This window comes from Gorilla gorilla, chromosome 1 (assembly GCF_029281585.2).
Source record: "Gorilla gorilla gorilla isolate KB3781 chromosome 1, NHGRI_mGorGor1-v2.1_pri, whole genome shotgun sequence".
NCBI classification, from domain to species: Eukaryota; Metazoa; Chordata; class Mammalia; order Primates; family Hominidae; genus Gorilla; species Gorilla gorilla.
In genome coordinates, this window is record NC_073224.2 from 219609747 (window position 1) to 219681835 (window position 72089).

General features: G+C 45.8%; 1 long non-coding RNA gene across 1 annotated transcript; it reads right to left on the reverse strand.

Annotated features, from left to right (window-relative positions):
* Positions 1 to 21179: 21179 nt before the first annotated feature.
* Positions 21180 to 46848, reverse strand: LOC129533438 (uncharacterized). The gene is made up of 4 exons (XR_008679676.2): positions 46753 to 46848; positions 46423 to 46579; positions 24405 to 24623; positions 21180 to 23709 (listed from the first exon to the last, which is right to left on the reverse strand). It is a non-coding gene; the product is annotated as an uncharacterized lncRNA (long non-coding RNA).
* Between the last annotated feature and the right edge of the window lie 25241 nt (positions 46849 to 72089).

Consider the following 72089-nt stretch of genomic DNA (forward strand, 5'->3'; position numbering starts at 1 on the left):
TTCAGAGGTACAGGATGAAGCAAATGATCACACATCTCATTTAAGCCTTATAAAAATCCTCAAGAAGAGGGCCTTTCTTCCAGGTTTACAGAGAAATTGTGATTTGCAGAGGCAGAGTGACTTGCTGAAGGTACAGAGCCATGAAATGACAGAGCAGGGATTCACATTCACAGTGATCCCAACACCGGAAACTCCACCGTATCTTATTGGCTTTTTATAGCTGTCACCGTGAGCTGGGCACCGCACACATAGCCTGGAAGAAGTGCATCTCACTTGTTCTGTGCCAAACACTGGAAGGTGGATGCTATGCTATGTTCATCTCAAATATGAGTTCAGAGAGGTGACGTGAGTTTCCTAAGGCCACACAGGACGTGGAGGAGCCAAAGTTGGAACCCAGGTCTGTCTGATGCCACCTCTCCACCCTACCTCCTTCTCCACACAAGAGACTTCATCTGGGACAGATGATCAGCCCCTCTTCTGGACTCTCTGCCTAAGGAGAGAGGAGCCTGAGGATAGGATGGGGGTAGTGGGTGGATGCAATGGGAAAAGGGAGCACAGATGTCAGGTGGGGTGCAAGAACTCCCTGCTGGGGTAACAGATGATACGTGATCTTAGCCAGAAGTCCACGAACCAGTGATTCCCCATTATGCAGTCACACCTTAAGGTTCCAAAAGAGTTTTGAATCCCCCCCAGAACTTCATGAAACATGCTACCTGAAGTCTCAGGACTTCCCCATCCATGAAGGTGTCGGACAGTTGAAAGGGAAGCCCCAGCAAAAGAACCTTAGAGAACATTCTGGAGGGGGAATTTGGGGGGACTGCTGGGCAGAGGGAATGGAGGAGGTGAGAGGAAGGTGAACTAGACACGGGCAAATAAACTTCTCAGGCTTGGCTGTTTTGCCTGGATTACCTCTGAAGGCTGGCTGGGGTGTTGGATCAGTCTCCAGAGAGAAGCAAAACTGCTGTCATAGGCTGAGGAGAAAATGATAGGTTGGGCAATGGAAAGGTGCCTCTGTCATACAAGAACTAACCAAGGATGAGACAAAGTTTACCTTCAGTTTGATACTTACACTTGCTCACCTTGAGCCGGGCCTTGGAGCCAGTGCTTGGGGAAAGTGATGATGAGTAAGACACAGATTTCCAGGAACCTGGCACACAGGTTCCCAAACAGATTTTGTCCCACACAACAGTTCCCTGAAGCCTTTCTGCATGCATTATTTTATTTAACCCTCATAATCACCCAGTGCAGCAGGTACCATCAGCCCCACTCCACAGGGGGTGGGGACTGAGCCTGAGAGGTGAAGTGACTGGCCTTTTGTTATAGCCAAGAAGTGGCAGAGCTGGGATTCAAACTCAGTTCTCCATGATTCCCAAGTCTAGCATCCTTGCAACAATGCCACATGACCTCATGCCTCTTAGAGTGGCTATGAGTCACTTTTCAGCTCAGAGAGTCCTGGTTCCTTGGAGATAGGGGACCGGGGCTTGGGGACATAGCCACTTAGAATTCTAACCTCCACCACCCCCACACATCCCCAGGCTCCCAAAGTCCAATTCTCAGTCCCCCACAAAGTTCAAGATCCCTGTCTCCCAGTGAATATGGGACCAGAAATCTGTATCCACTGGTCATCCTTTTGACTAAACCGTTCCAAGCCTGGAGTTTAAATTTTAGGACCAAAACTCTTTGGGAGAACAACATCAGCCTGGTTGAGTGGATACAAGGCATGAAGAGGACATGAGAGGTGGTGGGAGACAGAGGACCTGAGATGTGAATGGTGTGTGTGGAGAAGGCTGAGAGCTGCCTCTTCTTGAAGGGTTCAAGATTTTCTTACCCCATTGTATTAGTTTCCTGGGGCTCCCAGAACAAATGACCACAAACTGGGTGGATCAAAACAGCAGGCATTTATTCTCTCATATTTCTAGGGGCTAGAAGTTTGGAATCAAGGTGCCAGTGGGGCCGCACCCCCTCTGAAGTCTTTGCAGAAGAAGTGTTCCTTGCTGCCTCATAGTTTCTGGCAGTTGCTGGCAATCTTTGTCATCCTGCGGCTTGTAGCTGCATCCCTCAACTTCTGCCTACATTTTCACAGGCCCGTCTTCCCTGTGTGTGTCTCCATGTCTGTCTCCAAATCTCCCTTTCCTTTCTCATATAAAGACACTGGATTAGGGCCCACCCTAACCCAGTACGACTGCATCTCAGCTTGATCACATTTGCAAAGACCCTACTTTCAAGTAAGGTCACATTCACAGGTACCGGGGGTTAAGACTTGAACATATGTTACACCATGGAATACTATGCAGCCATAAAAAAGGAATGAGATAATGTCCTTTGCAGGGACATGGGTGAAGCTGGAAGACATCATCCTCAGCAAACTAACACAGGAACAGAAAACCAAACACCGCGTGTTCTCACTCATAAGTGGGAGTTGAACAATGAGAACGCATGGACACAGGGAGGGAAACAACACACACCAGGGCCTGTGGGTGGGGGTGAGGGGAGGGAGAGCATCAGGACAAACAGTTCATGCATGCAGGGCTTGAAACCTAGATGCCGTGTTGATAGGTGTGGCAAACCACCATGGCATATGTGTACCTATGAAACAAACCTGCACATTCTGCACATGTATCCCAGAACTTAAGAGTTAAAAAAAAAAAAAAGGCTTGAACATATCTTCCAGAGGGACACAATTTAATCCACGATACCCATTCAGAGGAAATAAAGGACACAGGACAGGCATGATTCCAAGAGGCCAGGTTGCTGAACTTCTAGAAGTCCAGAGAGGCCAGGAAAGGAAGTAGCAGAATAATAGGATGATTAAATGTGGACTCTGGTACCAAATAGCTTGGGTTCAAACCCTGGCTTGATCATTTCCCAGCTGTGTGCCCTTGGGAAAATTACTTAACCTCTCTCTGTGCTTCAGTCTCCTCTGTGTAAAATGATGGTGGCTTGAATTGCTGTTATGATCATTAGGTGAGTTAATATTTGCAAAGGGCTTAGTAAGCACCATACAAGCATCTGTTAAAATAACATGCAATGTTAATAAACATGCAATGTTCCCTAGATGAATATTACTATGTTATAGGGGTGAAACTGAGATCCAGAAAGGGGAGATGACTTCTCCCAGGTCACCTGGTCAGGCTAGCCAGGGTACAGGCCATTTCTGCCTCCTTCCTTCAGGGTTGCCCTCTGGAGAGGCTAAATCTGCTTCCTATTTGTTCTGCAGTTGGAGAATGCAAGGTGGATGGTCTGGAATGGCAGCAAGAGAAGAGAGGTGGGTGCAGAGATGAAGAGGGAATTCAGAGGACAGAAGCAATGGATTCCTCCTGCCTGCAAACACACACCTCTTTTCCCACCCAGCCCTCTGTTTACATGATTGAAAGCAATTGTGCGGCTGTTTCTGCCCACATGGAGGGAAACAAATCTCTGGAGTGTGTAACCAACACATTCTGGATAAGAAAGGAAAGCTAGTCCTTCAGTGATGCAGCCTGGGGGGTGGGCCAGAGCAGGGCTGTCAGAGAGACTAGGGAGAGTCTAGATGGGGGACAAGGGCCTAGGGGTGGCTCTTTCCCTAGAACATCCTGAGCAGGGTAGCCAGGCTGCATAGGCATTGCATCTGAGAGGACCCCTGCCTCAGGCTTAATTCCTGAAGGGGTTGGACCCAGCCAAGTATGGCTGTGGGGTATGAAGGGGGCCAAGCTCAAGTTTTGGAGACAGTTGGGCTCTTGGCAAACAAACACACAAACAAACAAACCCTCATGAACTCCCTTTCTCTCTACTCTCCTGTTCCAACCTCTTACTTGGTCCAGGAAATTGCATGACTTGCCCTAGTTCTTCATCCCTCCCTGTGTCCATGCCCTTTGCTATGTGATTTGGCAGTTCTTCCTCTAAAAAGGTGGAATGTTGCTCCCATCCCTTCACCTTGGGTTCAGCCACATGACATAGCCAATTTAATATTGGTGGGAATTACATAATTAAATGCTGATAAAGGGCTTGCCTGATTGGGTTTGTTCTCTTGGGACTCTGCCCCTGTTGCCATAAGAAAAACACGCCAAGATTGGCCCACTGGTTCCAGGAGAAGAGATACACAGAGCAGGACCAAACCACCCCAATCAAGCCCAGCTGAAATCAGCCAACTGCAGATGCAGAAGCAAGTCGAGCACAGCTCAGCAGAGCCGTCCAGCAGAGCCCACCCAGGATCAACCAATTCTTAGCTTATCTAGAGATATGTGACCATAAATTATTGCTGCTTTAAGTCACTGAGTTTGGAGTGGTTTGCTATGCAGCATTTTCTGGCTATAGCTAACTGATATACCACTGTATTAGTCCATTTTCATCCTGTTGATAAAGACATACTCAAGACTGGGAAATTTACAAAAGAAAGAGGTTTAATTGGACTTACAGTTCCATGTGGCTGGGGAAGCCTCAGGATCATGGAAGAAGGCAAGGAGGAGCAAGTCATGTCTTACATGGATGGCAGCAAGCAAAAAAGAGTGTGTGCAGGAAAACTCCCCCTTATAGGAACCATCAGATCTCATGAGACTTACTATCCATGAGAACAGGATGAGAAAGACCTGCCCCCATGATTCAAGTACCTCCCACTGGGTCCCTCCCACAACATGTGGGAATTCAAGATGAGATTTGGGTGGGTACACAGCAAAACCATATCAACCACCTCTTGTAGATTTCACCTTCCTGATGTCTTTTGGGTAGGTCCTCGTCTCCATTCCCCTGGCATCAGTTCCAGCCTCCTAACAGCTTCCTACCTGGTCTCTCTGTCTCTAGTCTCATGGATTCCAGTCCATTCCCCATGCTGTAGCCAGATCTTTGTAATATCTGATGATACTTGTACCCATCTGTTAATCCCTTTTCTCAACCTGCCCTGAAGCCCTTCATTGACTTTCCCTTGGCCTTCCATAAAAAGTCCCACTTGTTAGCATAACATTCAAGGCCTTTTATGATCTGTCTTGATGTCTGGCCCTGCTCCTATGGACTCTTCACTCCAACCACATAGAACTACTTGTGGTTCCCTGGACTTGGAATTGTCTCACACCTCTGAGATTTTACCCATGTCGATTCCTCCATCTAGAAGACACCCTGCCACTTCCCCTCTTGGCTCTCTTCTACCTGCCCTGCAAAGGAGAGCTGAAGCATCTCCTCCAGGAAGCAGAACCACCCTGTTAGATTACCTGACTTAGGGGCCACAGTGTCCCATGCCCAGTACAGGGCCCTGCACACAGTAGGTGCTCAATTAATATAATACTGGATGAAGAAGTAAATGAGACCTCAGAGGCAGCATCATGTCTCATGTACACCTGTATTCACGACATCTATTGCTGATCTTGACACATAGAGGGGCTTCATAATTATTTGTTGAATCAGCCAATGAAAGAACATATGACCCTATTACCTCAGTATCCCCAAAGAATCATGGCAAGCTACTCCTCTCCTCCCCAGAGAAGGTGGCAGTGGCAGGGAGTGGGGAAGCCTTGGCACCTGACATAGGCTGGAAGAAGGTGGGAGAGAGATCATGGCATGCCAGGGGGCCGGGTGGTGGAAGCCATCTGCTCTAGGTCCAGGCAATAAGAGTTGCATTTTCTGTAGGGAATTTAAAAACAATTCTACTCAAAGTCGGTTTTCGTTTTATTATCACCTTATGGTGTTATGTTAAAACAAAGCACTGAGAAAATAATCCTCCTCACTGACCACGCCAGTGCCTATGCCTTAATGCCCCAGTACAGGGAGGATACACCCCCTTTTAGCCCTGATGTTGAGTCTGTCCCACCAGAGGACAGCCTTGGAGAGACAGGACAGCAGAGAATCTGTCAAAGGGGTCCTAACAACCTCAGTGTATCCAGCCTAGGTTACAAAGGCTTATGCCCTTGGTGTAATGCTATGTAGCTTAGGTTAGATGCCAGGAAGCCACAGGCAAGCTCACACGGCACATAGCCAGAAGGTGGTAGAGGCAGAGTTTGTGCCAGGTCTCTGTGCTACCAAAGCTCACACAATGCACCTTCCAGGTCCTGTCTGTAGCTGGTCATCGAGCTTGGTCTCCTTCTGGCCACTGCTGGCCCCTTTGGGCTTTGGCTGAAGGCTCAGCGTTTGTTGAGAAGGGAGGAGTCAAACTGGAGCCTGCTCTCATCACCTTTAGTGGCAAAAGCCTTAGGAAAGAGGTCCTCCCTGGCTTCGGGGACCAGTCTTTACTCAGAGCCACCCGGCACTCACCTAAATAATGACACCCACCCCTGGATCCCTGGGGGTCAAACATGAGTCCTTGTTCTGTCACTGGCTATTTGCGGGGACCGTTTTTCCTTTCTGAGGCTTGATTTTCTTATCTTTAGAGTGGAGATGGGAGTTCCTGTCTCCCCACTGGTGAATGGCAGCCCAGGCCACCATGATGCTTTCTCCAGCCCTGCCCTCATTTCCCTCTGGGACAACTGCAACAGCCTCTTGTGTCCTGCTTCCCCTCAGACACCTCCCAAATGCTCTCTATGCAGCAGCCGGAATGGACCTTGCAAAGCATCAAATTCAATCTTAAGACACACTGATTAAAGTGGTCGATGTCTTCCCATTGCGCTTGGATGAAGACACAATTCCTCTTCACCTCTGCCGACAAGAGCCTGCAGGTCTGGTCCCTGCAAATGGCTCCCACTTCATTTCCATCCACTCCACACCGTCCAGAAACACTGGATCCCTTTCAGGCCCTCATTGGCTCTGGGCTATCTGGGTTTTGTCTAAGCTGTTTCCTTTACCCAGAATGTTCTTCCCTCCTCCCTTCAATTAAAGCTGTTAGTTCTTCAGGTGTCAGCTCAAGCATCACTTCCCCAGGAGACCATCAAGGTCACACCCTCCAATCTCCAGTTCTCGTGCCCTGAGTACCAGTCCCTCTGTAGATTGTGTAGCACTTATCACAACTGCAATTAACAACTTGATGAATGTCTTTCTCCTCTACTACAATGCAAGCTCAATGAAGGCCAATACCTTAGCTCTTTTGGTTACTTCCTCTGCTATGCCACGCTTGGCGCCTGCACCAGGTAGGCACTCAGAAAATATTTGTTGAACAACTGAGTATAAGCCAAATGAAATCACTAATGGAAAAGACCTTTATCAAGAATAAAAGGTATCCATTTGGAATTATTATTATACCCACTTAATAGGCGATAAAACTGAAGAGCCAAAAAGTTAAGGAACTTACCTGTCTCTTGGCTTAGTGGCAGAGCCAGGGCCGGAACCCAGACATAGTTCCTGGCACACTGAGGGGCTTGATCCCTGCTTACTGAGCTGACGCGGGTTCTCCCTACAACTTCAGCACCCTGTGCCCTGCACCCTGCTGTCTCTCCTGGAGGCAGGCTGCTTGGAGTGTACAGATGGCTGCTGGCAGGGGTCGGTGCTGGCTGGAGATGACTGCTCTGTCATCAGGTGCCTGTTTCTTATTCATGATCTGTTGCCATTCATAGTGCCTTGGTACAAACAAACAAGCAGCGACAGCTCCTGGCTTCAAAGCTGTCCTGGGGGCAAGAACATAGCCTGGCCTGGCCAGGGGCCCCAGGCAGCTCACTGATGGCAGGGAGAGCCAGGGGCTGGGCAGATGCAAGTGTCTCAGAACAGGTGGTTGATCAAGGCAAGGGAGGGCTGCTAGAGGGACAAAAAAGGGCTGAATCTCTGAAGCTATCAATCTTGTACCATGCTCTTCCAGCTTTTTAAAAATAGACACATGGCAAAAACAAATTTTATAAAAGGAGGAAAACAAAGGTAAATAGATTCTTTCAAGTGTGGTCAGGAGTACTTCCATGTGTTTCCTGCCCTCTGGCCTCTCATGATCCCCCCTGCCCCACACCCAGGAGAAAAGGATAGTGCATTTCTAGTGCCTGAAATCTTCAGGCTGCCTGGGACATTGTGTGAGTATATTGAGGACCTACCAGGTACCTGGGGCTGTGTTTTACACATGCTGATTCGTGCCATCCTCAGAACAGCCCTGGGAAGCGTTTGGGTTTTGTTTGTTTTGTTTTAATTCAACCAGTATTTGAGCATCTCCTCTCTGTAGACACTGGGCCATGATTGGTCAACCCAATAGACATTGTTTTCACCATCTGGATCCTACACTCCACAGCAATGAGGTCATTAAAGTCTTGATAAGTGCTGCAAAGGGAATAACTTGAGTCATTTGCTACAGAGTCACTGGGGTGGGGGACTGGGATTACTATGTTGTATTGGGAAGTCAGGGGGGTGCTTCTCTGAGGAGGTGACACCCGAGCTGAAAAATGCAAGATGAGGAGGAACCCAGCTCCCAGCTGTTCAAAGGGTGGGGTAGGGGAGGAGCATTCAGAGACAGTGGGAGCAGTAATTCCAAAGGGTAGGAAGAGGCTCCGTAAACCCAAGGAACAGAAAGGGGATGAAACGGGCCAGAGCAAAGTGAGAGTGGCGCACACCAAGGAGAGGGGCAAGTAAGAGGTCGGAGGGACAGATGGGTCACCATGAGAGTTCACTGGGGGATATATAAAGAGGGCAAATGTGCTTTTGTTGCATTTTATGAGCTCATCCTGGCCACTGGGTAGAGAATGGGTTAGAGTAGGGGAAGCCGGGAGAAGATCATGGAGACGCTACTGTGGTAATAGATAAAAGATGGTGGTGGTGGTGGGGAGCGGTAGGGGATGGAGAGCAGTGGATGGATTGGGTGTGAGTGAAAGGGAAAGGAAAGAATCAAGGGTGCCTCCCCAGTTATGGGTTTGTGTAATTACATGGGTGGTGGTGCCATTTGTAGAAATAGGCAAGGCAGGGGGAGGACCAGTTGGGTGGTGGCATTGGTGGGAATCTAGAAATTTTTTTAGGATGTAATGAGTTTATAGTAAATCATGTATCCAGGTACAGACTGTAGTTGAATATATTAGCTTGGAGTTCAGATGGCACTGAGCTGGAGATGAAATTCAGGAGTCGTAAAGCTATACATGGAAATTAATACCCAGCAACAAGATCCTCTGAGCATCAAATGCAGGTTCCATGACAGCAGGGACTGTGCCTGTCTTGTTCATTGCTCTCTGCCCGGCACCTACAATCTAGCACGTGGTAGGCACTTGAGTCATTACTGAAGACCGAAGGGAGAACATAAAAGGAAGCCACAGACATGATCCCTTCCTCCAAGGAACTTATACTAGGTGAGGGCACCCAGAAACAAACACAGCCTTAAATACATAAAACAGTCACATGACCAATTTGCAATCGGGGACCATTTGTACACATCAGGATTGACATTTTCCTTAGCCTCACAGAACCTGCTGTGGTGAGTGGCCCAAATTAATAGGCTAAGTACACTTGCGAGGAAAATGTTTACAAAGAGCTTGAGAACAACTCTTTTCAAGCCATTAGAAGTACCTATTACAGGCTCTATATCAGAAACATTTGATGGGCTTATGCACAATTAATTTGCTTTCCTGTAGCATATTAAGCATGACTTTGTCACAGCACTTCTCTGGTGGTATTGTAGCCCTTTGGTTTGGAGGCACCCTTACTCCTCCTCTCCCCACCCGCCCTGTACCCACTCATCCACCAAACTTGGAGCTTTGCAAGGGTAGGAGGCCTTATCTGATTTATCTTTATAACTCCAGGGGATGGCTGGGTGCCAGATATCTAGCAGATAATAGATAACACATGACCATAATAGATAATAGAAACTTCATGGGTTTATTGCATAAGTGAATTCCTAGCTATTTATTGAAACAGATTCTCAAAAATATCTCTTAGGTAATGCTTCTTGGAATTACTATATATGATCCAGTGGCAATAAAACTACATTTGTGGTTTTAAAACTCACTACATGGTAGCTGTGGAATATGGAGGAAGTCTCTTGACCTCTCTGGGCCTTCAAGGCATAGCCTAGAAATGTAGTCACCTGGCCCACAAGGTGGTTTCTTCTAGGCATAGCCTAGAAATGTCTGCAATGCTTGGTTTCCTGCTGTCTATAGCATGTACCCATTTGTACGTGTTCATTTGTGGGGGGCGTGGTGCTCCTGGCTGAACTGAAGCCAGTACAGGCCGCAGAGGCAGTCACGACCTCTGTCTGGGGAAGGAAGGGTGTGTAGAGGAAGCTTTGGGTGCCAATGCCCAGGGCCAGAGAGGGAGAAATCTGTGGAGTGCCTTGTCCTGACGTAGACACATGGGCCAGGTCTGGGCTCTACTGAGAAAGGCATTGATATGATGAGCACATATTATTCTTATAATTAAAACAACAACAACAACAAAAAACCAACTTATCCATGGATAGTCCATAAGCAAGCATGGTTGATTCTCCCTACAGAATATCTCTCAAGTCCACACACCCCTTGTCATTCCCCCTGCCTCCCTGCAGGACCGAGCCCCAGCCTCTTTCCTGGCCCACATGGGTGGTTCCTCCCCGCTCTCAGCTGCCCTTCATGCCTCACCCCACTGTGCACTCATTGCTTGGTAGCCATAAATTAAATCACATCCTTGCTCTGCTTAAAATACTTTGGGGATGACATCACACTCAAAATAAAACCCTGACTCCTCACCACAGTCTTGGATGACCGGGCCCAGACTCGTCTACAAACTGTACTTCTTACTTCCCTGTCCTTAACCTGTGTTCCAGCCACTCAACCTCTTGTCAGTGCCTCAAGCCCAACCCTCAGGTCCTCCCCCTACTCTGTGCCCTCTGACCAGAGTGTTATGCCCATTGCTTTTTGCATGAATGACTTTTAGGCTTCAGCATAAATGTTACCTCCTCACAGAGGTCCTCCCTGACCACCTTATCCCAGTGCCTGGTACACAGTGGATGCTCAATAAATAGTTGTTGCATGAACAAATTCTTCCCAACCTGCACGGACCCCAGTATGGCTCCCACATGGGGAGGATAGAATGGGAAGAGAGGCCACTTTGACATCTTGAGGCTTCATCTTGGAGAACACTAAACTATAGCATCGTATCCTAGACAGTAGTTTGAGCAACCACAAAAACCAGACGCAGCCCTGCGCAGACAACCACGATGGTGTGGTGCTGTCCAGCTAGCATGGACTTGTTTGAGGGTATGTGCAGGACAAGCCCTTCCCCACTCTTGGACCTCCAGAAACACTCAAAGGAAGGGATTTTGTAGGCATCAGAGGCCCTACCCAGCTGGCGGCAGCCCCAGGCCTGTGGGTTTTGTGTATTCATGTTAATGACACTTGCTAATGGTTGCTCAGCTTCTGCTGTGGTTTGGGTATTTGTCCCCTTCAAATCTCATGTTGAAATTTGATCCCCAATGTTGGAGGTGGGGCCTAATGGGAGGTGTTTGGGTCATGGGGTGGATCCCTCATGAATAGATTAACGCCTTCTCTCCGGGGGTGAGTGAGTTCTTGTTCTATTAGTTCCCAAGAGAGCTGGTTGTTGAAAAAAGCCTGACACCTCCCCCATCTCTCTCTTGCTTCCTCTTTTGAGATGTGATCTCTGCACACACCAGCTCTCCTTCACCCTCTGCCATGAGTGGAAGCAGCCCGAGTCCCCCACCAGAGGCAGATGCCCAATCGTGAAGTTTCCAACCATCAGAATCATGAGCCAAATAAACCTTATTCTCTTTATAAGTTACCCAGTCCCAGATATTCCTTTATAGCAACACAAAATGGACTAAGACACCTTCATTATGGCCCTTTGCTCTCAGTAGTAAATCAAAGTCGAGTTTTGATTTAGTAAGCGTGTCTGTGTTCCTATCAGTCTTGCATCCTCACACGGGAAGTCAGGATCAGCACACGCTTCTAAAGTTGGCTCTGATAGAGGCAGAAGGCCTTTACTGCAACAATATGACTTAATTCTGGAGAAAACGCCTGAGGCAGAGGATTGTTTGAACTCGGGAGGCGGAGGTTGCAGCGAGCCGAGATCACACCACTGCACTCCAGCCTGGGCAACAGAGTGAAACTCCGTCTCAAAAAAAAGAAAAAAAGAAAAAAAGAAAAAGAAAAGAAAACACATGAACAGAATCATCTCTCACAAGGGCTTCTGGAGAGAGCGTGTGAAAAAAATCATCTCTCACAACTGCTTCTTTGCTCCTTACTTTTGCAGACATTCCATGGCCTGTGTAACATGGGCAAAAAGCATAAATGAAAATGGCTTCTGGCCTGTGCTGAGTCTTTTTCAAAGAGAAAAAGGAGGGGATAGTGCTTAGGAGCTGAGGGATGTCTGTTCGCCTATTTAACTCACAGACTTCCTCCAGGGGAGCACCTGTGTGCTCTGGGTCCTTAGTCCCGGCTATGGAATTGGAGGAAACCAGTACATGCTGGCAAAAGAGCCCAGGGTCCAGCCAGGATCATCGTCCAAGCAAATGCAATCATGCAATCCTCCTCCTTATCAAAAAACATTTGTATTTGGGTTGGGGAAGAGTCCAGGGAGAGACTGGGACTGGTGGTTTCCTGGCCAAAGATGGCCCATGGTGGTTTTCACGGCATGTGGGCTAGCAGCTACCCCTGTGTCTTCTCAGTTGTATTTGTGAGAATATATGAACTCATTACGTGATGGACCATGGGCAAGTTACTGGAACTCGATATCCTCCTCTATAAAGTAGGATGGCGATACCTGCCCCGTGGGGCTGTTGTGAAGACAGAAGAGATTAGGTAGGTCAAGGGCTCAGCACAGGGCCTGGTACAGGCCAAGCTGCCTCTTCCCCTACCCCACACAGAGTTGACACAGAAATCTTCCTCCATCTGCATTGCACAAGACTTAAGAAATTTAGTTCATTTCAGATAAACCATCCTCTCTCAGGCCAGGAAAGCCATACCTTTCAACATCCAGACAGGTAACCCTTGGTCTCAGCCCTACCAAAAGAACCAGGACCTTGGCACATCATTTTCCAAAGGTGGCTAATCCAATTTAAGCATCTACAGAGAAGAACTAGCAACACCTCTCTATAGGGTCCTGTTTGTGGATTCTCAACAGTGATACCAATGAAGCCAGCTGTGATTTGTTGTACACTCTCGGTGGCCCGGGAAATTTTCACTTATTAGCAGATCTGGTCCTCACAAGAGCCTCAGAAGATAAGTCTTTATGATGATCCTCATTTTGTAAGTGAGGACACTGGATGCAGAGAGGTGAAGGGAAGTAGGAGGCAGAGCCAAGATTCGAGCCTAGGACGCCTGCCTCTCTCCTCAGTACCATATTACTGCCTCTTGCTTGCTGCATGGAGCTTTCCACGACCTGCTCTAAGATGTGACTTCTCTGTCTCCACCGAGAAGCCTCAGGTCCCCATGGTGACAGTCACTATGGACTTGTGGACAGACCTATGGGCTGGGCTAATTGATCTGTGGTTCCCCTGGGCTCTCAGAGGAAATTGATTGCAATGATGTATTCCAAGTAAATTTGAAGGTGGTTTTTCTCCCTCAGACGTTTGTCGCTGTGACCTTGGATGCTGGGTGGAGTCTCCAGAGAATGGAGAAGCCTGATTTGATATCCCTAGGAGCAAGCCAGGGCCTCTGAGGAGCTAGGTCGTTGCCATGGCATCCGCCTTAGCTCTTCCAAGGCTGGGCCCAGCCAGCATGGTCCTGATAAGCATCAAATCATGCCTGACTGGTGGCAACGTTGCCAAGGGGATGCTGGCCCTGTGAGATGCTCTGGCCCTTTGAACACTGGACAGGAGCCAGTGGGAAAAGGGGACAGGGGGTCAGAAGGATAGCTCTCTTCTAGGGCGGCTGGTTCTCTGCTCCTGAATGAGTCCCTGCCTGTCAATGCCTCCCACCATGCCTAGCACAGTACCTGTCATGCAGTGCATGCTCATGCTTTCACTCAAGCATTGAACCCATGTTTATTGAGCACATCTATTTGCCAAGCCCTGGGGATACAATGAGATAAGAAACACACAGTGCTGACCCTCATGGAGCTTACATTTTAGTGGAGGAGGGAGCCATCAGTTAGTACAAAAACAACTGGGATGACAAATGCCATCAAGAAAGCTACAGGGTGCTTGCCTATCCTAGGGGAATTTGAGCTAATCAGGGAGGTCGGGACATCTACTTGAATTGAGATCTCAATGAGTGAGTGTTAACCAGAGGAGGAGGAGAAGGAAGAGCCTCCCAGGAAAGGGAACAGCCCGTGCAAAGGCCCTGTGCTGGGGGAACACATGGGCTGGAGCAGCGAACAGCAAGGAGCAGCATGGGACAGGCTGACCACCAGACCCTGTGGGGTCTAAGGAACATGGGCTTTTATCTCAAAGGAATTCAGAAGCCATCAGAGAACTGGTAAGCAGGGGAGATGTGATGAGATCTGCTTTAAAATGATCACTTGGCTGCAGAGTGAAACTTTGGAGGGAGGGATTGGAGTGGATATGGAGTGGTCAGAGGTTGGGGGAAAGTGCTCAATGGATATTTTCAAATGATTCTTAAAATCCATTCCCCAGTCTCCCTTCCTCACTGCCACTGCCTTGGCTCAGGCCCCCTCATCTCCTCCACGCTAGACGCATGGCCTCTGTTATTTTCCATCTGTTAGCCGCCTCACACGTGGCCAGCAGTTTCCCATTCAGAACTCCAGCTCTGATCATGTCCTCCACGATTACAAGCTGTTCTGTGTCTTCCTTCCCTCTGCCTGAAATGCAGAGCTCTGTCATTGCGGTTGCAACTTCCCCACCTGCCTCTCCTTCCTTCCTTCCCTCTTCCCCTCCTCCCCTCAGCTTCTGGAACATTGGATTTATTTCCAGGTATTGCTCTCTGCCAGAAATGCTCTGCCTCATCCTTTCAGAGCCGACTGGGAGCAGAGTTTTTCCTGATGGCTCTGCCCCTGGTTGACCATCTCTCTCCTGTACTTGGACCAACTCCCGATTTATATCTACCCTGCCTCTTTGCGGGAGGGAGAGAATTGATGGGAATATCTACCCAGACCAGGTCCTTTTTTTTTTCTTTTTTTTTGAGATGGGGTCTCGCTCTGTCGCCCGGGTTGGAGTGCAGTGGCGTGATCTTGGCTCACTGCAGGCTCCGCCTCGCAGGTTCACGCCATTCTCCTGCCTCAGCCACCCGAGTAGCTGGGACTACAGGCGCCCGTCACCACACCTGGCTAATTTTTTTGTATTTTTAGTAGAGACGGGGTTTCATCGTGTTAGCCAGGATGGTCTCTATCTCCTGACCTCGTGATCTGCCCGCCTCGGCCTCCCAAAGTGCTGCATTACAGGCGTGAGCCACTGCGCCCAGCCCACGTTCTTAAAAATAAATAAATTCATCTCATCCTAGTAACAATTATCATGTAAAGAAGATATTTTTATTTACATTTTTGTAATGAGGAAACTAAGGCTCAGAGAAGGGAAATAACTCATGCAGCAAAGTATGCAGCAGATGTGGGGTATGCAGCAGATGTGGGGTCTATCTACCCTAAAAACCCACGTTCTTTAAACCATGGCAGCTGCCTCTTCCTGAGCTGAGTTAGGACAGGGGGTGTCATTGGGCCTCCTGTGGGGTTTGTTGTACCTGGGGAGGGAAGAAATCAGAAAACAATGTAACTAAATAAAGGCAAACTTCTCCCTCTCTCTGTAGCTGCCCTCTCTAGATATTCCTCTGCCTTGGACAATTATATTAATAGTTTATGTGTTATAAATGTTTGTATGTTATAAATAACATGAATATATTCTGACTATATCATGAGTATGCATAAACATCAGACTCTGTGAACTGCTTAAATAGCATTATCTCAATAAAAACTTTACAAGAATCTCACAAGGGAGTTGTCATAATTATGCCCCTGCCATGGGGAAGAAATGGAGGCCCAAGCCCTCATCTACAATGCAAAAGGCTGCTCTGGGACTCAAGCCCACCAACCCGCCTCTATGAAGTATGCCTTGTATAGGTACAAGAAATGACTTGCCCCGGGTCTCGAGGCCATTAGCGGCCCAACAACTTTTGTGGTCCTCACAGCTTTTCCCAGAGTTGCAGCCTCTGCCCCCTCAGCCCAGGGTCTTCCCATGCTTTTGGATTTCCCTATGGAAAGGAGGCAATTTTTACTTCAGTCATTGTACTTCACTCAACCACCCATCCATCCATCCATCCACTCACCCATCCATGCATCCATCCATTAATCTATCCATTTATCCATCCATCCATCCATCCATCCATCCATCCATCCATCCATGCACCCACACACCCATCCACCAATGCATTCACCCACCCACACACCCATTCATCTATCCATTTATCCATCCATCCATCCTTCCATACACCCATCCATACACCCAACCACCCATTGATCTATCCATCCATCCATCCATCCATCCATCCACCCACCCACACACCCATCCACCCATCCATCCACCCACCCATTCATCTATCCATTTATTCATCCATCCATCCACCCTTCCATACACCCACCCACCCTTCCATACACCCACCCACCCATTGATCTATCCATCCATCCATCCATCCATCCATCCACCCACCCATCCATACACCCACCCATTGATCTATCCATCCATCCATCCATCCATCCATCCACCCACCCATCCATACACCCACCCACCCATTGATCTATCCATCCATCCATCCATCCAACCATTCATCCATCCATCCAACCATCCATCCATCCATCCATCCACCCACCCATTGATCTATCCATCCATCCATCCATCCAACCATCCATCCATCCATCCATCCACCCACCCATTCATCCACCCATTTATCCATCCATCCATCCATCCACCCAATATTTATTAATACCTACTGTGTGACTTCCCCTACTATGTGCTGGGGCTACACAGAACAAAAAGGCAGAGCCCTCAAGGAGCCCACAGTCTCTCCAAAGAGACAGCACTCACACTCCAAAGCTGCTGGAGCCAATGCAGGGACCAGTTAGAAAATCTGATTTCTGGAACGGCCCAGTAACTCACTGAAGATTGGTGGCCTAAAGGTGTGATCAGAAAGTCCTTATTTTTCTCTCCTGTCAGTAAGGGCTGGGGCAGATGTTGCAAATTGATAGGAAGGGAATGAGCTCAGCTGTTGCTTGTTCCTTGTGAACACCAACAATTAGAAAGCATCTTGCAGAATCTGGGCAAAGTCACCACGGTTGGATTTCCCCGGGGCCAGGCAGCTTGCTGAGGTTGTTCTAGAGGCGGATTGTCACAGCTCCTCTGTAGGCATCAGCTCAGGAGGCATTGCTCACTTCTCACTCTTCCTATTGACACGTTTGCCAGTGGAGTGGCTGCAAGGCAGGCTCTGCCTTCCTACAGAAGCTGCTGTAACAGCTGGCATTTACTCCATGCTTTCTGTGGGCCAGTTTTTTATATGCAATGTCCTCACTCTTCGCAATGATCCTGAGATGTGGACGCATTATCCCCACTTTACAGGTGAAAAACAGGCTCGTTGAGGGAGATCGGGCAGCCAGGCAGTGCAGCACAGGGTGGGAGCCTGCATCCGTCTGACACAAACCTGTCTCGACTCTGTTACATACCATATTGTTTCACCACCAGGCAGCCCTGCCTGCAGGGTCAGTAGCAGATAAAATTGTGACATCCTCTAAGTTTCTGGTCCCTTTGGTTCTGGGGATGAAGGAAGTCTAAGTGGCCCTGAGGAGCACAGAGAGAGGAAATGGGAGAACACTAGATACAGCTCTCAGTGCATGTGAGATAGTGTCTAAAAGTTTAGAATCAGGATCCTTTCACCTAAGATGCTGGTTGGATTTCCAGACTGATCCATAAAATCTTATTTGATCCCTAACTACTTGGAGAGATACTAGTAGTATTTTAACTACAACCAACTCTTGTTTATAATTCTGTTGCTATAAGAAATGTGTTCTGAGGTTTTACTCATCATACCAGCAACATTTCTTTCCTCTTCAATGCCCCTCACCCACAAGCTGCAACCTAAGACCTCCTCCCAAAAGGAAAGGGTGGGGCTTTACTCCTTTTTCCATAAGAGAGAGACCCATCCTAGACACCAGTTAATACTCCACGTCTGTCCAAGACAGGGTCTGACACACTTCGGGTTTGTGACAACTGTTGACAAAAACAGAGAGAAGATGGTAGTGAGGTAGGGTAAGAGAAAGAGAGGACAGAAAGGCAGCAGGAGGGAAAGTAAGAAATCAGGAAGGGAAAGAGAGAGATAGTCAGACAGGAAATCAATGGCTTTGTCTACTGCTCAAGTGTTTTGAGGGCCGAAGGGAGGGTTACACAGACAAGCCAGCCAGACTTGCCTGTGTTATACTTGGCCCCCACTGGCATAATTTTGCTTTTGGCTGCAGCTGGCCTGTCTTAGAGATAAAGAGTTCTTCCATGGCAAGGAAGGATTTTGAGGCTGCCACCCCGCAGGCGCACCCACCCCTGGTATACCAGCACCAGCTCCATCAGCCCCTGGCTGCAGGACAGCAAAGGCTGATGCTTGTGCCTCACAAATGGCTCTTTTCCATCCTGGGTGTCCATCTGCCCTTTGCTGATGGGAGAGACTTTGTCTGGCAGACAGGCATCGCTGGGTGTTGCCATGGTGATGGCTATGATGTCACTCAGGAGTAAATCAAATTGCAAATCTCACAGTTGAACAGCTTTGCTTTGGAAGGGTTGTGAGGAACGAGGAAAGGGTGGATGCCTCAAGGGAAGTTGCAGGGTGGATCCGTACCAAGTCCATCTCCAGCCTCTCCCGTTGCTTTGTCAACTAAGATGAAGCACATTTATTCATTCATTCATTCAAGTAATTTTTTGAGCACCTACTATGTGCCAAGCACCATGCTAGGTAAATCAGATGACGTCTCTGTGTGGTTGCACCATCTAGTGGGAGAGACAGGCATGTAAAAGAAATTACATCATAAACATGTGATTACCTTTGTGATTCATGCAGTCAAGAAGTGTATCAGAAGTATAAAAGTTTACTTGGGCTGCCATAATGGAATACCATAGATGGGGTAGCTGAAACAAAATAAATTTATTTTCTCACAATTCTGGAGGCTGGAAGTCCAAGATCAAGGTGTCAGCAGGATTGGTTTCTTCTGAGGCCTCTCTCGTTGGCTTGCACATGGCTCCCTCCTCCTTTTGTCTTCACATGGTCTTCCCTCTGTGTGTGTATGTGTCCCAATCTCCTCTTCTTTTACAGACACCAGCCATATTGGATTAGGGCTTACCCTAATGACCTTATTTTAACTTAAGCATCTCTTTAAGAACCTCTCTCCAAATATAGTCATATTCTGAGGTACTGAGGGTTAGGATTTCAACATATGAATTTGGGGGGACACAATTAAGCCCCTAACAGGAAGTGAGGAGAATGTATAAGAGGAAGATACAAGGTATCAGGGTGGGAAAGGGGCAAGCAAGTCCTCCCCGAAGAAATGACAACTCAATAGAGACTTGAAGCACTAGAAGTTTTCCAGGAAGGGAGAGTGTATTAGTTCGTTCTCACACTGCTATTAGGACATACCTGAGACTGCGTAATTTATAAAGAAAAACAGATTTAATGGGCTCACAGTTCCACATGGCTGGGGAGGCCTCACAATCATGGTGGAAGGTGAAGGAAGAGCAAAGGCACATCTTACATGGTGGCAGGCAAGAGAGAGTGTGCAGGGGAACTGCCCTTTATGAAACCACCAGATCTTGTGAGACTTGTTCACTATCATGGGAACAGCCCAGGAAAAACCTGCCTCCATGATTCAATTACTTCCCACGGGGTCCTCCCACAACACATGGGGATTATGGGAGCTACAATTCGAGATAACATTTGGGTGGGGACACAGCCAAACCATATCAGAGAGGAAAGATGGAGATGGATTTCTAGGGAGAGGAACTTTCCTAAGATGGGTGAGTTCAAGGAATTAAAAGAGGACCAGTGTGGCTGGGGTAGAGTGAATAGTGGGTGAACGGTGTCAGCAGGAGGCAGGGGCCAGGCCATGCAGAACCTTGCAGGCAGCAGTAAGAATTTGGAATTTTTTCCATGAGCAATGGGAAGCCACCAAGAGGTTTTAAGCAGAAAAGCAACTTGATCCAATTTTTATCTTAAAATATGGCTCTTCTGGTGGTTTGGGGAGGGATGCCCATAATAGAGGCTATTATAGCAGCCCAGGTGTGGTAGACTGTATTATTTGTCTTTGTTTCTTCCTCCTTTCCTGCCTCTTGTCATGGCTTCCTTTCCATGGGAGGAATATATTTTTCTGCCCCCTAGTCTTTAGGCTTAGCCATGTGACTTGCTTTAACATTAGTTAAATGTTAGAATGTTAGTGGATGGAACACAGAAGAGACTTTAAAAGCATTTGCATGGTTTGGCTCACTCTTTTATGCATCTGCCACCTGCCATGAGAAAGACATGCCTTGGGTAGCTGCTGGTTCATAGAAAATGAGGAGACCTACAGAGAAGATCAGAATCTGACCTGTAGCCCAGAGAACTTTTCGAAATGACCCATAAACCTATCGGCAAGAATAATAAATGTTTGTTGTGGCAGGTCAATGGGATTTGTGTGTTGTTGGGGGGAGGTATTTGTCATGCAGCATTATCATAGCATTAGCTGACTGATATACTAGGCAAGAGATAAGACTGGCTTGAATTAAGGTGATGGCAACAGGGCTAGAGAGAAGTGGCCATGTTTAAGCTATATTTTACAGTTGCCAACATATAGGTGACATTTAAGTCCTGGGGTAGATATACCAGTACTAAAGTGTGGGATGAGGAAAGGGGCCAGGATTAATCCTTGAGGGATTCCACCCATTAAAAATTGGAGGTGCATTAGCCTGCTTGGGCTACCATAACAGGGTATCACAAAATCTGGGTGGCTTAAAACACAAATTTATTTTCTTACCACTCGCAGGACTGGAAGTCCAAGATCCAGGTGCTGGCAGAATTCATTTCTGATGAAGCCTCTCTTTCTAGCTTTCAGATGGCCACCTTCTCACTGTGTCCTCACATGGCCCTTCCACTGCGAACACATACTCCTGGTGTCTCTTCCTCTCTTTGTAAACACACCAGTACTATTGGATTAGGGCCCCACCCTTATGACCCTCATTTAACTTTAACTCTTGTCCCCCACCCCCCGGGACAAGCTGTGCTGTGGTTACGGAGGGCAGAAGAGGGCGGTCTCCATCTGCGTTCTATCTCCAAATAATGTCACATTGGGAATTATGTCTTCAACATATGAATTTTGGGGGGTGGTGGGGGGTGGGCAAGCAGTAATAATTCAGTCCATAACAGGTAGATTTCCTAAGTTCCAGGTACCAAATGCAAAACCAAAAGCTAAAAGACCACTTAAGACTCAAATGGGTAAGTCACACAGCATTGCATCCACTATATTTTATTTGTCAAAGCAACTCTTAGAGCTGGTCCAGATTCAAGAAGGTGGGGAGAATAGATTTCATCTCTTAGTGGGAGGAGTAGCAAAGCCACATTTGCAAAAGGGCACGTGGGATGGGAAAGATTGTGTGCCAATCTTTGGAAGCAGGCATCACAGAGGCTTCGAGAATGAGTGAGTAGGAACCTGCAAAATTCTCCCTAGACCTCTGGTCACCACCAAGGGACTTGACAGTTATCTGGAGGCAGAATCACTTGCAGGCCAAGACCTCCTCAGGAGAACTTCTTCTCACCCTCCTTTAGTCTAGCTGGTTATCTGAGAACATCCACACTGAAACCTACATCATTTCACAGCTCTGATAAGGACCTAGAATTGCCTTGACTGTGAAAATAATGGACCCCTTGGCGTCTTCTAAAGGTGATGTGGTGGTGATCTTGGATGTCAGTACCCATCCCTCCTCATTATGATAAGACAGCCCTGATGCTCCTGGTATGAGCACCCCCTTCTCTGCCATGAACGGGATTGGTGGGGCTGTCAATCAAGGTATCCTGTCCAATGCCCAGCTAAGAGGTGAACTCAGAACCTGAGATTGCTCTGGAGTTTAAATAAAGGGAGTCACACAGAAATAGTGACTGTGTGAACACAATTCATCCTCAGGGCCCTGGCAGATTCCCTTTTGCTACCGCTACCTGGATTTTTGGTTTCTTACTCTTTCTGAGATCTGGTTTGTATGTTTGTTTCAGTTTTCCTTTAATTTGAAAGCTTTCCCCCATCTTCCCAATGAATTTCTTATTTGCTTAAGTGGTTCAGTGTGGATTTCTGTTTCATGAAATCAACCATCTGTAACATTGATCTTGGCTGCAGAAATCTCACATGTCTTTGCTGGCCTTTGTAGCATGAAGGAGCTTAGACTCAGGGAAGACCTCTCTTCAAGCTGTCATTTGGGGAGGGAGAGTTAGAATGTGCCCGTTTTAGACAACTTGGAGGCATTGCATGGCTTCCTCCCTTGCAGAATCTTGATTGCTCTTTCCCAGTTGCCTCAAAGGCTGCAGGGGGAGGGCTCACAGACTGAATATGACAGTGCCAAAGGTTGCAAGAATGTAGGGACACGGATGAAGCTGGAATCCATAAGTCTCAGCAAACTATCGCAAGGACAAAAAACCAAACACCACATGTTCTCACTTATTGGTGGGAATTGAACAATGAGAACACTTGGACACAGGAAGGGGAACATCACACACTGGGGCCTGTTGTGGGGTGGGGAGAGGAGGAGAGATAGCTTTAGGAGATATACCTAATGTAAATGACGAGTTCATGGGTGCAGCACACCAGCATGGCGCATGTATACATATGTAAGAAACCTGCACGTTGTGCACATGTACCCTAGAGCTTAAAGTATAATTTAAAAAAACAAGAAAAAAATTAAAAAAAAAAATGCAGTGATAGTTGGAAAAAAAAAAAGAAAACAGGAGCTTCAACAAAGGGAAGGCTACTGGACAGCTCTTTGGATGGTAGCCTTGGCAGAGTGGCCCAGAAGCCACTGCCAGAGACTTAGGGAAGAGTTGGTGATGGAGAAGCAGAGGTAACTGTATTTTTCAGGTCAGTAGGGAAAGTGGGGCATCAGTAATCAGGCAACCTGGGTTCCTCGACTCACTGGCTATGTGACCTTGGGTGGCAAGCCGCCCTGATGCTCAATTTCCTCTTTGTCAAATTGAGGGTAAGGATAACACTGCCGTGCAAAAGTCATTGTGGAGATTAGTTCAGTTTCTGTAGGCCAGAGTTTTCTGGAATTTGATACTCTTATTTCTGGTGCAACTTTAGATACTTTTAATTGGTACAAGAATAAACAAATTTTATTCTAATAGTTGCATGTTTATTTCTATGGATTTCAACATGAATGATGAGCATACTATGGCTGCAATTTTGTGGCTATTTTTCAGGAAGAGGTCAGATTATACGAGTTAGTCACTTTAACGAAAAATATTAAGTAAATAAAAGTATAGGAGGAAAAAGGATGTGGCAATCAAAGGAATGCAACTATAAACAGGGTGCTTATAGAGGTGAGTATTGGGGAGACAAACGTGGCTGGAGAGAGTGGACAGGAACAGTGGAAAGCAAGGCCTGGCCGAATCAGGGGCCCCTGGGCTCAGAGTTGGAGATGTCTGGAATATTCTACCTCTGGCAATGGTGAGTAGGTGTCAGAGGCTCCCACTGAGCGGGGGCCTCTAGACTGGACTTCTGCCCACCTCCTAATATCATAGGGTTGTGCCTACTGTGCTTTGGGAAAAGGAACTCTTGTCCCCCACCCCCTGGGACAAGCTGTGCTGTGGTTACAGGGGGCAGAAGAGGGCAGCCTCCATCTGTGTTCTTTCTCTGAGACTCCTTCTCTTAAGTGGGGCAGTGGCAGGAATCTCGGGCTTCAGGATCAGGCAGGGCTGGGTTTTGATCCTGGCCCTGCTGTTCGCTGGCTCTGAGGCCCTGGGAAAGTCACCTCACCGCTCTGAGTCTCGGTTTCTTTATCTGTAAAATGGGAGTGATAAGAGTTTTTGAAACATGTGTTCCCCACCTAATTCCCAAAAAGATTTGGAATGGCAGCTGATAGGGACTGTCATGGGCTGGTGAGCTCATGCAGCCTCCAAAGGAGGGGATGAGACACTCGCGACAGCACCTAGTGCAGGACTCAATAAATATGCATTTTCCTTACGTTGCTAATACAAGGCCCACTGAAACCCCCAGGCCTCCGTTTGCCTGTCTGTGGGAGGAGTGGCCACAGGAAGGCTGAAAGGGGTGCTCACCAAGATTCCTCCCAGCTTGAGCCCACGTGCAGTGCCTCATGACTGTAATCCCAGCACTTTGGTAGGCCGAGGTGGGTGGATCACCTGAGGTCAGGAGTTCGAGACACAAACTGGCCAACATGGTGAAACCCCATCTCTACTAAAAAATACAAAAATTAGCAGGGCACAGTGGTGCATACATGTGGTCCCAGCTATTTGGGAGGCTGAGGCAGGAGAATTGCTTGAACTTGGGAGGTGGAGGTTGCAATGAGCCGAGATCGCACCACTGCACTCCAGCCTAGGTGACAAAGCAAGACTCCATCTCAAAAATAAAATAAAATAAAATAAAATAAAATAAAATAAAATAAAAACAGAAATTCCTCCCAGCTCAAACACACCCTCCTTCTAGATTGCTCCAGAAGGTTCCTCTGTGGTCCTCACCTGTGTGGCAGCCTTCTTCTCCATGATAGTCTTTATTCTGCTCTGAACAGAACTGGGCAGTAGGGGTTTTGAAGGTCTTCCCATTTCCCCTTTCTTCCCATCTGTCTCAGGGTAGCGGGTTTAGGATCAGAGAGACAGATTGGAATCCCAACTCTGTCACTGACCAGCCTGGTGAGCTCACATAAGCTCTTCAATCTCTATGTGCCTCTGTTTCCTCATCTACAAAATGAAAAGAAAAATAATGGCTTCTTAGGGACTTTGTAGTGAGGAAAAAATGAGACAAGGAACTTGCAAAGGTCCAAGAGGATCCCAGCACAGAGTGGGTGGCCCTGACATGCCTGTCCCTTCCCTTCCCGGCAGGAACTCAGTGTCTCATGTTCCAGAATCACATTCCACAACCTCTCTACACTCTCAGTGACAATTCCAGCATGTTCTCTCTCTCTCTCTTTCTGCTGTGGACACTGCAGGAGGTGAATGAAGATAGGAAACTCTTGTGTATGTGTGTCCAGGGCTCTTGGCTGGGAGTGGAACTGGGGCAAGGGGCAGCTGCCTGGGAGGAGGGCCTTGGCATTGGCCAGAGAATGCAATTAGCGCTGATGAGGCCCAGGGCTCCCTCTCTATATGGGCCTGTTAACTTGGCCACTGTCTTCTTCTCAATAAACACCAATAAACACTTTAGCAAGGCACCAGCCCGAGATGGGGTGGGTAGGAAAAACAGGAGAGAGTCATTAAGATGAACAACAGCTCTCCCCTGTTGAGGGCTTAGCGAGGTTATTCTGAAAGCTTTATTTGCATTCTTTTATTTAATCTTGATCTTTGCTCTTTAAGAATGTATATTAATACTAATAATAACTGCCATTATTTAGTAGTTACTTATCCTGCTGCAGGTGCTGTGTTAAGCACCGTACACACATTTTCTCGATTATTCCTCTAACAATTCTATGAGGCAGGTACTATCACCATCCCCACTTTACAGGTTAGAGTACTGAGGCTCAGATAAGTAACCTGTGCTAGACCAGTGCTTCTCACACTGTAGTGTGCCTATGAAATACCTGAAGACCTTGATAAACTCTAGATTGTTCAGCTTCAGTAGGGCTGTGGTGGGGCCTCAGATTCTGCATTTCTAATCAGGCGATATGGATGCTGCGGGCCATGAGCCACACTTGAGTAAGGAGGTCCTAGACCACATAGCTGGAAGGTGGCTGATCTGGGCTCTGCCCCTGGACACACCATCTCACAACTAAATCAAGTGTGGGGCTGACTTCAGAACAGCACTATAATGAGGGCACAAAGAGAATGTCAGAGAAGACAAAGAACGGAGAGACTGTTTCTGACCAGATGGTTGAAGGAAGACTGCATGGAGGAGGTGGTGTTTGAGTAGGCCTTAAAGGATGGGTAGAATGTTGACAGAGATGGAAGGGAAAGGACATCTCAGGTCAAGGGAACCCATGAGCAAGAACAGAGAGAGGGAAGAGGGTGATGTGTTTGAGAGATACTATGGCTAAGCACGGTGTATGTTATGGGTTGGAACGTATCCCCAAATTCCTATGTCCAAGTCCTAATGCTCAGCACCTCAGAATGTGACCTTGTTTGGAAATAGGATCACTGCAGATGTATTTAGTTAAAATGAGGTCATGCTGGAGTAGGGTGGGCCCCTAACCCAATATGGCAGGTGTCCTTACGAAAAGGAGAGATTTAGACACAAAGATGTATGCTCAGGAAGAATGCCATGTGCACATTGGCGTGATGCTGCCATGTGCTAAGGAACTACCATGTGTTCCAGGGGGAGCGGCGTGGAACAGATCCTTCCCCGGTGCCTTCGGAGGGAGCATGGCCATTGCCAACACCCTGATCTTGGACTTCCACCTCCAGAACTGTGAGACAATAAATGTCTGTTGTTTAAGCCACTCAGTTTGTGGTATTTTGTTACAGCAATCCTAGCAGACTCATACGGGGTGTCTGTTTGGTGCCTATTGCATCTGTATCGGCAGGTGGCCTCAAGAGAGAAATGCTGTTTTGTGCCTTAGGAGCTGCACTTTTAGCCCCAAGAATATCTCCTGTCTCAAAGGGAAATAGGTCAGGGAGTGGCTAATGGGAGAAACTCGTTCCCTACTGCCTGGGACCTGGTTGAAAGCACAGGTACATGAGGGTGGCTTCCCATTTACAAAGAGCAACACACACACACAGCTAAGGCATAAATCAAAGCATTTCTAAGCACTAAAGTGGACGATTTAAGTTTTTATTCTTCACTGAGAAGGTCATAGGAGGGGAAATGGGGCATGAACTACCGAGTACTGAGTCCTGCTATGTGTCAAGGACTGTGCTAGGCACTCTTGATGATTTAATTTCATCTCTACCGCACTCTTAGCAGGAAGATCTTGTTATTTTCATGTCACAGAGGATGGAATTGAGGGTCAGAGCATTTAGATCACTTGGCCAAGGACCCACAGATAGAAGTAGCACAGCAGATATTGGGCCCCGGTGGTGCACCTTCTCCTGTCCCCTTTCTCCCCTTACAGCGGGCACAGTGATGGGAAAATTGACCCAGAGCTGGGCCAGGAGTTGAGGAAGGAAATGAGTCTAAGATCAGGAGGTGGGTGGAGAGATCTGCCCACAGAATTTTTACCATATGAGAGAACAGCCCCCTTATTGTCCAAGCTACTTTTAGTTGGACCGTCTGTTATGTGCCACCAAAAGCATCCCAACAGAATCAGTGGCTTAAAATGAGCCAGGTCTTTAGGTATGTGATATATTGTAAGTGCTGATAAACAATAACCCTCTTTCCCCACCCACATTCTGAACCAACTGAGAAATAAGCACCAGAGAAAGGCAGATGGAGCCCCAAATATCACCTTCACTAAAGATAAAGCTGCTCTGGGAGTGATGGTGCTCTGTGGGGAAGTGGGTTGCCTTATGTTGTACTCAGAATAGGCAGACTCGCCCACCCGGGTGTAGGCAGCATTGGGCCGTGGCAGGGACTGGAAGAGCCAAACAGAACCTGGCTCCCCGTGGGCAGCTCATACCCAAGAGACAGTGGGGAGGAAGGGCCTGGGCTACTGCCACTCAGTTCCTTAGCCGAGACTCACCAATGAGATAGGTCACTCAGAGGGGAGGGCATGTGGGGGGTGAGACAGTCAGCAGAGTCATGATAGCTCAGCTCCTGGAGGACTCATCAAGAGTGGGGAAGAGGCTGGGCACGGTGGTTCACACCTATAATCCCAGCACTTTGGAAGGCTGAGGCAGGCAGATCACTTGAGGCCAGGAGTTCAAGACCAGCCTGGTCAACATGGTGAAACCTCATCTCAATGAAAAATACAAAACTTAGCGGGGCATGGTAGTGCATGCCTGTAATCTCAGCTACTCAGGAGGCTGAGACAGGAGAATTGCTTGAACCCAGGAGGTGGAGGCTGCAGTGAGCTGAGATCGCACCACTGCACTCTAGCCTGGGCAACAAAGTGAGACTCCATCTCAAAAAAAAAAAAAAAAAAAGAAAAAGAAAAAAAAAAAAAGAATGGGGAAGAAATTTTCTTCCAGAAGGGTAAAACTGGAAGGAAGGAAAGAATGAAGGAAGGAAGGAAGGAAACGAAAGGAAGGGAAGGAAGAAATAAGGAGGTAAGGAAGGAAATAAGGAAGGGATAGAGAAATTGTACAGTATAAACTTTTTTTGTTTTTAAAAAAGGGAAAAGCTGCAAGTGTGTATATGTTTGTGTGAATACAGATAGGCATGGAACAGCAAGATTGCCCCAGGGGGAGGGTGGAGAAGGGAAGGAAAGATGATAGGTGGTCTCTAATGGGGTCGAGGGGCAATGCTGTGCAGGGCTCTTGACCACTAGGAGCTGCCAGTCCTGTGGGAAAGCTCAGACAACCTTTAGGACCTCGCCTGAAGGTGAGATAGGATTATGGGCTCCCGTTGGAACTGGATGGTGCAGATGTTTGGTGGGAGACTGAAGAAGTCCGAGCAGGGTTCACAGAGGAGATGGACACTGACTGGGAGGCTGAGAGTGTAGACCAGGAGTTCTCAAAGTGTGGTCCCCAGACCAGCTCCATCCATGTCACCTGGAAATCTGTTAGAAATACAGACACTTGGGCCCCCGGATCTGCTGAATAAGAAACATGGACAATGTTTTAACAAGCCCCCCCAGGTGACTCTGACGCTTGCTAGAATTTGAGAACCACCCATGTAGAAGATGCAGCTTTAGAATCAGACCCACGTGGGTTTAAATGCTAGCTCTGGTTCTAATAACTCTGTGGCCTTGAGCAACGCAAACAACTTCCATGAGCCTCAGGTTCCTCACTGGGAAAATAGGAATGATTGTCCTACTTTGTACAACAATTATTACTAGGTATGTGTCAAGCACTGTCCTTCATACTGAGGTCCAGAGTTAAAAAGTCATGACCTCTGACCTCAAGGAACTAACGGTCAGTGGGGTGTAATGAGAGCCGACATTTATGGAGCACCTGCTATGTGCCAGACATTATGCTGAGTGCTTTACGCGCATGGTCTCGTGGAGTTTTCACAATGCCCCTATGAGGTTAGGACAATTCCTATCCCCATTTTCAGATGAGGCTGAGTGACTCGCCGAAATGCACAGAGCCTCTGAGTGTGGACAGCTGAGAGCCAGACACAGGTTGTCCAACTCCAGAGCCCAAGGGAAAGAAACGTCTATGTTGCTGAGCAAGTGGGAAGTATGCCCAGCACAGAGGCTCCCTTCCTGGAGAGGAGAGATTAGAGTTGTGAGAGGAGTTCCAGGTAGTGAGGGTGTGAACCTGCCTTGCTATCGGGATGCTCTCCTTGGCTGCTTAGATGTGGGTGTACCTTTTCCCACAGTTTCACACCTATTTCCTAGGGTCTACCTTTTCAAAGCTTTAAAGCATTTGGCCCAAGGCCACGGCCAGAATTCTAGAACAAGGAACAGGTATACTACATTCTCCAGAAAAATTAAAATGTTTAAGAAAGAACTGAGTGTGGAGGGCATGTAAGAATGCAACTGCAACATTCCAGGGCCAATGGCATGAAAAGCATCGTCACACCAAAGCATTGTCACACCAAAGCATCGTCACACCAAAGCATCGTCACACCAAAGCATCGCCGCCATGTTGAATTATTGGTTGTGCTTAACTTTGGTTAATCACTGTTTGCTCCTCCCTACCTTTACTGCCCCGTGCTAGATTCATCATCTGCTGTTCTCGGATTTGCTCTGTGTCCCCAGAGGCCGGCCACTGCAAACCCCATCTTCATCTGTCCTTGGCTTTGGCTTCCAGTAGGAGGTACCAAGAGGAGATTGCAAGGAAGGAAGAAAGAGAGATTGGGGCCTTTACCCTCCCCACTCCTACCTGTCTGGCTATGGTGGGTCTTGCAGTAGCCACAGCCCCTGTGGAGTTCCCTCTCCTGTGGCTCCAGCTCTCACCAGCAGCTAGTCCCTCCCCTTGTGCCTTAAGGTCTTGTCCTTTAGTGGTAACAGTTCTCTGCTATTGCCAGAAAGCTATTCACTATCCCTTATGGCTTCCCTTAACCCTGCCCACACCTCAAAAATAGTCTCTTTATTATGCTGTCTTCCTGGTAAACCTTTTGGGCACTCCATCTGTTTCTCAGTGGGATCCTTGCTGATGCAGACACCAAGGCATATAGTTAACAACAACAAAGGCTAGCATTTATGGGGTGCTCACCATATGCATGGCCTTGTTCTAAGTGCTGTACATGTTTTAACTCATTTAACCCTCCGTCTGGAGTAGGTGCCTTCGGGCATTATTCCCGAATGGATGCTAGTTACCCTTAGCCAATGAACTTCAGGCATCGTTCCGGATGAAGGAAATAGGATGGTAAATCAAACGGAAGCTCCTATAATATCTGGCTTTTATTACTGTGCCAAGGAGAGTGATGTTGCAGAGGCCAGATGCCTTTCTCAGTGACAGCCTCTAGTCTGGTTTACTTTTGCATGGCCCCCTGAACAAGCTCTTTGAGTGCTGGAAGCATTTCCCATGCGGCTGGGTTCCTCCCAGGACCCCGTGCAGGGCTGTGGAACCAGCAGCAGAAGCTCCAGGAGCTCCTGTGGACTGGTCAATTGGCTGATATGTATGGCTGAATGAGGAGATGCTTTTAGAGTAGCTGCTGCCAGGGGAAAATTCCAAGTGCAAAATATTATTATTAATTATCACAATTGCTCTTTCAGCTGCAGGCACTGTGTCTGCTTAGAAGGAAGAGATAAGGCATCCCTGCCAAAGTAAAAAAGACTGATTAATGCTGACGGATTCTGTCCTCTGAGAGGAGGCTGCAGAGTATTATTATTTTTTTTTAATGCCTTTGAAACTGAAGTTTTTTTTTGTTTTTTTTTGTTTAAAAACCTAGACTTGAGACCTGGCTTGGTGCAAGGCTGTGTGTCCTTGAGTGAATTACTTAACCTCTCTGTAACTCAGAGTCTTCATTGCTTAAATGAGAAAAAGTTAGAACTAGGTAATGTCTAAGACTCCTTCTAGTAGCTCCCCAAAGACGCTGGGCAGTGCAACACTAAGGCCCCACTAAGGAGAGTGGGTTTACCCACTCTCTCTCCTACTAATGGGGCACTCCCAAAAGCTAGTGCACACCTGCCCCCTGGGTTCTTCACTATGTGAGAGTAGAACTTGTCCTACTTCTACTGCTGTGACTGAGGCGAAGGTCATGGCCACGGTGGGGAGAGGGACAGAGTTCAGGGCCTAACACAGAGTTTCTTCTTCTTCCCCACCCCCAACCTCCATCTCTCCTCCTTCCTCCTTCTTCTCCATAATCACAATAAGAGCTATAACAAGAGCAGCAACAGCGACCTCCAACTGCCCTGCTGGAGCCCTTCCATGCTGCCCAGTCTCTCTTATCAGCATTCTATAGAAATCCATCCTTTTAATCCTATGATACCTCGATGAGGGATGTATCATTCTTACTCTTCCTTTGCTGATGAGGAAGTGGAGGGATGGAGTTTTAAAGTCATTTCTCTGAGTTCACACAGCCAGGAAGCAGCATCTATTCTTACAGCTGGAAAGACGTTCAGAGCCACCAGTTCTCAATGCTGGCTGCACATGGAACCATCTAGGGAGTCACAGCGCTGATGCTCAGCTTCCACCCTAGAGGTTCCGATTTAGTTGGTTTGGGGGGCAGCAGCTTGGTATCTGTGGGGGGCGTTAATTTCCCCCAGATAATTCTAATGTGCAGCAAAGCTTAAGAACCACTAATTTAGTCCAATTACCTATTTTACAGGTAAGGGAATTGGGGGTCAAAGAAGGGAAGTGGATTTCCCTCGAGCGTGGGCCCGCCCTGCGGCCCTCCTGGTGGGAGGACTGGGGAAGAGACACTCTGAGTTCAAGGAGCTCATTTTGCTCTATGCCGCCCCCTCAGAGCCCAGTATCTTTGGATCTCCCCAGGATATCCCAGGGGTGATCCCCACTGTCTCCCTACCCTAGCCATCCCTTTGACTAGGTTGACTCCAGTGAAATCTTGGGGTAATTGAGGGACCCCAGGAAGGGGCCAAGGCAGAGGAAATGGAGACTTTCCTGGGGTCGGCCCTGGGGACTTAATTATCTTTTACTCTTGCCTGAAGCCTTTGTTCTCATCCTCCCCAGCATATGATCTTCTGAGCCCATCTACACAGGTTTGAACTGGCAGAGATTAATAGTGTCTGACCCACCCTGAGCACTGGTGTTGAGGACACCAACCCCAGGCTGGAGAAGCCAGGAACTTGGTCTGAAACAAAAATAAGAGTGACTGACAGTCTAAGAAGTGCTTCCTGTGGACCAGGCACCATGAACATTGTTTCATTTAAGCTTCACAAATACGAGAGGGAAATATGAGAAATTTGACGGTTCAATTGTGGAAATAGAAGCCTAGAGAGGTTAAATGATTGCCCGGAGTATATCAAATAGTAAGTGACAGATAGAGATTTGAATCCAGGTCACTTGCTGATGTCAATCTAAGTGCCACCTCCTCCAGGAAGCCTTCTCTGAACACCAGAAGAGTCCTTTTGTATACTCTGGCATTCTCTATGTGTTACTTATCTCCCTTTATAATCAGTCACTCATCAGTGCAGCTCTGCTCTTCCACTAGACTAAGTTCCTTAAGGAGGACTGTTTTTGCCCACACACCTCCACCCCATCAATATGTATCTGCTGAAAGAAAGAAAAGGCAAATGGTCCAACCAATTCCAAAGTCAATGCTTCTACCCACGCCACAGTTTCACAGATTTCCCCAAAATGTATATCAACTAGTTAGAAATGGTCTCCAAAATTAGCCTCTTCTAAGAAAGAAGGGTTCCCAGAAGGAGAAAGCCCTGGAGTCCTTGCTGCATTGAGAATAGAGAGATACTGGACGTGGTGGCTTACGCCTGCAATCACAGCACTTTGGGAGGCTGAGGTGGGCGGATCACCAGAGGTCAGCAATTCGAGACCAGCCTGGCCAACGTGATGAAACCCCATCTCCACTAAAAATACAAAAATTAGCCAGATGTGGTGGCACATGCCTGTAGTCCCAGCTACTTGGGAGGCTGAGGCAAGAGAATCACTTGAACCCAGGAGGTGAGGTTGCAGTGAGCCAAGACCGCACCATTGCACTCCAGCCTGGGCAACATGAGTGGAACTCTGTCTTGGGGAAAAAATAAGAGAGAGAGAATACCTGAGAATTTTTAACCCAAGGAGTCTATCAAAGTTGCAGATCCCTTATGGCTCTTTATTGCATCACTGGAGGCTGAGTGGCCTAAGCTGCACAGAGGGAGAGCTGACCATTGAACCGGGTCATCAAAATTCCCTAAGCATTGGTTATGTGCCAAGTTGTAGCATTTAGCTACACAAAGCAGAAGCCCAGCCAGTGGATTAACCAAACTGGGAATTGTTTTTTGCATCTAATGACCATCCAGATGAAGGAAGTCCTAGGCTGCTGCAGCTGCTCAAGGAGATCCTGAGGACTCAGGATCCCTTCAGGCACCTGCGCAGCTATCCCCAGTGTGTCTTGCATCCTCGAGGTCTCAAGATGACTGTTCCACCTCTATGTGTGGAGTCTAAGCTTCTAGGTGGGAAGATGGGGTAAAGGTGGTTAGAAATGAAGGCCAAAGGTAAAGAGCCCCCTGGGGCTGACCTTTTATCAGGAAAACAACAACTTTGCTAGAAGCACACCCTATAGAGTTCAACTTGCATCTCACTGGTCCAAACTGGGTCGTATGGCATCGGAGCTTCGAGGGAGTCTGAGACACGAATATCTTTAATAAAGCATGTTGCCCATCTGGGATTCTATTGGAAAGGAAGATGGGAAGGATGGATATTGGGCAGGTCACTGGCAATACCTGTCATCTAGGCTCTGTGCTAGGTGAGCAGAATATACAGATGACTAATATATATGCACCCCGCTTCCACCATGGAGCATACTGCCTTGTAGAGGAGCCAGTCATGGGACCAACCTTTTGCAGTACAACATAGATAACATTAGAAGAGTGACAGAGCACAGAAAAGTGAGCAGGTGAAATTAAGTAGATTACCTGGGGGAGCTGGAATAGCTATCACAAAGAAGATGACGTTTGAGATGGATGACAATGGGACAGGAATGTTCAGGGAAACAGAGCAAGGGCTTGGCCTTTGAAAAGCTGGTCCCCAAACACCCTGTTGGCCCCAGCTCCTGGAATTACCCCACTCTGAATGCTTTGCATCCACCTATAACTAGCTCTATTTTTCCTTCCTTGGGATGGATCTTGGAAAATGAGTAGGAGTTCTCCAGACAACAGTGAGAACTTTCAAACTCCGATTACCATGTAATCTTTCAGCCTCAGTTTTTGGGATTAAGACATTCTGCATGCTTTAGAGCTCCAGACAATTTACCATTCCACATATTCCATACTCTGTTATATCTCCATGCCCTTCTACAAGATGGTTTTTTTACTGCCTGCAATGCCCCTCCCCTTTCATTCTCTAGGATATGGCTCTCCTGTGGTGGTGACTCATCCTTGGCCAGCTGTTTAGAGGGCGAGAAAGGACTTCATCTGAGTGAAATGTATGCAGGAAGATGGAGAGCAGTCACACAGCCCCGCTGCAGAACTTGGCTTTGCTGGTCTTAGAAACGAGGGAGGAGGAGAAATGACAACCAATCATCTGAGAGAACACTGAGGCATCAGCTGGTGCCCACAACAACCCTGTGTGGTAGATATTTTTATATCCTTTTGAGAGCCTGGGAAACCGGAACTCTGCGAGGTGAAGCAATTTGCCATCCTCCCACCCCACTGCAGAGCAATAAGTGACATATTTAGATTTGAGTCTTGCCCATCCAGTGCTGAAGTCCATGGTCGTTTCATCAAACCACAAAATCTTCTTGGTGGCTTTCCTGGTCCTGGGTTCTGCCTTCTTTCTGGAGGTCAGCCCTTCCATCTGGAGGTTTTACCTCTGGCTCTGCAAGATGAAGAGCTTCTACCTTGACTTTCCCTCCTACCCTGCACCCTTGTTGTGAGCTACAGCGGTGGTTCTCAACCAAAAAAGAGCTTATAGACATCTTTGATTGTCACAAACTGGCAGGTAGATGCTACTGATATCTAAGAAAGGAGAGGCCAGGGACGCTTCTCAACACCTTGCAGTGCACAGGACCACCTCAACCCTGCCCAATAAAAATTATCCCCCCATAAAAATTATCCAATAAAAATTACCCCCCGTAAAAGTTATCCAATAAAAATTATCCCCCATAAAAATTATCCATCCAATAATTATTTTATTATCCCAGTAAAAATTAACTCAGCCTGTAATTCCAGCACTTTGGGAAGCTGAGGCGGCCGGATCACCTAAGGTCAGGAGTTCGAGACCAGCCTGGTCAACATGGTGAAACCCCATCTCTACTGAAAATACAAAAATGAGCTGGGTGTGGTGTCACACGCCTGTAATCCCAGCTACTTGGGAGGCTGAGGCAGGAGAATTGCTTGAACCTGGGAGGCGGAGGTTGCAGTGGGCTGAGTTGCACACCAGCCTGGGCGACAGAGCAAGACTCCGTCAAAAATAAATAAAGAAAGAAAGAAAGAAAAGAAAAAAATTAGCCCAAAATATCAGTAGTGCTGGGGCTGAGAAGCCCAAGTTAGTCTCCTGTATTCTTCCCGAACACCAAGAGAGCAGGTTCTTTCTGGAAGGTTTCCTGAGCACTTTTTGCCATATTCTCACCTCCCTTTGCTGACTCAGTGCAAGGCAGCAAGCATACCCTGGGCTGGTTGGGTTTTCTGCTCACATGGGTTGTCCCTTCTTCACCCACGTCCTACATTCTTGTTCATCGTAATTCCATTCTCTGCAGTTCCAATTCTTATGAAGAACTTGGGCTTTAAAGCCAGGTTATCAGGGGTCCTCATCTTTAAAATGGAGACAAAATAGCATAAACTTCTTTAGGGTGGTTTTGAGGCTTTCATGGGATAACTTATGGAAATTGGAGTACCTAGGCAGATGGTAACTACTCAAAATGTATCTGGCATTATTATTATTCTGAGAGTCTAACCTTATTTGTTAGCTTTTTTTTTTTTTTTTGAGCCATTTCATTTCCTTGAAAGGCATCTGGGATGGGGCAAGAGGAAGACACAGGAGTGAGGTGCCCCAGAGCACCAATCCCAGCTCTGCTAACTTGCTGGCTGTGCCTGAGTCCTCATCTGTGAAGCTGGCGTAATATCTCTTCATAATTCTTTTTTTTTTTGAGGCAGGGGTCTCGCAGCGTTGCCCAGGCTGGTCTCAAATTCCTGGGCTCAAGGAATTCTTCCACCTCTGCTTCACAAGTAGCTGGGGCTACAACCCCACACCATTAAGCCTGCGCTGACTTCATAATTCTTGCCAGGATTAAGCTAGTTAACTGTCTGACACTTAATAGGTGTTCAGCAAATGTTAGCCACCCACTCTTTCTATTTCTGAGTCTTCCTGGGCATTGATAAATGGAGCTTCTGACGCATCTTATTTACATCAAACTTGTAGATTATTCTTGCCTGAGAATAATTAGGGAAGGCAATCTCTCTAGCCCGGGTGAGGCAGGACTGAGATTGTGCTAACCTTCTCCAACATGGTATCAATAAAGCTTTGGTAAAACTCAATAAATAGACTCATTTGGCCATCTGCAGTGGAATTCAATACCGAGAGCATTGTTTAGAAATGGCACTCCTAGCCTGCAGGAGGTGAAGATGAAAGTGCATTTGCTTCATTTCTCTGTAGGAGTTAGCAAGTGGAAGAGACGTGCTTTGACAATAGTTGGGGAAAGAGGGTGTTATGATGAAATCTTCCATATAGCCCTCCAGACCCACTCTCCACCCCTCTTTACTCTGCTTCTGCCACAGAAGGCTGGACCATGTGGACCACGTCAGTGAGTTCTGCCATTTGTGAGCCTTGCCCGGCGTGGGAGGGAAGAGTCAGGTGCGGGTATTTATTTCCCTGCCCCCGCTCCCCGCAGCATCACTGCAAGCTGGCTGATCTCCAAAGACCACAGCTTTTATCCAGGCAACTCTCTCTCCACAAAATGTTCTTTCTCTTCGGCTTCCTGCTAACTGTCCCCTTCCTTCTCTTTGGCAGCCCAGGGTGGTACTGATTCCCCACGTTGCTCGCCCCCACACTGTTGCGCCCCCCCTATGTTGCCCCCTACCCTGCCCACATTTTCCAGGTAGTCCTTTTATTAAACTCAACTCAAATTACGCAAATTGAGAGTGGCATCTATTTCTTGCTAGCGTGTTCATGGATAAGGTAATGAACATTCCACTGAGTATTTTCCGGCAAGTTCCTGGTCCACTTTGTGGTGATGTGTATGAGTTTGCTAGAGCTGCTGTAACAAAGTCCCACAGACTGGCTGGCTGAAGCCACAGAAATGGATTTTCTCACAGTTCTTGGAGGCTAGAAGTCCAAGGTCAATGTGTTAGCAGAGTGGGTTCCTCCTGAGCACTGTGAGACAAGGATCTATTTCAGGCCTCTCTCTTGGCTTGTAGATGGCCATCTTTTTTCTGTGTCATCAAACTGTCTTCCCTCTGTACTTGTCTATGTCCAAATTTCCTCTTCTTTTAAGGATACTTGTCATATCGGATTAGGGCCCATCCTAATGACCTCATTTTAGTTGAATTACCTCCTTAAAGACCTTATCTCTAGATACAGCTATATGATGAGGTACTGGAGGTTGGGACTTCAAGATATGAATTGGGCGGGGGGGGGGGGGGGGATGGGCACGATTCAGCCCTTAACATGGTGGTTGAGAAATGGGAATGTGATTATTGGGCAGGAACAAAACATGTTGAAGGCCTGAAGATACAGCAACATTCAAGAGCGAAGAGGTCCCTGCTTTCAAGGGGCTTATGTTCTAGTGGGAACGGGTGAAGCAGGAGCAAGAGCTCCACAAACAAACAAATCCGTATACACTGCAGCATTCTAACAATGACAAGCCCTGGAAGGATAAACCTGGTGTACAGTAGAGGGGCTGCACCGAGTTGACTTTAGCTAGAGAGATGGAGGTGGCCTCTCTAAGGAGATCTGAAAGCTGATACTCAGAGGAGAGACAGGAATCACCATCTGAATACCCCATTTGGGTGGAACATTCCTGGCAGAGGCAGTGTGGTCAAAAATAAGGAATGAGTTTTTCATAATCGCCATTTTGACTGGCATGAGATGGTATCTTATTGTAGTTTTGATTTGCATTTCTCTAATGATCAGTGATGTTGAGCTTTTTTCATATGTTTGTTGGCCACATGAATGGCTTCTTTTGGGAAGTGTCCGTTCATGTCTTTTGCCCACTTTTTAATGGGGTTGTTTGTTTGTTTCTTGTAAATTTGTTTAAGCTCCTCATAGATTCTGGATATTAGACCTCTCTGACAGATAGGAATGCTTTTACACTGTTGGTGGGAATGTAAACTAGTTCAACCACTGTGGAAGACAGTGTGGCAATTCCTCAAAGATCTAGAACCAGAAATACCATTTGACCCAGCAATCCCATTACTGGGTATATACTCCTCAAAATGTAAATCATTCTATTACAAATAAACATGCACGTGTATGTTTATCACAGCACTATTCACAACAGCAAAGACAAAGTATCAACCCAAATGCCCATCAATGATAGTCTGGATAAAGAAAATGTGGTACATATACTCCATGGAATATTATTCAGCCATAAGAAGGAACAACATCATGTTCTTTGCAGGGACAAGGATGAAGCTGGAAGCCGTTATCCTCAGCAAACTAATGCAGGAACAGAAAACCAAACATTGCATGTTCTCACTTATAAGTGGGAGCTGAACAATGCGAACACATGGACACAGGGAGGGGAACAACACACACTGGGGCCTCTTGAGGGGTGGAGTGGGAGGAGGGGGAGCATTATGAAAAATAGCTAATGCAGGCTTAATATCTAGGTGATGAGTTGACAGGTGCAGCAAACCACCATGGCACATGTTTACCTAGGTAACAAACCTGCACATCCAGCACATGTACCCTGGAACTTAAAATAAAAATAAAACTTTTTTTAAAAAAGGAATGAGGCCTTTCCATCCAGAGAGCAACTTCTGCTGTTGCAGAAAGAGAGAGAATTCAAGGATCATATTGGTTTTGCTGAAGAGAAACTTTAAAAACCAGATCAAACAAGCCTCGCTAGGGTATATGAACATCCTAGGACACTGTGGCACATGACAGTCGGCTCTGAACTTGGACTTTGCCTTTATCCCAAATTCCGTGGGCCTGGCCAGGGAGGCACCCAGAAGAATCTAGGGCAGAGGCTGAGAAACAAAGTTTGGCTCAGCTCCATCCTGTTTTAACCGTCAGGCAGTTCAGGGCACAGCCGTGCAGACTCTGTGTACAGAGATGACTGGGTGATCCCACCAAACCAATCACAGCTTCCCCTGGTGTCTGCTACGTGGCATGAAGGATTACTGTGCTGGAGCTGGGTTCATATTAAAGTATTAATCTACATTTAAAATGTTTCTCCTGTGTCCATGGGGATCTCAACTCCATATGTTTGCAGGAGCCCTGGGGCCAGCAGTGTGTTTGATTTTGAGTGTTTTAAAATGAAGGCTAAAGGTGGCTCATAATAAAGCAGCATGAGGAACAGCACAGAGGTCAAGACTCCCCTTGAGTAAATATTGACTGACAAGAGTCTTTCCTTCCCACAAACAGCTCTGAAGCTATTAGCTTATAGCAGACCCTAGAGACCATCTCCTTCTCCTGGTTCAGCCTCCCCAGGTTTAGACTCTTCCCTCCCCTCTTCCCTTCCTTTCTCCCTTCTTCCCTTTCTCCCAAAAATGCATTGAGCTGACAACCTGTGTTAGTTTCCTACAATTTCTGTAACTAATAACCTCAAACTCGGTGACTGAAAACAATGCACATTTATTATCTTCTATTTATTATCAGTTCTGGAGCTCACAGGTGTAAAATGGGTCTCACTAAGGCTACAATCACGGCGTCCATCGGCAAAGCTGCACTTCCTCTGCAGGGTCCAGGGAAGAAGCCATCTCTGCCTTTTTCAGCTTCTAGAGGCAGCTGATTCCTTAGCTCATGGTCCCTTCTTCCATCTTCAAAGCCACAGTGGCCAGTCAAATCTTTCTCATGTCCTCTCACTCTGACATGGATGCTCCTGCCTCCGTCTTTCATGTACAAGGACCGCTGTGGTTACATAAGGACCCACCGTGGTAATCCAGAGTCATCTCCCTATCCCAAGATCCTCAATTTAATCACATCTGCAAAGTCTCTTGTGCCATGTAAGATGATTTATGCACAGGTTCTGGCATTTGTACAGGGACATCTTTGGGGGCTGTTACTCTGCCTACCACACCACCCCTCACACAGTTTAATTTTCCCAATTTATATGTTTTCAAAGCACCTATACTCCTTACTCACAGTGCCCATCAACATTGTAGTTCACTGCTTAGTTGTAAAATTATTGATTTAATGTCTGTTCCCTTTCTGGACAGAAAGCACCCCCTAACCAGGGAGGTGATTATAGATGTGTTGACTATCCCTATTATTTTCTCAGAGGTTCCTAGCAGCCTAGGCAAGAAAGGAAACATGTTGACAAGGAAGGAAGAAGAGAAAAGAAAACAATAGCTGACACTTAATGACCACTCACCCTGTGCCAGCAATGTCCCGAGTGCTTTTAACCTATTTAACCAATATGTTATGAAGAAAAGGCTGTCATCTAACACAAGCAAGTGGCACAGCTGACATTTGAAATTTCTCATCTTAACCACTTCATCATAGAAATGAATACTCTTAAACAGTACTTCATGTGCTATAATAGAAGTCTGAGAGGTGGAAATGAAGGAGGGGAAGACCAATTTTCTAGAGATGTCAGGCAAAACTTTCCAGAGGATATAATGAATAAGTAGAGCCTTAGAAGCCAGTGGTGAGGGTGGGGAAAGTGGAGCAGGGTGTTCTACGCAGAGGAGGCTGTGTGAACAAAGGCCCAGGCAGGAAATGGCTTGGCGTTTTCTAGAAATTGAAAGTAGTATAGTATTGCAGGCACTTACATGGTGAAAGGCAGGGCGCAGAAAAGGAGATGAGGTCTAAGAGGGAGGTGGACGTGCCATGCCTGAGGTTGCTGAGGCTGCTGTAGGCCATGCCTTTGTTACAGGAAAGGGAGGCTGATTCAGACCCCAAGAGAGGGTTCTTGGATCCTGCACAAGAAATAATTCAGGGCGAGTCCACAGGGTAAAGTGAAAGCAAGTTTACTAGGAAAGTAAAGGAATACAGAATGGCTACTCCAAAGACAGAGCAGGCCCGAGGGCTACTGGTTGCCCATTTTTATGGTTATTTCTTGATGATGTGCTAAACAAGGGGTGGATTATTCATGCCTCCCCTTTTATTTTATTTTATTTTTTACTTTTTTTCGATTATACTTTAAGTTCTGAGATACATGTGCAGAACATGCAGGTTTGTTACATAGGTATACCTGTGCCATGCTGGTTTGCTGCACCCATCAACCCATCATCTACATTAGGTATTTCTCCTAATGCTGTCCCTCTCCTACCCACCCCTCCACCCCCCAACAAGCCCCGGTATATGATGTTCCCCTCCCTGCCTCCCCTTTTTAGACCATATAGGGTAACTTCTTGATGTTGCCATGGCATTTGTAAACTGTCATGGTGCTGATGGGAGTGTAACAGTGAGGAACATCAGAGGTCACTCTAGTGGCCATCTTGGTTTGGGTGGGTTTTAGCCAGCTTCTTTGCTGCAAGCTGTTTTATCAGAAAGGTCTTTATGACCTGTATCTTGTGCTGACCTCATAATTTATCCTGTGACTTAGAATGCCTTAACCATCTGGGAATGCAGCCTGGTAGGTCTTAGCCTTATTTTACCCAGCTCCTATTTAAGATGGAGTTGCTCTGGTTTGAATGGTTCTGACACCTGCCTGGACTTCAAACATAATCCTAGGGAAAATGGGAAGCCACTTTTGATACCAAGTTTTTCACAAAATCAATTTGCTTGCCACGTGGAGAAAGGATTGCAGGACTGGGATGCTGAAGGTGAAGTGGCAACCGGAGACGGCATGAATGGAGAATCCAGAGATTTTGCAGCTTCAGTCCAGGGCATCCTCAGTCACCATCTGGACCCTCCCAAAGGCCTCGCCACCACCCACAAAGGGAGGGTAGGGGAAGTAGCAAGCCTCCTGCTGTTTGGAATAAAGAGATGTAAACTCCAGTCTCTGCTTCGAAACCAGTCAGAGGGAGTAAAGTGAGCCGAAGAGAAATGCCCTTAATCCTAACTCATAGCCCCTTCCTCCAAGAAGCCAGCTTTGCTCAACTCATGCAGAAATTATTTCTCCTTCCTGTGAATGCCTCCCATTAATGCTTCTGCCATTCATTCATTCAATCAATGAATATAAACTGAGCACCTATTATGTGCCAAGTGCAGTGTTAGATGCCATGTTAGAAATAAACAATCCTAACTTACTCTCTACACTTGTGGAGTTCATTATTTAGTGAGAAAATAAAACATCAAACAAATAAATTCTTACCCTGTAACATGATTTTAAGTGTGGCAAGCCCCATGAAGAAGTTTAGGGTGCTTGGAGATGGTGGGAAGGGGAATTTGATTATGGTAAAATGCATTTTCTGCTCCTATTCTTTACCTCTCCTTGCATTCTCAAACTTGTCATGTGACTTTGAAGTTTCTTCCATAACATCAAAGTATATTTCCACAACCCCTTGACTTTGGGCTTGGCCATGTTACTGGCTTTGGCCAGTAAGATGAAGTGGAGGTGACAGTGAGCTAATTCTAAGCATGGGCCTTGACAGGTCTTAGTGTGTTCCCACTCGCCTTCTTGCTCCTCTGCCATCACCTTGAAAACATGCCTTGGTTGGCCTGCTAGTCTCATGAGGATGATGAGAGACCTGTGGAGCAGACCCATCCCAGCTGAACTGCCTTAGCTAAGTGAAGCCTAGGAGCCCTGATTGGCTCCTCATCCCTGAAGATGAATGAGAGAGGCCAGCCAAGGTTAGCAGAACTGCCCAGCCAATCCTAATCCAGGCCAGCTGACCTCTAGCTAAACTGCACATTTGGGAGTTCATTAATGCTTAAGTTGTCAGTTGCTGAGATTTTTGTGGCTATTTGTTATGCAGCACTATTGTTTATAGTTAACTGTTACACTGACTTAGTCTGAACAGCCTATGGCAGGGTTCCCTAAAGAAATGGCATGTCAGTGAAAACTAAATTAAGTTGGTAAAGGATGAGATGAGCATTTCAGGCTGAGGGAGCAAAATGAGCAAAAGTCCTGAAACAGGAAGGACATGAACTTTTAAGAGAGAAAGTGAAAAAAATCAGGAGTTCCTAGGGGTGAGCATATAGAGAGCCAAGGGTGACCAGGCATGGTGGGAGAGACGGGCAAGGAAAGGATACGGGTATCTGCCTTTCGCATGGCACTGAGCAAAATTAATGTCCTGTAGCATTGTGCATTTTCGTGATGTTCCCAACTATAGTGATCCCTTTGAAGAAAAGTTGATGATTTTTATCTTGTTTCCTCTCACCCTACCAGAGCAATGCCCCACATCACAATAAACGACCAATATCTTTGGTGTATGAAAGAGCTGAACTAATGACAGAGGTGCTGAAATAACAGCTTCTTGGCTTCTCTTACACCTTGGACACTGACTACAATTTTTCTTCCTTGGTAATTAGTTCATTCATAACACTATTGTTTGAAATGAACAATATTTCACCCCATCACTCCCTGTTTTCCTGTTGAGCTTTTTGTTTCCTCATAACATTTGTCACTGCCTGACATTACATTTACAGATTTTTTTTTTTTTTTTTTGGTATCTGTCTCTTCTATTAGAAAGCAGGGACTTTGTCTTGTTCATGATCATATCCTCCATATCTAGGATTGTGCCTGACGCAGTTGTAGATGCACAAAAAATATTTGTTGAATGAACGCATAATCAGACGATGAAACACTTAATGCTAAACAACGCTTTAAAAAGTGCAACACAGAAGTTAGAGTGTTAATTATCAGTTGGTTCAGTAAGAAAGTAGGGCAAAATTTATTTATCTGGGATGGGGAGAATCCATGGGCACAGCAAAAGGAATGATGAAATCATCTATGATTCTTACTGGGATAGGTGGAACCGAACACAATATGTGACCAAAAACATGGGGTGTGGGCCTATCAGCACCTCAATATCATAGCCCTTATATTTATAGAACGCTTGTCATTTTATAATGTTCCTTCCCATACTAACTCACTTTGTACCCATCCCATGCCTGAAATATATATTGTAGTGTATAGGGATTATTATTTCCTTTGATAGATAAGAAAACCTAGGTTGGTGAAATTTAATTATTTGCTGAAACGGATTTAGGGATTTGCTGTGGTTTAAATGTTTGTCTTCTTCAAAATTCATGTTGAAATTTAATTGCCATTTTGAAAGTATTGGGAGGTGGAATTTCTAAGAGGTGGTTTAGGTCATGAGGGATCCACTTTCCTGGATGGACTAATGTTGTTATCATGGGAATAGGTTTGTTATTGAGGGAGTGGGTTTGCCCCCTCTTGCTGTCTCTCGCCCTCTCCTTGATCTTCCACCATGTTATGATGCAGCAAGAAGGCCCTTGACAGACGTCAGCACTTTAATATTGGACTTCCCAGTCTACAGAACTGTGAGCCAATACCTTTCTGTTTATTATAAGTTCCCCAGGCTGTAGTATTCTGTTACAGAAGCACAAAATGAACAAATACAGCATTCTATCTTCCAGTTTATCAATCTTTCCATATAGCACAGTTGCCTCATAAGATGTCTTTAAGAAAAAGCAGATGGAGCTGGACATATTTTGAAAAGATGGATGCCAGATAGGTGCATTTTAACCTCACTGTGCCTATAAGATTCTGCAGGATTGGGCTTCTGCCTGCATCTCTAGTTTCACTTTCTGCCTCTTTTTTCCTAGCTCCTAAACTCCAGCTACTTTGTCCCTCCTCATCAAGAGCCTTCCTAGTCCACAGCTTTCCCATATGCTGCTCTCTCTGCCTGGAACACACTTCAGCCCAATTTTCACCTGGATAACTCCTACTTCAGAACTGAGTTTAAATGCCACTTCTTTTTTAAAAAAGACTTGCTTTTTTTACACTCCTTCACTTCTATTTAGCCCCATTTATTTTTAAAGCACCCCATAACTTATAATTATTCATTTAATATCTGTATCCCAAATTGGATAAGATTTTTGAGGGCAGAGTACTCACCTGTCTTGTTCAGTAGTGGATGCTAAGCCCATGATACAGTTCCTAGCACACAGTAAGCACTCAATCAATATTCTTTGAGTCTAAGAAAGGAACAAGTGGTGAGGGAGGGCTGGGCTTTATTGTCTTAAAATTGGAGTCTATTCCTTAGGTTTTAAGCATAATTCCCTGTAGTTAAAAGGTTGCAGTATTGTAACAGTTATCTACTGCTATATAATAAACAACTCCAAAACTAGGTGGTTTATAAAAACAACCATTTTGCTTGTTTACAGTTATGTAGGACAGCAATTTTATTTTTTATGTGCAGAAAAACTCCAACAGAGAACAGCAATTTGAGTTAAGTTCAGCTGGATCGTTCTGATGGTCTCACCTGAATTAACTCATGCATTTGCTATTATCTGGTGACTGGATTGGGGCTGGATAAGTCACATGCTAATGGGGCTGGATGTTGACTGGGTCACTCTCTCCTTGGGATCTATCATCCTCGAGGATGGTGGTAGTCTCATGGCAGCAAGCAGGGTGATCAGCCATGCTGCTTTGCATGGGACTATCCTGGTTTTAGCAGTGAAAGTCCCATATCCTGGGAAACTCCTCAGCCTTGGGCAGATTAGGATGGTTGGTAACCCTATCAACAAGAAAAAAAGAAGGTGGAAGTTACAAAGCCTCTGAGGTCTAGGCTCAGAAATTCCACAGTGGGACTTCTGTTGCATTCTATTTGTCAAAGCATGTTACGAAGCCAACCCAGACTCAAGGGGGTAGAGAAATAGACTTCATCTCTTGATGAGAAATACAGTTAACACATGTTGCAAAGGGAAATGCATACAGGAATAGAAGTGTTTTGTTTTTGCAATCTACTACAGGTTTTATGGAAAGTAAGACCACAGATTCAGAAATGAAAGTAGGGCTTTTTTGTTAATTGAAATATTTGTACTAAGTAGTGAAATATTGAGAGAGCCCCCACTAGTCAAATGTTGAGTGACAACTACATCTCAGTTTCTTAACACATCAAAATTATAAGTTTTCTTTTATATACAAGTACAACCTAAGACAGACACCCCCTTTGGAAAAATGTCTTATGGTCAGCAGATTGAGAGGGATGGTAAAAATCTCAGGTAAAGGAGAGAACACTTCTTGGCAATTAAGGGGACAGGAGAGGGCAAATCTTGTAATCGTATGTTAACAATATCAAAAAGCCTATTTCGAGAGTAGTATTGATAAAATGTTTGCCAAGTAAAATATTTGGGATGATACTTTACCCTTATATAATGCTTACTGTGTGCCAGGCATTATTCTTGTACAGTTGATTTACAACTATTTATACATTCAAACCTCATATTAATAGATGAAGAAACTATAATAAAGGACAAGGTCACCTACGTAGCGTGTGGTGGAGTCAGGATTTGAACCCAGGTAGTTTGGCTCCATTTGTCTTTCCAGGTGCTGCCATTTTGCTAAGAGTTTAACTTCTGCTTCCTGATTAGCAGTTGGGAATGACAATCTAAACTTCTGTCTGTTATGGAGCTTGCTCTTCCTCCTGAGGGTTAGAGAGAAAGGCCCTGGGTAGCCTCGGGAGTGAGATCTAGAAACAAATCCGCAGCGCCCTGAAGGGTGGCGCTAGAGTTTGATTCCCACCCGGACAAGAGTGGCGGAGACTCTTGCGCAGGCGCAGTGACCTAGTCAGTGCTAGAGCCCCAGGTCCGCGCCCACCTAAAGTAGCCCGCGAGTCCCGCAGTCCGAGGATCGGGCTGGCCTCTCCCCACCCACGAACATGGCCGTCGAGGTGGGCGAGGGGAGACGGCAGCCGAGAGGGTTCACGGGGCAGGGCGGAGGACGGGGGTAGCGAGGAGGGTGGGAGCGGAGGGACCAAGAGCAGTCTGGGAAACTCGGTCCCCGAGAGGGCCCGGGGTGTAGGAACGGCTGACGCCCTAGGGCCCGCGGGTGGCCGTGTAGAGCTTCTCGGAGGTCATGGAATGCACCACACCTCAGAGATAATCATCTCAACCCACGCACACATTTCACAGATGGGCAGACTGAGCCCTGTCCCCTCTGGGAGCCCTGGAGAGAGCTTCAGTCGCTTTCTTTTATTTCTCCGAACCTATATTTCTCATCTGTGAAATGGGATGACCGGTTCCTGCCCGGCCTTTGATTGCACTCTTAATGGGCACTGTGTTAAGTGCTTCTTATTCACAAGATTATTGTGGGGAAATCGAATGAGATGATGAAAGTGAAAGCCATCGGCACGCTTTTAAGCATGTTATAAATGTGACCTCTTATGAAAGACTGAGCCTTATATGTGGTTAGTTTTTATAAAGAAAGAGGTCGAACTTTGCTGTTTCCTGGGCTCTGGTCACCCCACTCTCCCTGGCCAGATCTGTTGCAAACAGATCCAATTAATCACTGGAAGAGTTGAGAATAGGATTGGCCCAGTACAGACAGGCGACTGATTTTGTCCTTGCTGTAGAGTATATCTTTAATACTCCTTCAAATGAATTAAAATGAGTTAGTAATTTGTAGCTGCTCTAAGTATAGTTCTCTGGCAGTTTCAGAATGTTTTTCAGTTTACTAATTAATTTGGGAGGTTGGAAATTGTTGATGTTGAAAATGGAACGTGGAACATTTGGCTTCTGTTTCCCTTCTTCCCCTTTTGGTTGATAGAACCCCAGTTATAGTGGGGGAAAGCCTTGGCATCCTCATTGCCTCCTCTTTGCATTCACAAGCTCACCATTCCTTTTGTGGACAAATTTTCTAATATTTTAAAACACATTTTAATGCAATAACTAACATGGATCAAAAGCACTGTGCCAAGCCTTTGAGAGATGAGAAAATGACTATGATAATGGTCCTGCCTCTCAAGGGTCTCGCGGTATGAACAGAAAATAAGGTAGTAGGGGATCTGATGCAAGTAGAGTTACATTAGGACGAGATGAAGGTTTCACAGACAACCTCCCTTATTTTATTACAGCCATTATTTTACTTGTGATTGGCGTCATGTCTTCCAGTGAACACTGCATTTAGAGCTAAAGTTACATGCTTTTTCAGACCTTTAGTTGTCATGAAAGAGATTTTAAGTTTTATACCTGCTCCTTTCCAATATCCATCATCACTGACATGCCACCTAACTCTGGGAATATATTCTCTAAGAACCTAAGTGAGGCACATACATAAAAGGAGAATTTCTGAGGCTTAACTTTGCTTTTCGTGTTGGTGGTGTGGCTTCAGGATTTGCTGCCCTGTCCCATGACTCTTATATTCTCTTATCCTTACTTCAAGATCCAGCTAGTCCACCAGACCTTCCTAACCATCTATATCATATTGTTCACCCCTTGAAACTGTAGCATTCATGGTACACGGCTCTTGACATTTAATTGTAGACCAATTTGCATTGTTAGTTAACTTTCATTCTAAGATTGTGAGTTGTTGAGCGGGGGTTGGAGGACAATGTGCAGTAGAAGAAAAAGCGCAGGTTTGGAAGATAAATAGACTTGTTTGAATTCTGGTCCCCCTGTTTATTGGCCATGTAACTGAAACTTTGTGAACCTCAGTTTCTTCAGCAATCACGTTTCTGTAAAACCTGTCTTATGCAGGATTGTTACTCGTAGATACGTGGTAAGGATTAAATAACTAAATAAGACGGGGAGTACTTTTCTTTCCTTCCCTGCACCCCTTTTTATTTTCTGTTCCCAGCCTTATACAGTGTTTGTGCCTATAGATTCCATTTAATACCAGTTTAATTAATGAGAGCCTGTCACATCCAGTTAAATTATGAATGTGGGCTAAAGTTTTTTCTCATAATCCAGAATCATAAAATTTTAGAATACACTTCTGATTCTCAGCCTGATTCTCTGTCCGTTATTCAGTGTAGTTCACAAATGTTTCTTAACACCTGTTAAGTTCCAAGTACTGTACTGCCTTCAAAGAAATATGAGGTGAGACAGGTTACTCTTCTCAAGAAGTTTCAGTCTATCTGGGAAGCTGGGAATATCTTCCTCTTATCCATGTTGCCTCTGTCCCAACAAGTCAACTATCTGAAAATTGGAGTTCTCTCAGGACATCCTTTAGCTCTACACTCTTCTTGAGTAAACTCATCCACCCCTGTGGCTTCTGGCACATGCCAGAGACTTCTACATGCCAGAGGCTTCCAAATTCATACTTAAGAGTCTAGACTTTTAAACTTCAAACTCATATCTACAACTGTCTTTAATAAATGCACCTATTCTACAACTGTATAACATTAAACTTACCTGAAATAAATCTCTCCAAGCCTGCTCTACCTCCAGTGTTGCCCTTCTTCATGGAGTGGTTGAAACCAGGGACCCAGGCATCATCCTGTGATCTCCTGTCTCTCATATCTCCCCTGCCTGTATATCCAGTAAATCACTAAGTCATATAGCTTCTGCCTTCAAAGTATAACTGAAATCACCCAATTCTCTCCACATCCACTCATATCACCAACGTTTAAGCTACCATCATCTGTCTCCTGTACCACTGCATAAACCAAAAAGTATCTGAGACAGGTCTCAATCAATTTAGAATTTTGTTTTGCCAAGGTTAAGGACATGCCTGGGACACAGCCTTGGGAGGTCCTGAGAACATGTGCAGGTGGTCAGTCTACAGCTTGGTTTTATATGTTTTAGGGAGACATGAGATGTCAGTCAGTACATGTAAGATGTACACTGGTTCAATCTGGAAAGGCAGGACAACTTGAAGCAGGGTGGGGTGGGGAGCTTCCAGGTCATAGGTGGATTCAAAGATTTCCTTATTGGCAGTTGGTTGAAAAGAGTTTATCTAAAGACCTGGAACCAATAAATGGAGTGTTTGGGGTTAAGATGAGGGGTTATACAGACAAGGGTTTTTATTATGCAGGTGAAGCTTCTAGGTAGCAGGCTTCAGAGAGAATAGAGTGTAAATGTTTCTTATCAGACTTAAAAAGGTGCCAGACTCTTAGTTAATTTCCTCGTGGATCAGGAAAAAGATCTGGAAAGGAAAGGGAAAATCTATAGATTGTAGAGACAAACTTTGCAAGGGCTGTTTCAAAATATGTCAAAGAAGAAGTGGCTCACGCCTGTAATCCCAGCACTCTGGGAGGCTGAGGTGGGTGGATAACCTGAAATCAGGAGTTCAAGACCAGCCTGGCCAACATGGCGAGACCCAGTCTCTACTAAAAATACAAAAATTAGCCGGGTGTGGTAGTGAGTGCCTGTAATCCCAGCTACTCAGGAGGCTGAGGCAGGAGAATCACTTGAACCCAGGTGGCAGAGGTTGCAGTGAGCCAAGATCATGCCAGTGTACTCTAGCCTGGGCAACAGAGCGAGACTCCGTCTCAAAAACAAAACAAAACAAAACAAAACAAAAAAAGGTCAAAGAAATACATTTTGGGGTAAAATACTTTGATTTCTTTTAGGGCCCCCTATCTGCCATGTTGGTATCTTATTGCTATGAAGAATCTGTTTTGTCAGTCTTTTTTTGTTTGTTTGTTTTGAGACAGAATCTCGCTCTGTCACCCAGGTTGGAGAGCATTGGCACGATCTCAGCTCACTGCAACCTCCGACTCCCAGGTTCAAGGGATTCTCCTGCTTCAACCTCCTGAGTAGCTGGGACTACAGGCATGCACCACCATGCTCGGCTAATTTTTGTACTTTTAGTAGAGGTGGGGTTTCACCATGTTGGCCAGGCTGGTCTCAAACTCCTGACATCAAGTGATCCACCTGCCTCAGTCTCTCAAAGTACTGGGATTACAGAAGTGAGCCACTGCACCTGGCTTGTTTCATCAGTCTTAAGGTGTGTTTTAATGTTAAATGCTGGTCACCCTCGGCCTGAATTCCCAAGGGATGATGGTATAATGAGGCATGTCTGACCTCCACTTCCCATCATGGCCTGACCTAGTTTTTCAGGTTAACTTGGGAATGTTCTTGGCCAGGAGGAGGGGTCCATTCAATTGGTTGGGAGCTTAGAATTTTTTTTTTTTAAAGTTTATTTACAGTGGTAACAGCTGTCTGTCTCAGCTCTCCTGTAATCCATTTTCCACATGGCAACAAGAGTGATCTTTTTAGGTACAAAAAGATCAGGCCACTTCTCTGCTGAAAATCTCCCAATGCCTTCGCTGGTAGGATTAAAGTTTAGTTGTTCCCAAGCCCTCTGACAGTCAGCATACTTTGCCTCTACTGGCTTCTCTCTTCTCAGCTGCCATCACTCCCCTTCCAGCCACACTGGCTGTTTCTTTTTTGTTTTTGTTTGAGACAGAGTCTTGCTGTGTCACCCAGGCTGGAGTGCAGTGGTGTGATCTCCACTCACTGCAAGCTCCGCCTCCTGGGTTCACACCCTTCTCCCGCCTCAGCCTCCCAAGTAGCTGGGACTACAGGTGCCCGCCACCACGTCTGGCTAATTTTTTTTTTGTATTTTTAGTAGAGACGGGGTTTCACCGTGTTGGCCAGGATGGTCTCAATCTCCTGACCTCGTGATCCATCTGCCTTGGCCTCCCAAAGTGCTGGGATTACAAGTATGAGCCACTGTGCCTGGCCCACCCTGGCCGTTTCTTTGTGCATTGATGATTACTTTTTCAGGGAGGCCTCCCCTGCCCCCTATAATTTAGATTAAGTTTCCTTATGTTAACTTTAAAATTACACACTTTATAAATTTCGAAAGGAGATTTTATTTTCTATAAAGGGTTACAGCATGCACAGTGGCTGTCCTGACAGGCTGGGAAGCATAGCCTCTGACAGAGCCCAAAAGGCAGGCACTTTGAGGGAGAAAGGGGTAAGACAAGAGCATAAGCTTAGTGGGTTGGCCAAATATACATACTCAACAGGTTACAGGAGGAGCTATGAATATTCACGAAGGTGGTCCTAACACCTGCATACTGAATAAACATGCATGTTACATACAACCCATGTTCACTTTGGGGTGAAGACTTAACATTTAAATATATTACAGTTAGGCCCTATATGTCAAAAGGTCTTTTCAGGACGCAAAGGCACTCAAGTGCGTAGCCTCTGTGAACTGGCCAGAGCCAGTGCGTGGTCGGTGGTTTTCTTACCAGCAGAAAGTTATTGAAATCAGTTTCCTGTCCAATCAAAGCTGTAGTTACGGCTTGTGGAGCAGGGGGTCAGTGGGTCAGCATCTGGCAGTGGATGAGCTGCCATTGTTTCAGTATTGCTTATCTCCAGGCCAGCACTTGTTTAGCTTCTGGAGGAAAAGAAAAATCTTGTGGCAGCTAGAACAGAGTTTATCCTTTAAGTGTAGGATATATGACTTAACCCTTGCCCGGTGTGGCCTTAGGTCCTGTTTATAGTTTAGTATCTTATTGCTACAAAGGGTCCATTCTGTCAGTTGTATGATCTCTATTTTCATATTAGTGCTGGTGCCTTGTTGTGTCTAAACTGCAAAAGGAAGGAGGTACAATGAGGCATGTCTGACCTTCCATCGGGCCATGGCTGGGAACGCAGTTTTTAAGGTTTCTCTGGGGACCACGTGGTCAAGAGGGGGTTCGTTCAGTCGGCCGAGGGGCTTATGGTCTTATTTTTAGGTACAAAAGATCAGGCCACTTCTGACGAATGCCTTCTGATGAAAACTTGGCCTTTTATTTTTCTTACTGCTTATCTTAATTATGTAATACTCTTTGCATAAATATTTGGTCATTGATTCGCCTATTAGTCTGCAAGTTTCTTGAGGACAGATATCACGTCTCCTCAGTACCTCTAATGCCCGTTAAATAATGGTTAAAGAATGAGAGCAGTTAGGTAGCTTATGATGAGTGTCAGAGAAAAGCTCAAGACAGTGGGTGTGATGGAAATTCAGAGAAGAGAGATCACTGGGGCCTGCGGTGGGTGAGACGATATTTCTTAGAAAAACAAGACTGTTTTTCAAAGGTGAATATTCAGGAGACAGAGTGTACAGCTTGACAGAAGAAGGGTTACATTTAAGATAGCAATTCAAAATAAAGGTGGGGAAGTAACTTGAGGCCATCTTGTGGATGGTCTTGGTGCCAGGCTAAGGAATTTCAACTTTATCCTATAGGCAGTAGGAAACCATTGATAGTTTTTGAGCATAAGTGGTAATATCTGGAAATCAGTGGCATTGGAAATATCTCTATTAGGACTCTGAGTTGCCTGGGAGAGAAAGCCATCCAAATAGGCTTAACTGGAAAGTCCAGGGATAGAGACATCTTTAGGCGTGGCTTGATCCAGCAGTGCAAGTGATAGAACTGGCTTCTTCCTGTGTCTCTCTGCTTTGCATCCTTTGTGTAGGCTCCTTTCTCAGGCAGGCTTTCCTCTCATGGTGATGGGATGGTGCATGAGCTCCAGGCTCACATCTTCCAAGACTGAGGTCTAGGGGAAGAGAGGTCATTAGCTTTCCCAGTGATTCCAAGAACTGTCCTTGAATTAAGTCTAGATGGCTGGGACCGCCTGGCTTGGTTTATATGCACACCTCAGGACCAGTATTTGTTACTGGAAGAATGCATTGTGCCAGGTGCCTTAAGCCTGGTTTAAATTCACAGTCCCCCTTCCCCAACTCAGAGTGGGGTTGGCTCCAACCCAACCACATTGAATGAAAGCAGGGGAGGAGTGAATTTCTAAGTGAAGACAGGCTTGTGGCTGCAAACAGTACTTGAAGGCCGGGCCCCAAACCAACAAATGTCCGTTACAAGAAGGAAGGTCAGTGTGGTAATGTAAAGAATAGACTGGAGCAGAGAGAGACCACTGCTGAGAATTGTCTGTCATTCTTGTGTTTCTGCAGTGGTCTGTAGACCAACAGACAGGGTTGGACTCTCATTCAGTTCTTTACAATGGCCAGAGCGCCTCTTCCAGTGCTCTGCTCACCAAAGTTCCCATCAGTCTACTGATTGTCTCTCTGGAGAGAAATCAGAAGGGAAGACAGAATTGGGATGGGTTTGGGGTGTGTAGGAGGCTGGCCACCGATCTCATTATCCAGTCCCATTTTGCCATGTGGGAAGAAGAGCCTCATCCTTCCGTCTTAGTATCTGTTGTAGCAGTGTGCTGGGGAAAGGAAGGCCGCCACCTTGGCAGGATTGTCCATCTGTCTGGCTTATGGTGATTTAGCTCTTTTTGAATTTATTACTTAAAAAACGGGTTAAGAAAAGACCAGATGCTTTTTAGGCTTTTCTCCTGGTTTTTGTTTATTGCACAGATAACATCACAACAACAATAAGAGATGAAAAGAAAGGGAAAAATAGTAGAATACTGTAACCATCTTATTAAAGAGATAGATGGCCCTTGGCAGATGTATAAATATTGTCTTCAACTTATCTTGCATCCTTTAAATGTGGACTTGTCAAAAAAAAAAAACTCTCATTCTGTAATAGCACCAAGAGGTACCTTAGTATGAAGTGCAATATAGCTTTGTTGAATTTTAAAATAAGTGTTGGCTAGACAAGTAAAACTATAGTCCTTACTCTTACAATTTAAGCTGGAGGAGCTGGAGGAAAGTAAAGATAAAGAAAGGAATCTGTATAATGTTTATTTACCTTTATCCTACTGCATAGTCTTATATGTGAAGGAAATGCAGCTTCTAAATCATTTTCTGTCTTCTGGTGTAATCTCTTGAGGGCTGGCTGGGTCATTGGAAGGCATTAAATACATGCTTTTGAACCAGGGTGATGAATTGTTCTGGCCTTGGCTGAGAGAGGGGATTGGCTGGTATGGGACTGTTTTGTGGTAAGATTGTCATCGGGTGGACTGACCTACTTTGATACAGTTTTCTTCCCCCTTCAGCACTTTTAAGTCTTTTTAACAATTCATGACCTGTCGACTATTAATTTAATGTAATTGAGACAGACATTGAATGCTGCCATTTTAAGAACATAATTGAAAAAGCATAGCTTTTCCAAGTCAGTGGGGGAAGCCTAGTAGAGCCTCTGGACATCAGTAACATCTGACAGATATTGTAGGTGGTAAATTGAATAAATAGGATCTATTATGTTTCGGAGAGTGGTTTCTGTAAATAGGAAATTAATGTTGCCCACAATGAGTCAGATGTGAAAGAATGGTGTTCATGTCTATTGACTCCCACTCAGGTACTCTAAGGACTAAGTCAGCCATTCTTAACCCTTTTTGAAATGCAAGGTATTGGCATATGACAGGTGGTGACCCTGAAGCATTATCTGTCCCCTTTGGGTTCATTTGCACAATACACACACAAGCCGGTACAACCAACATCTATCAGCTCATGCCCTTCAAAATTAATGGAATCATTCCATGAATGCTTCTGTGGAACTGTCTTTTTTTTTTTTTTTTTGTCTCTCCAACACAGAGCCTCCAGTCACCCAGTTCTCTCTCTTCTGCCATTTCCCTGTAGATACGATTATCTTTTCCCCCTAGCAATGTAGAGAGGAACAGCGTGCATCCCGTTAGCAATCCTTCAATGTCCTGTCCACGCTATCTGGGTACTTTCTCCAATGAACCATGTTCTTTTCCCTTTCACAGCTTAATTTTTGAGAAAACTGAAAAATTATTACCAGTATATGGAAATTTTAAGGCATTCTTTTTATGATGATTTAAAAAAAACTTAAGCATGTAATCTCATAATAATGATGTAATTGATTGTACAGTACAAGCACCTGAAGTGTGGGACCAGCAGTCTGAACCTTATTTTTCATTTAAATCAGGGCAGTTATCTACTTCTGAGGGTGCTCTTGTCACGTGTAGACAACAGAGTGATTTGCGCCATTCCCAGCTCTCCCTAGTCGCACTGTGTTTGTTTTGTTGTTGCTCTTTGGGGACTCATGGCTCTAACTGCAGCTTTCTGCCAGCCTCATCAGTGCCTCTCAACCTCTTCTGGCTTCTCAGCACTGTGCAGCCTGTGCTGCAGCCTGTCATTTGCAAGTCGGTCCCTGTGCTGGGCTGGAAGTGGGTAATTCTTCCCCACAATGCCCTCTTTGTCAGTCTTGAGCATTTAAAGTGCAACGTGGTTGGCAGCAGCAGATGTGCTGTGTACACCCACTCTGCTCAACCTCATTAGCTGTCTCGCTGCAAGGCAAATTGCCGGGGGAATGCAAGCTCTAGTCCTGCTGCAGATGCTGAGAGCCGGATGTTCACTGACTTAACTCTTCCTAAACAGCAGCCGGTTTCTCCTTCTTTCCTCTTGTGCATCTTTTGAACTCGGTTTGAGAAACTAACATTCGTTCATTGCCTCTACGAACTATGAATATTTAGGAATATTCTAAACGTATTAAGGCAGAACCACTTATCAAATGTGTATTATGCAGAAGGTGCATCCTCTCTACTATATTTTAATCATCATATCAACCTCTGGGAGGTAGGTATGGAGTCAGAAAGAACTGGGTTTGAATGCTGATGCTGCCATTCCCCAGCAGTGTGACATGCAGTCCCTCAAGTGACTTCACTGAGTTTTAGTTCCTAATCTGTATAATGAAGATAATAATGCGCCCTCTATAGGGTTGTTATGAGATTTAAACAGGATGGTTGATGTAAGTTCCTTAACAAGGTGGCTTGGCATGTAATAAGTGTTTAATAAAGGTAGCTATTATGGAGAGTTTGAACTTGGCCAGGTTACTTGACTTACCCAAAGTTGTACAACTATTAAGTGATGGAACTGGGCTGTGAGTTCATCTTTTGAAATTGATTTCTGTTGGGGGAAGTTAGGGACCCCAAACGGAGGGACTGGCTGGAGCCGAGGCAGAAGAACATAAATTGTGAAGACTTCATGGACACTTACACTTCCCTAATAATACTCTTAAAATTTCTTATGCCTGTCTTTACTTTAACTCTTAATCCTGCTATCTTTGTAAGCTGAGAATGTACGTCACCTCAGGACCACTATTGTACAAATTGACTGTAGAATATGTGTGTTTGAACAAAATGAAATCTGATTGTAAAACATGTGTTTGAACAATATGAAATCAGTGCACCCTGAAAAGGAACAGAATAACAGTGATTTTCAGGGAACAAGGGAAGATAACCATAAGGTCTGACTGCCTGCGGGGTCAGGCAGAAGAGAACCATATTTTTCTTCTTGCAGAAAGCCTATAAACAGACATGCGAGTAGGAGAAATATCGCTGAATTCTTTTCCCAGCAAGGAATAACCCTGGGGAAGGAATGCATTCCTGGGGATAGGTCTATAGACGATCCTTCTGGGAGTGTCTGTCTTATGCGGTTGAGATAAGGACTGAAATACACCCTGGTCTCCTGCAGTACCCTCAGGCTTACAAGGATTGGGAAATTGCAGCCTGGTAAATTCTAGTCAGACCGGTTCTCTGCTCTCGAACCCAGTTTCCTGTTAAGATGTTTATCAAAACAGTACATGCACAGCGGGACATAGACCCTCATCAGTAATTCTAATTTTGCCTTTGCCTTGTGATCTTTATGGCCCTTTGAAGCACGTGATCCTTGTGACCTACTCCCTGTTCTTACACCCCCTCCCCTTTTAAAATCCCTAATAAAAACTTGCTGGTTTTGCCGCTCGGGGTCATCATCACAGTCCTACCAATATGTGATGTCACCCCCGGAAGCCCAGCTGTAAAATTTCTCTCTTTGTACTCTTTCTCTTTATTCCTTAGACTGGCCGACACTTAGGGAAAATAGAAAAGACCTACGTTAAAATACTGGGGGCTGGTTCCCCCAATAGATTTCCTTTTCTTCAACTCTTCTTCTTCTTTTTTTTTTTTGAGACAGAGTCTTGCTCTGTCACCCAGGCTGGAGTGTAGTGGCGCAGTCTTGGCTTACTGCAACCTCTGCCTCCTGGGTTTAAGCGATTCTCCTGCCTCAGCCTCCTGAGTAGCTGGGATTATAGGAGCCTGCCATCATGCCTGGCTAATTTTTGTATTTTTAGTAGAGGCAGGGTTTCACCATGTTGGCCAGGTTGGTCTTGAACTCCTGGTCTCAAATGATCCACCCGCCTTGGCCTCCCAAAGTACTGGGATTACAGGCGTGAGCCACCATGCCCAGCCACACTCTTCTTTTATTAGAAAAGATGCCGTGTTAGTGCCAGAGCACCATGAAACAGAAATGGGAGCTCTTGGGTACTTCAGCAGTGAGCTGTGCCATTAAATTCCAAGGCTAATAATAAAAAAAATTAGAATACAAGAGCTAATATCTATTGAGTACCCACTATATGGTTGGTGTACATGAAGCATTTGGCATGCAGTCTGTAGTCTTTTTAACAGTGTTCACAAAAATTTGGCCATTTGTGTTCTATCTTCACAAGTTTTGCCATTTCTGTGTGCCACCTAAACCATTATTTTACTTAATAATTTTCTTTAAAATGGACTAACATTATTATTTAAACAAATGTATTTTCTAAAAGACAAGTTGTTATTGCTACTGTAAATAGAAAGTCAGCATCAACTACCACAAATAGGAGATGACCAGGAAAAGAAAAACAATTAAAACAAAGCAGTGTTATCAAGTTCCAACTAGATAATACTCTGGACCTGAGGCCTGATCTCTTTAAGGAAGATTAACAAGTGTTAGCTTTTTAAAGCGTGCTAGAACTGGGCCAGGCACCGTGGCTCGTGTCTGTAATCCCAGCACTTTGGGAGGCCAAGGTGGGTGGATCTTTTGAGGTCAAGAGTTCAAGACCAGCCTGGCCAACATGGTAAAATCCTGTCTCTACCAAAAATATCAAAATTAGCTGGGCATGGTGGCGGGCATCTGTAATCCCAGCTACTCGGGAGGCCAAGGCCAGAGAATTGCTTGAACCCAGGAGGCAGAGGTTGCAGCGAGCCAAGATTGCACCACTGCACTCCAGCCTGGGTGACAGAGTGAGACTCCGTATCAATAAATAAACAAATAAATAGTGCACTAGAACCAAACAGGCATTTCTTCTTGCCTTAACTTGAACCACTGAAAGAGAACTGGGGAAAGAACAACGTTCTCACTTGCTATTCCATGTTACTTAATGCTCTGTCTGTCTACCACATAAATAATTGTAAGGACCCCCATTTCCTGCTAAAGGAAACTCTGCCATGCAACCAGCCTGCAGGGAGTTGTTGTACAACTAGTAAGTGATGGAACTGGGCTGTGAGTTTGTGAGTTTGTCTTTTGAAAGTCACAGTGCTACCCATTTTCCAGGTGGGACTGAAGCTCAGTGTGGTCACACAGTGTACACAAGGTTAGACATAAGTGGTCAAAGATACAGTCGGAATTGAGGTATTTCTCAAGGAAATGGGAGAAACGTGTCAGACTTCAGTAGGCTTGATGATGGAGCCTGCCTAAGAGCACTGGTGCGTTTGCCTGAGTTTTCTGTTACAAGTTCATGGTCATTGAGCTAATTGAGTTGCTGAGGTCCTCAGCAGCCTGAGAAACTCTGACACCCTTGGGGAGATGGCTGTGGTCCATGCGCTTAGAGTAGGGCAGGAGGGGATCTCTGCAGTAGGCAGTTAAGTGCCTGCTGCAGCTTTGACATTAGCCGTGGTAGTTCATGCAGCCACCTTCCTGCCTGAAGTGCCACTGGCTGGGCCTGCTGTGGGGCGTGGGGGTCTAAGAAGGTGTCAGAACCTGAGGCTGTCCCGGGCCTGTAGAGGTCATTGGCTGGAGGAGAGTACTGACTGCTGTAGATACAGGCCATCTACAGGCCCTGGGGTGGTGGGAAGAGGGCAAGCCTCCCCTACTGTCAGGCAGAACAGGGATTGGGGAATAGGGAGGTGGGATGAAATGGGATGGGGCAGATGACTGTGGCAATTCCTATAGTCGCTCTGTCTTGACATTCCAAAACACGGAAAAGTTGATATGACAAACCGAGTCGGAAAGAGACAGAAAATGCCAAACAGGAAGAGTGGTGGCCTTAGTGATGTCAGACGCCGTGACACGCTCTCTTAATAATTGGGATGAGACAAGTTCTCATCCCAATTATTCCATTAAATTACTTAGCACAGTAAACTTGGGAAAATACTTACCTTTTTGCACCTCAGTTTTTTTTTTTTTTTTGAGACAGAGTCTTGCTCTGTTGCCCAGGCTGGAGTGTAGTGGGGGATCTCAGCTCACTGCAACCTCTGCCTCCAGGGTTCAAGTGATTCTCCTGCCTCAGCCTCCTGAGTAGCTGGAACTACAGGTGTGTGCCACCGCACCTGGCTAATTTTTTTTTTTTTTCATTTTTGTAGAGACGAGGTTTCTCCTTGTTGGCCAGGCTGATCTCAAACTCCTGACCTCAGGTGATCCACTTGCCTCAGCCTCCCAAAGTGCTGAGATTACAGGCATGAGCCACTGTGCCCGGCCTGCACCTGAGTTTTCTAATCTGAGAAATGGGATAATGCCAATATCCACTTATAGAGTTGTTTGGAAGATGAAATTAGCTAAGTACCTAGCAACATGCAGGCTGCTCACTAAATGGCGGTTTGCTCTTTCCCCTCCTCCTCCTCACTGTGGCATACGCTACCTTAAATCCTCCCTTTCCACCCAGCCCCACCGTCCCCCAAACTGATACCATCTTCTGGAGGACCTGGGTTGAGATAGTACACATTTGGGCTAGGTGGCAAGAATAATAACATCTTACACATATTAGGAGTGCCTTGGCTATTTGTAGTTGCTCACATTCCCCAACAAATCATGGTCTATAGCCTGCTGAGCTGCTTAGTTTTGTTTTGTTTTGTTAAGAAAACTTTGGCTTTCTGCCTGGTGCCACTCCAGCAAGAGGGAGCATCATGGTGTCTGACATTGCCAAGGCCACCTCTCTTCCTGTTTGGCATTTTCTGTCTCTTTCTGACAGGGTTTGTCAGAACAGCTTTGCAGTGTTTTGGAATGTGAAGACAGAGCGACTATAGGAATTGGCATAGTCATCCCCCCAACCCCATTTCATCCCACCTCCCTATTCCTCCATCCCTGTTCTGCCTGACACTACGGGAAGCATCCAACAGAGAAAAAGTAGTTGGTTTTCATGACACACACTTCAAAAGGTTGAAGTTGTCCAGGCAAAACCTGGTGTCTCCCTAAATGGCCAATTATGAACCTGTCCCTTCTGTATATCCAGCAGCCCCCTTTTAGCTTTGCCATCCTTCACCCTGTCCCTTCTCTGTGGAGTATTGGTTTCTACAAAACTGAGGAGGAAGATTTTACTTACTAGCACGGACTTTGTATATATGATTTTCTTCAACAATTCCATCAAATGGGTATTATCTTTATTTTAGATGAAGGCATGGAGATGCAGAGAAGTTAAGGAAATTACTAAAATTCTCCATCCAGGCAACGACTGAACTGGGAGGCAAACCCAGGCACTTGACCAAGCCCCTGTCAAATGCTGTGCCAGTAAACGACCCCTTCCTTATAGATGTGGAACATGGTAGTCGATTCTGTGAGGAGCTCTGCAGCTTCCACTCCCTACCTCCCCTAGACTAAGGCATGCACCCCTCCTGGCTGGGAGAGTTGGGAGCTGGCAGCTCTCTTCCCTCGGCAGATCCCCTTGCCTCAGAGCCGCACAACTCTGCAGGGCCACCCCAGCTCCAGGCTTTCAGTGGGATCGGCTGAGGCTTTAGTTGTGACTACATCACAGCTCTGTTTCTCCTTCCGCCCACTCCTGCGGCCGTCGCACTCCCACAAGTGTGATCTGGAGCGCACTTGCCAATGAACTTTCCTATATGCAAGTCTCCGTCTCAGGATCTGTTTCTCAGGGACTCCAGCCCTGGCGGACATCTCCATATCCTGATGTCTCAGTTTTGGGTGCAGAAGCCTGCATCCTGCTAACAGGAGATGGTAGAGAATGGTTCTAGAACCATGTCGCCCGGATTAGAATCTTAGACTCCACTACTTACAGTGGTGTGATCTTGCAGATTAGCTCATCTTCTCAGAACCTCAGCTTCCTTATTTGTAATATGAGCATAAGAATAATATCTCTCTTACCAGCTATGGCGACAGAGAAAACTTAGGTCGTGCACTTAACTAGAGCCTGGCACATAGGAACAGGCGGTAATGTTAGGTATCAGTAGTAGCAGGTCCTGCTGAACACCCCTTCTCTGTATCCCCCGTTTTCTTGGATTCCTTGAAATCACACCTCCTTATTCACCTACTTTTCTCAACATTCGTCCTCTGTTGGCTTTCTGGCTCCGCCTCCTCCCACTGCCCTCTAAATGTATTTTTCTTGAATTTCAGTCCCTCCCTGGCTCCCTCTGCTTTTCCCGTTCATGTTCTGTCTTTCTAGTTTCCACACAGCAGGTCAGTGGCCTGCAAGCTCTCAAGCCCAGTCAAGAGCCCTTGCAATGGACTGAGTTTATTTGTATATATTTTTTAAGTAATGTAGTTTTTGTGTTTCTTTGTTTGTTTTGTTTTGTTTTGTTTTTTTGAGACAGGGTCTCGCTCTGTCACCCAGGCTGGAGTGCGGTGGCACAGTCTCGGCTCACTGCAACCTCCACCTCCCGGGTTCAAGCGATTCTCGTGCCTCAGCCTCTGGAGTAGCTGGGATTACAGCCACATGCCACGTGCATGGCTAATTTTTGTATTTTTTGGTAGAGATGGGGTTTCACCTTGTTGGCCAGGCTGATCTTGAACTCCTGACCTCAAGTGATCTGCCCACCTCGTCCTCCCAAAGTGCTGGAATTATAGGTGTGAGCCACCCACCAGGCCATAAGCAAAGTAGTTTTTAATGAGGGTGGACAGAGCTGCCGTTTGCATGAATAACCAGAGCATTTCCCATTTGGGCTGCTCCCAAAGTCAGCATGTCAAAGCTTTTGAACTGTGTTAACCATTTTGTTTGCAACTTATGCCCTTGAGTAAGGGCACCTGCTTGTCTTATAGTAGGTGCTATTGTCAAGGCCGATGCAGAGAAAGCAAGAGGAGGCAGAGAGGTGGGTAACTGCTCTTTGAAGTTCTATGACAAGAAACATGGTAAAGAGACTCTGGACAAGTCCTGGTATGATGAGAAGAGGGAGCCATTATGCTCAGGGTTTTGTAGACTGTTTTGATAAATACCCTAAATCTCATTTGTTTACAGATCCATTACAAGACTTTTAGGAAAGTATAAAACCTGTGAAAATGATATACAAGAACATCTACTGATGGCCTGTGTTTTGGATTCAATTGATCTACAAACTAAATCAATGAAAAAATAGTTTCTGGCTTTACAGGTTAAAGTTTTAAAATGTGGTTCTAAGAGGAGAAGAGGAGGTGAGGGGTCTGCGAGAGGAAAAGATAGGGCAGGAAAAGGTGAGGAGAGAAGGAGGAGAAGGAACCTGACCTGTCATAGTCATTACTGTGGGATCAGCACTTTAAAAATGTCTTCTCTTTAATATTCATAAAATCTCTGTAAGGGTAGAATATTATGCCCATTTTACAGATAAGGAGATAGGAGCTCAGAACAGATAAAAACCCATCCTAAGCCACACTCAGGATGGTCTGATTCCAAAGCCTGTGTTTTTAACATCCTACCTCGCTGGAGGAGCTAGCGGTCATAGGATGCCATAACTTTATCTGTAATCAGCTTCAGTTTCTCTCATCACCCTTGTGACATGGAGGGACAGTGCTACAAGGTCATAACTAAAAAAGATGTTCCAGAGTAACCTGGATTTGTTTATAACACAAGCCAATGGAAGTTTACGGTAAATTCATACCTCCCCATCCCCTAATTCACAACCATCTCCCCCTACCACACACACACCAGCCACACACTCCCAGTTCAGAAAACTTTCAGAGAGCTTCAGTTCTGTTGATTTTCGTATTACCTGTGGTTCAGCCCATTGTGGTCAAATGAATTGCACTTACTTTCAATCTACCTTCTTAACTTAGAAAATTCCAGAGGTGGGGTCCGGGTTATAACATTTGGGTGCTAAGATAAGGCCTTGTGTTGGCTAACTTATGGTATCCTTTCATCCCATCTGCATGAAAAATTCTTGCTTCCATGAAGAGCCACATCAAATGATTTTTCTTTTAATGCCTGATGTGGTTTGGATCTGTGTCCCACCCAAATCTCCTGTCGAATTGTAATCCCCAATGTTGGATGTGGGGCCTGGTGGGAGGTGATTGGATCATTGCTGGGGGAAGGGCACAGTTCTCATGGCTTAACACCATCGCCCCTTGGTGCTGTTGTGATAGTGAGTTCTCAGGAGATCTGACTGTTTAAAAATGTATATCACTTCCACCTTCTTTCTCTTCCTCCTGTTCTGACCATGTGATGTGCCTGCTTTCCTTTCAACTTCTGCCATGATTGTAAGTTTCCTGAGGCTTCCCCAGAAGCCAAGCAGATGCCACCATGCTTCCTGTACAGCCTGCAGAATCGTGAGCCAATTCAACCTCTTTTCTTTATACATTACCCAGTCTCAGGTATTTATTTATGGCAGTCAGAGAATGGACTAATAAAATGCCCTTTTATGATCACTGCAAAGACAGAAAAAGAAGGAGAAATTATTTTGAAGAATAGAGTTTAGAAAATAAATGAAGGTGTTTCTTCTGTACTTGATTGGAAAAAAAAAAACTTAGCATTTGAAATTTGTTACCTGTGGTTTTGAAGAATAAAATTCCCAAGCTTACTTGTATGTTAGACTCGTGTGAGGCATCAAAACATGATCGGAGCTCCTAGTATTGGCAGTTGAAAGTATTAATAATATACGGCTGTCAAACAACCACCACCACCTCAGAACCGACATCTCAAAAGTGAAGCAACTTTGAAGCGGAGTGCGGGTTAGGATCTGCACTTGCCTCTTTGTGGCGTTGCAAGGAATGGTGCTGGGTTTCCCTGAATTTTAGATTTGAGAGGTCTTTCCAAGACACTTCTTGGTTACCTAGAGTCCAAGGGTTTCCTAAGGCCAAAGAGAGTCATTCTAGAAGACAGACTGTCAGCCAAAAGCATTAATTTTGCTTTCTCCCTTTGCTCCTGTTTGTGAAATATTTTCCAATTATTTTTCCATGTTCTTCTTAAGCAAGCAGTTCTTGGTGCTTTACTGCCTAGACTTTCTAAGTAAGGAGTTGAACCATTTGTTTCCGAAACAAAATGTTAACAGGACTCCCCCCACTGTATGGAAATCTACTTGCAAGAATAAAGTTTGAATCCTGCCTCAGGTTAAGGAACTCATTGGAATTTCTTGCAAGTGGTCCTGTCCAACCTGCGCCATCACCCCTTCTAAGTTCACACCCTTCTCAGGTTCTGATTTGAAAGCACTTAATTAGAGGGCTGATTAGAACCTAATCAGGTTGCTAATGAAGTAGTTGACAGCCCAGATCAATTAAAAAAGGAAAAAGCAGCCCTGGCCTTTTGTTTGCAGCTTCTACAGGAGATGACGTTCTCTTTTTAATTGCTTTGAAACAGGCTTTGCTGAACAAATCAGACTCTGTCATTCACGCTTGGCTCTCGGTCATGTTGCCTGCGCCAGCAAGAGGCTGCACTGCAGCCAGAGGAAAGCTTTCGGACTTTGGAAAGCAAGGTTTTTCTTTTTCCTGTGCTTGATGCTTGTACATCTTACACTTCTAAGGGATTGCTCTGCCCACCTGTTCCCCCTCCTGAGCAACTGAGCTTCTGAGATAATCGCTATAAATCCCAACTAAGCCAAACTATTTAACCAGAACATCCCCATAGTATATATGTTTATCTCTCTGAGAAAGCAACAGTGACAATGGAAACCAGACAAATATTTTATTAAATAATGCTTCTTCCCTTTTTGGTGCCAATCTGGATTCTGGACTCTAGACACAGATCCCTAGAGTTTGGATTATAATTTCTATAGAAGTAACAATAGTGGGTGTATTCTGACATCGTAGGCATTACTCAGTAGAAAATGAAATTGCTTTCTAGGTTTCATCATCACACAGTGTGTGAAGGTTATGTTGGAATCAGTAGGACACAAGGCCCTGGTGACAGGAACCAGACCACGGACTGAGGGAAAGAGGAGAATGGGAAGGGAAGAGAGGTGGGGATCTGAGGGCAGCATTTGCTTACCGGTGCCAGGAAGAGCTATAGAAGTGGTTTAAAAAAATACTTAAAAAAATACAAATCGAGCACCTGTCGTGTGCTAGGCACCATGCTGAGCACGGGTTAGAGAGCAGTGAAGAACATGGCTCTTTGAAAGACAGACAACAAACAAATGATTGTAGATAAATAAGAGCATGCGCAGTGCTGCAGAGCATAAATCGTGAGCGCTGGAGGCCTGACCTATACGGACGCAGCAGACTTCCCCGAGGAATGTAGTGTAAGCTGAGAAGTGAAGGTCAAGTAAGAGATGGCTGGGCACGGGGCGGGGTTGGTGGGGGGAGGCAGGGGGTGCAGAGTGGAGTCCCCACCAGCAGGAGTAGCACAGGGGCCTGCACAGGGAAGGGAGGCAGGGAAGCGGGGAGCAGGTATTGTGCTAGGAACTCGGCAAAGTCTCACATGCTGGAGGATTTCATGAGTTGGGGCTGGAGAGATGCCCAGTCATTTGTAGCCCTTTAAGCCACTTGAAGGATTTTGGGCTGTAAAGGAATGGGAAGCCATTAAAAGGTTTTCAGGAGGGGATTCTTAGGATCAGATTTGTGTTCTTGAAATATCCCAGCAGCTGTGTGGAGAACAGATTAGGGGGAGTCCAGATGGGAGGTGAGGGATCATGGAGATTTTTACAGTTGTCCAAGTGAAAGTGGCCTGAACGAGGGTGCTGACGGTGGGGATGGGGAGAGGCAGGCAGATCTGAGAGAGTGTTAGAGGATAGAATGACCAAGAACTGGTGGTTAATTGGATGTTGGGAGTGAGGAAGAGGAAGTAGTTAAGAGTGATTGCTAAAGATCTGGGTTGAGCAACTGGGTTATGGTGGGACCATTTGCGGAGAGTCGCAGTGGTGGGGAGAGAGTACAACTGGGGCTGCAGATGGGGCAGTTATGAGTTCCAGTCTTGGCTGTATTTAGTTTGAGGCATCAGGTGGTGATGTCATGGAGGGCAGTGGTGTGGGTGCATCCCCAGATGCTGGAGAGGAGCTAGAAAGGTGGGCATCCTTGCCAAACAGGTGAACTGTAAATCTGGAGCTCCATAAGATACCCCTGGGGGAGAGGGTAGTCTGAGAAGAAGCTCAAATGCAGGCCAGAGCCCTGAAGAATCCCAGCATTTAATGGACTCTTAGAAGAGGGCAAATTGGGAATCAGCCAAGGAAACTAAGAAGCTGCCATCAGAAACGAGGAGAAAACTGGAGAGAACCTTTTTCATGATGCTTTTCATATTCAAGTTTCTGCAAGGAGATCATTGTGAATTGATAACCACTTCAGGCCTGAGAGCACTGATTTCCAAAAATGTTCCAGCAACGACATCCTCTTCTGTAGATGACAACTGGAAAGGCGGAAGGCTGGGACTGAAGGCCTGCTCACTTAGCCCTCCCCTCCTGCATGCACTCCACCTCGCCCCTCTGAACCCCAAGGCTGTGAGGAAGGATGTTGGGACAGCCCTGCCCTAGAGGATGACCTTGGCCTAGTGAGTTTAGGGCCACTCAGAGTAGAATAACCTTGGATTCTGTTCCTAGGCTGGGCACCACATTCCCCCATGAGCCAACCAAAGGCCTGGTTCCTTTGCACCTAGAGAGCTTACATCTCTGGATTGCTCCAGGTTAGGAAGTAGCAAGGAGCCCTTTACCAGACACCCCCGCTCCCTCCCCAGTGAATGCCTCATGACCCTTAGTAACCCAGCTTAGACATCATTTATTCATCATTTATTTCATGGGCCTTCCTAGGCCCCCAGTTCAGGGGCCTCCCCAGCCCTGCTTCTCCCTTCAAACAGCCTTGTTGCACTCATCGCACCGATGACTTGGGGTATTTCCTGACACACACACTTCTCCCCTACTAGACTGAGTTCTCAAGGGCAGGGACTAAATCTTTACATCTTCAAGCCAAGATCATGCCTCACACAGTGCGTGTCTTCAATACATATTTGCCAGAATAAATTAAAAATTACATTGAGTTAAACTTGGAAGGGACTTCAGCTAGTCCATAGCCCTTCCTTCTTTTGTATGTGAAGGTGAGGATAAGCCCCAGCTATAGCTGGCAGGCTCCTGATTTCTGGTCCAGTTTTCCTGGGATCCATTCTTCAGGGCTTAGAAGCCCAAAAGAAGAGTTAACAGCACTAAATAAATCTGTACATGATGGAGAAAAAAAAAACCCCTAGTCTGCAAGCCGTAGGTGGCTCTCGCTGGTTTAAATGGTGCTATCTCAGTATCACCCACCAGGCCCACAGCATAAAGTGGCTTTCTTTGGAGTCACTTTTCATAAGTAGAAGTGTGACTGTCTCTCCTACTTGTCTTCAACACCTGTCATGGCCTTGGTTCCTTCACCGATTTGCTGTCACTTCTAATTCTTACCTTCAAAAAAGGCTCACTTCTCACATTTTCTGGTGGAAACGCTTTGTTTGTTTGTTTTTAATCTCCTCTTGCAGGATTTGCCCAGGGATGATTCCAATGTAAAGGCTCTGGGGCTTTCTCTGTGTGGAGAAGGGTTAGGAAATTCCTCTAGGGAAAAGGTAAAATTGGCCTCTCTTCCTCGGAGACAGAATAACGGTTCTGTTTTTTGTTTTTGTTTTTGTTTTTGTGTTCTTGAAGAGTTGAAGAGGGGCTCTAAAGAGCCATCCTTGAGTATAAATGCCACAAGTACTTGTCTTCCGCCATCAGTGGTAGCAGGGCTGTGACCCTTGATATAGGAGGAATCAGCTGAAGGGCTGAGAGGCCGGCTATTCTCTTCTGCCGCCCATTTATCCTGTTCCAGGACCATTTATTTGTTTCCCTTTAGATCTCCTCTTCACAATCCACGCTGCCTTCCAGCTACTGGGCAAGAATTTTTGTCAGCCTACCAATTTTGCTGAGGAAGTAGAGAAGGCAGAGGAAGAACCCAGGTCTTGATCCTGTGTTCAAACCCCAGCTCTGCCCAGTGTGCAATCTGTCTCTCTTTTTTTTTTTTTTTTGAGACAAAGTCTCACTCTTGTCCCCCAGGCTGGAGTGCGATGGCATGATCTTGGCTCACTGCAACCTCTGACTCCCAGATTCAGGTGATTCTCCTGCCTCAGCCCCCCGAGTAGCTGGGATTACAGGCGCCTGCCACCACGCCCGGCTAATTTTTGTATTTTTAGTAGAGACGGGATTTTACCATGTTGGCCAGGCTGGTCTCGAACTCCTGACCTCAGGTGATCCACCCAACTCGGCCTCCCAAAGTGCTGGGATTACAGGCGTGAGCCACCGCACCCGGCCGCAATCTCTCTTAACCTCTGTGAGCCTCAGTTCCCTCCTCTGTAAAATGAGACTAACTATGCCTCCCTAGCAGGGCAGTTGTGAGGCTTGGTGAAAATGTATATAAGGTCCCCGGCAGAGTGCCTGGCCCATGAAGCCACCTAATAAATATTTAGTGTTAATAAGCCCAAGTTTTTAGGTGAGATCATTACAATTTCACTTGCTTTAATCCTGGCTGTGCATCCAAAATGGTATGATTGATGGGTCTCTCCGCAGTTTTCATGGCGTGTCTAGTGCAATAAATGGTTTGCTGCCTTAATGATTGCTGTTGTCAGTGTCACTATTGTGATGCCTATTGATGGGATGGTCTCTTTTAAAGATAGATTCTTGGGTGATAAGTAGTTACCTGTAGCTGAATGCATACAAAGAATGAAACCTGGGTTGTTTTATGTCTTTTGTCTGTTATGTTTGAAAAATATGAATTAATCTGTCAAAATAAAAAGAGAAAATGTTTAACCAACATTTTTAACCAGCCAAGCCACATTTTAACCAAACACCACGTTTAACCAACTAAATGGGGGCACTTGGACTAATTGGGTCTGAATTCTGTGGCGACTCAGGGTATCCTTGGCAACTGTTTAGGAGAGAGCTGAGCTTCCCAGAGCTCTGCTTTCAGATGGAGGACGCAGAAAGGTTACACTTTCAAAGCTCTTTTTGTCTGTCAGCCAGTGTCTGCAGGCAATCTGTGCTTTTAGAGAGCCTGTCAAATTACAAGGAAGGTGTGGGTGGCCAGATTATTGCCCTTGAATAGAAATATTATACTTTTTCAACGAATGCTGGTCTTGATTAAATAGCTCTCTGGTTAAGAGGCAGCATAGAAAAGTATCTTAACCCTAGTTTAAGAACAGTCTTAAGGGTTACTCTTTCTTTGTATCTTTTCTACCGGAAGCTGTTGCTTTGCTATTCATAGGCCCTCCCTGAAAAAGCTCTGCTACTTGAATTGGGCCATTAGTAATATTGACTACGATGACTGGATTCTCTTTACCTTTTTTGCAGAATTGAGTATTTGCTGGAGACTATTTTAGTACAACCTAGTTACACATCAAAGTATAGCCTAAGGAAATAATTAGAAACACCAAAAAAGCTAAAGAAATTCTTCTCAGGATTACTCCTACTAGGAAAACTTTGGAAACACCCAAAATGTCCAGCAACGAGGACTCGTTAAGGAGATCAGAGTACACCATAAGATAGGAGTTTTATATAGCCATTACAATTTTCATGTAAGAGCACTTTTTGTTTTTTTCTTTTTTGAGACAGAGTCTTGCTCTTGGCACCCAGGCTGGAGTGCAGTGGCACAATCTCGGCTCACTGCAACCTCTGCCTCATGGGTTCAGGCAATTCTCCTGCCTCAGCCTCCCAAGTTCAAGTGATTCTCCTACCTCAGCCTCCCGAGTAGCTGGGATTACAGGCACCTGCCACCACACCCAGCTAATTTTTGTATTTTTAGTAGAGACCGGGTTTCATCATGTTGGACAGGCTGGTCTTGAACTCCTGACCTCAGGTGATCCACCCGCCTCAGCCTCCCAAAGTGTTGGGATTACAGGCATGAACTGCCGCACCCGGTCTATGAGTAGTTTTTAATGGCAACTGTTTACGATGCAATGTTAAAGTAAGACACAAAATTGTATGTTGAACCTGATCTTGACTTAAATCAATAAAGATATACAGATGAAAAGACTGTAAGGAAGTATACTAAACTGATAATTATACCAAAGTTGTCACTTGGGCACAGGACTGTAAGCGATTTTTCTTGTATTTTTTTATTTTTTCCCATATTTTCTAATTTTTCACTATAAACATAAATTACTTCAATTTAGGTTAAAGTGTTATTCAACAAATGCAAAGACAAAATCTTGTAGTTTCAGGGAAGTAATGGTGGTGGAACCTTTAAATTAGAAATTGGTAGTGAGTGGCAGCTGTTGGATATTAATGTTGAGCACTTATATAACAGTTTGCAAGAGGTTTTTAAGGTGTTTGATAGCACCTGAGCTCATTTGCATACCCTCCCTCTGTGGTAGGCAGCAGGGATTGTAATGATTTTATGAATGAAAGAAAGGCCGAGTGTGGTGGCTCATGCCTATAATCCCAGAACTTTGGGAGGCCGAGGCAGGTTGATTGCTTGGGCCCAAGAGTTCGAGACAAGCCTAGGCAATATGGCAAAACTCAGTCTCTACTAGAAATACAAAAATTAGCCAGGTGTGGTGGCGTGTACCTGTAGTCCCAGCTACTTGGGAGGCTGAGGTGGGAGGATCGCTTGAGCCCAGGAGGCAGAGGTTACAGTGAGCAGAGATCACGCAACTGCACTCCAGCCTGAGTGATAGAGCAAGACTTGGTCTTAAAAACAAACCAAGCATAGAACAAGCACTGCAGTTTCCTCCCATGAAATCTTTAAGCTGTGAAAGCAGGGCCTACATGAAGACATGGTGCCACCATCCCTTATTCACAGAAGCATAGATGATTGATTAGGATTGGCAGGGACCTTAAAAACGATGTGTAGTCCACTACCTCACCAAGAGGAAACTGAGGCAAAACAGTGAGTTAGCCTAGTATTTGAGAAGATAATTCCCATGCCTTGTTATTTAGGATGAAGGATGTTCTAGAGGAGCTTTTTGGTTTAATAGATAGCATGATTCCTGCTGAAGACCTCAATGAAAAGTGGGGAACCCTGAATTTTTACAGATTAGACTGGGGACAGGGTAGACAGAAAGAATATTGGCAGCCAGAGACTCTCATGCTTCCTGAATTCCCTGACTGATCAGTGCATCTGATGCTCTCCTTGGCCCCTTGTATTATAACAGCCAGACTATCCTAGTCCTCTTCTGTGAGACCTCTCCCTCACCCACTTCCCACTTCTGCTTCCTGGGTTTCCATGCCTCTTAGTGTCTCAAGCATACTAGCCCATCTATGATCACTTTCACATTTAGGTTT